Source organism: Equus asinus, chromosome 17 (assembly GCF_041296235.1).
Source record: "Equus asinus isolate D_3611 breed Donkey chromosome 17, EquAss-T2T_v2, whole genome shotgun sequence".
NCBI classification, from domain to species: Eukaryota; Metazoa; Chordata; class Mammalia; order Perissodactyla; family Equidae; genus Equus; species Equus asinus.
In genome coordinates, this window is record NC_091806.1 from 41,364,773 (window position 1) to 41,425,720 (window position 60,948).

The following is a 60,948-nucleotide window of genomic DNA, read 5'->3' on the forward strand; positions in this document are numbered from 1 at the left end:
ATGCTAATTTGCTCTTCTATGGAGTCTACCTGGGCATTCAGGGAATCCGTATTCTCTTTTATCTGGTCCACTGTGTTTTTCATCTCTAGTACTTCCGTTTGATTCTTCTTTATAATTTTAATCTCTTTTGTGAAGTAACTCCAGAACTCGGCTTGTTTCTCTATCTTTCTCTCTACCTCATTGAGTTTTTTGATTATAGCTGCTCTGAACTCATTTTCACTTAGTTTACCTATTTCCAAGTCCTCAGGACTTAATTCTGTGTTTTTGTTGTTTTCCTTCTGGTCTGGGGCTTTTATAAATTGCTGGATGGTAGAGGAGAGGTTTTTTTCACATGGTGGTAGAATTCGGTTGCAGTTACAGCCTGTCGCCACTAGATGGGGGTCGAGTGCTGCACGTTCTGAGCTCTCTGCCTTCGGGTAAGATGGCAGCGCCCAGTGTGGTTTGCCAGGGCAGGCGCGGTTTCTCTCAGCACCGATCTGGATTCGATCAGTTCTGTTCTCTGCTCTCCCGGGGCCCTGGGTTTATGGGGACCCCGTGCACGGAAGCTTTCCCCTGTCAGCAGGTTTCCACTGTCCTGGCAGCGGGAGTCCTAGACAATCCCCTGGTCGCACAGCCCCTCCCCTGCTCCTTCCCAGACTCATGTGGAGATCCCAGTTTCCAGGGCAGGGAGTGATGTTCTCTCCTACCCCATTCCAGCTCATCCGAGGCAGGCAGCAGGGGCTCTGTCCTCTGTGTTTTGATACTGTAGGTCTCTGAGTCCTGGCATCAGGTTCATTAGCTGAAATTCAGGGGTTTTTTTCAGTCCTTTGTTGTACTTTGGAGGGGAGAGAGTCCCTGGTCAGCTCGCTCTGCCATTTTGCCAGGGATCACTAGTATGGAAATTTTAATTATGTTTATTCTTCCAACCCATGAACATGGAATATCTTTCCATTTCTCTCTGTCTTCTTCAATTTCTTTCAATAGGGTCTTATTGTTTTCAGTGTACAAGTCCTTCACCTCTTTGGTTAAGTATATTCCTAGATATTTTATCACTTTTATTGCTATTGTAAATGGGATTGTATTCTTGAGTTCTCCTTCTGTTAGTTCATTATTGGAGTATAGAAATGCAATTGATTTTTTAAAATTGATTTTGTACACTGCAACTTTGCTGTAGCTGTTGATTATTTCTAATAGTTTGCTGGTGGATTCTTTAGGGTTTTCTCTGTATAGAGTCATGCCATCTGCAAACGGAGAGTTTCACTTCTTCCTTTCTAATTTGGATTCCAGAGGCATTTATTAATTCAAAGGATCTACCAGAGGCGTTTATTAATTCAAAATTAACTCAATTTGAAAGATCCCCATTTCAAGTAATTTATTTTCAGTGTAGGTTTGTGGTATGGTTTGAACTGAAACAGAATGTCGCTTACAAAGAAGGAAGAATTGCACCATATTTGACTCCTTTAATTTAACTCAGGTCTGTTTTCATTAACTGTTTTAACCAAAATCCAGTATTAAACAAGCAAAATGCTTTCTCTCCTTTTCAAAGAAAAATCAAAGAGAACTTCACTTTTGAATCACACTCAGTGATTGGAGAACCAAGACAAAAACTCAGAACAAGGTATATGTTCTTACAGTCACTGAGTGATGAGGAGATTAGAAGATTCTGTAACTCCAGGAGGAAAGAGAGAATGGCTCAAAGTAGCGGATGTGGTCGGTGTTCTGGAAAGCCATAAACCTGCTCCTGCAGTGTATCTGGAGAACGATATTGGGTTGTTCCTCAGACGATGGAATCTCCCGGAGTTCCTTCTTTGCAGCTGCTGTGCATTCCTCTGGGTCGCCATCTAGTGTCGCATAAAGACGATCGGAGGGGATCTCTACCACCATGTACAGTGCAGGGAGGGGGGCGCGAGAAGCCTCTTTATTGTCTTTGGCAAGCATCTCAGTGAAGCTTGCAGGCATTTTAAACCAGTTGCCTCTGTGTCTCTTGCTTTGAAATTCTCCTTTTTCTTTTAAACAGTGTAAAAATTTTAATAAAGCGAGGTGGATTTTTTTTTAGACGTCCTATCTTGGCCTCCTCTTTGTGTTTATTGGTTGTCATTTTTACCCAGAATTCAAATTTTGTGTCCCTTTGACATGAGTCTGTGGCTTATTTTGTGGCGATAGCTTCTAAAAGTCATATCGACTTACTTGTGGGTTTAATTTCCTCCTAAATTGTTTCCTATTTTGCAGCATTAATATGTTCAACAATGATGGGAAAATTGGTGAAAATGATCTGTCTTGGTCTTAATGAAATTTTGATTCCATCCCAACATTGCTTCATAGGATCACAATTTTACTTTATAAATTCCAGATTTGGAGTATTTCTCAATTGTCCAATAACTGTTTGGACAAATGATTTAACTTGCTGTTTCCAGAAATTTGCCAAATCCTTTGTCTCAAATCTCACAACTGTTATTTAACTATTTTCTGATATGGCTATTCCTCTATAATGCAAGACTAGTTTAGCAGAAATTATGACTGTATAGAGCTGTTAATATTTAAGAAGTTACTGTTAGCAAAATGCATGTAATAAATGCATCTTATCACGAAAACTGTATTCCTGGAATTTGATTTATCATACTCAGTTGCCAATTCCTTTTACCCATAATCTGTCTTTACACAGACTACCTTTGCAACACGTTTCCCTGAATTTAATCTACTTCTTAAAATGTATTTTCATACAGTATCTGTCTTTCTCCATCTGACTTATTTCACTTAGCATAATACCCTCAAGGTCCATCCTTGTCACAGATGCCAAGATTTCATCTTTTTGTGGCTGAATAGTATTCCACCATATTTATAGATACTGCATCTTCTTTATCAATTCATCCATTGAAGGACATTTAGGTTTTTTATGAGTTTTGACTATTGCAAATAACGTTGCAGTGAACATAGGGGTGCAGATATCTTTTTGAATTAGTGTTTTCATGTTCTTTGGATAAATACCCAGAAGTGGAATAGCTGGTTCATATGGTAGTTTCTATGTTTACTTTTTTGAAGAATCGTCTTACTGTTTTCCATAATGGCTGCACCACTTTACATTCCCACCAGCAGTGTGTGAGGGTTCCCTTTTCTCCACAATCTCTCCAATGTTTTTATTTCTTGCCTTTTTAATAATAGCCGTTCTGACAGACATGATGTGCTATCTTATTGTGGTTTTGATTTAAATTTCCCTAATAATTAGTGATGTTGAACATCTTTTCATGGGGCTATTGGACATCTGTATATCTTCTTTGGAAAATGTCTGTTCAGATCCTCTGTCCATTTTTTAATCAAGTTTCGAATTTCATGACACCTCTTCTGTTAAACTTGCCTGTCTTTCAATAACCACAAGATTGTCCTCTAATTAACTTTAAATGTCCAGTCAGGGGCAATGCAATCAAAATGGACTAACATGATTTCTTGTTTTTCATCTCTTACAGACTTATCATAGGGTGACTTAGAATGTCTCACCTTTTATAGGTTGTTGAGAGGTACTACATCTCACATAAATAACTTTTTAAGGCACTTTATCAGACTCTGAACTAAAAATTATTTTGTCTTATAGTTTAAACTTGCTTGAAAACAAGAATCTCATCTAGAATATATAGATAGCTTTTCTGGAACTCTCCCACTTCCCCCAACCAGGTCAGAAATGAGGTGGAAGCAAAAACCTTTCAATAAGATGTGAAGTGAGAGAGTTTATCCTATATAGACATTTAAGCCTCTTGTAAATATTGTAATTCATAAATGCTCAGCTTAAATTAGAAGATAAATACAGCTAAAATATTTTATACAACAAATTGTTAACCTTTTAAAAATAAAATTGTTGCTAAAATTTGAATGCTGTTACAATTAAGGAAAATTGGTGCCACTTTTTTGCATGCTGTCTACTTTATTCCTTAGGATATTAATCATAATTGTTTTAATTCCAATTCTGATCATTCCAATATCCCTGCCATATCTGAGTCTGGTTCTGATGCTTACTCTGACTCTTCAAGGTGTGTTTTTTCCTTTTAGTATGTCTTGTACACTTTTCTTGCTCTACAGGAATGATGTACTAGGTGAAAGGAATTGCCGTAAATACGCGTTTAGTAACATGGTGGTCAGGTGTAGGGACAGGGGGAGAGTTCTGTAGTCCCATGATTAGGTCTCAGTCTTTTAATGAGCCTATGCCTCTGGACCGGCTTAATAAAAGTCCTTTCTCTATCACTGTCTTGCCCCTTGATGGATTGGCTTTTGTCTTGCAGTGAGCAGATCATGCCCTTTGCGTGGTAACAGAAATTGGTGACCAAAAAGGGACCCCTTAGTCTGTCCCAGGCTAGCTGACTTTGGGGGAAATTTTTGGGAAACTCCCTAGAAACTCTGTGAGGCTTTCTTTGCCTCAGGGATGGCCCCTGTCAGTTTCCCTCTGCCACTAGCTGCCTCCAATGGTCTTTATGGTGGAAAGAGAAACAGCTACTTCTGATGAGTTGATGGGCTCAATCTGGATAAAGTAAGTCACCTCGGGGGTGCACCACCATGAACTCTGTTCCCCCTCCATTTGGGGTCCTCCCTCTCTGAGAGGAAGCACCATCTGGCTGATACAGCACCCAACAGAGTGGAAATAGTTGCAGGACTTTTACCTGGAATCTTGGAACAAGTTCATTGGTTTTTCTGTGTCTGTGTCTGTCCATCTCTGTGTGTCAAAATGGGAATAACTTTAAACAGCTGACAAGATAACCTGGGTGAATTTAAAATTACAGTGGGCACTTTGGGCTCTTTTTGAGCCTTCAAATGAAGGAACAAGGAAAAATCTTTAATCTTTAAAGAGCCAAGAGCTCCACCTTTCGAGCTAAAGTTTCCAGAAGCTGTAAATAGTTACAGAAAATAGCAGAAGCCTACCAAGCTTGTTTTGTGTTCTGAGGGCCTGACTTGATAATTATCAGGTTGTAGGGAGGGGTCCCAAAAATACAGTAGGACAGAAATGTGGATGCATCCTATTTTGTGTTCAGTGATGGTCAGACAGAAGTTCAGGTTGTACTAACATTTGGGGCTAAGGGTCCTAGCAAGCTGCCATTGGCATCAGGAGAAATACTTTGGCTATCGGAAGGAATATTCCATTAGATAAGATCACTTAAAAGTACACTTAAATGTAAAGAATTAAATTCTAAAGGAACCTTATTGAAAGTTTTGTTGCAAAAAACTTATAGAAAATTGTTATAAATGGTACCTAAAATAAAAGCCATGGTTTTATGGATATCCTGTAATCTACCTTTGAAAGATGGCCCAAAATGAATCTCTTCCAGAGTTAACAAGACTCAGAGATTTTTGGGAAACTGCTGTTCTATACAGCCAGGTATAGTTAAATGCTCATCCTGACTAAAACCTGACAAGATATTTGAAAGGATTTACCAACTTATGATCAGGAATTTGGCCAAATTGGAAGCTGATATTCAGAGCCTGATAGGAATTTTCTTTCCAGGCCTTCTTCCCTAAGTTAAAATAAAACTAAGCACCCAGAGGGAAAGAAGCAAATTAGAGATGATGCACTTGGACAGGTAGATCAACTTATAATGTCATTTAAGTTGCGACCCAATTTCTGAGGAATTAAGAGCAATTGTCCTTAAAAAAAAAAACCCTTGAAAGACTGGAAACTCAATTCTAGAGACAGTCCAGATTCTACTCATTTCCCTTATCTCAAAGAGCTTGCAAACCCTCCAGGGACTATCCAGCCCATCACTAATTCCTAAGACTGAAGAAAGAAAAAGGAAAAAAGCAAAGAAAAAAAGAGGGTCCATAAGAGCACCCTCACCAAAAATCTAGCATCTTGAGTGTCTTATCCAAAAATATTAGTAAAAAGACTTAAAACAAAATTTGGATTCAGGGCTGGCCTGGTGGCATAGTGGGTAAGTTTGTGCTCTCCACTTAGGTGGCCTAGGGTTTGCAGATTCAGATCCCAGGCTCCAACTACACACTGCTCATCAAGCCGTGCTGTGGCAGTATCCCACATACAAAATAGAGGAAGATTGGTGCAGATGTTAGCTCAGGGCCACTCTTCCTCAAGCAAAAAGAGGAAGATTGGCTACAGATGTTAGCTCAGGGCCAAACTTCCTACCAAAAAAAAAAAAAAATGGATTCATAACTAGGGAGCCTTGTATTACTGTACCTCATTCATGGCAGTAATTTTAAAACAATAATTGTAGAGTCTTTGTGTATGTGAGTCTCTCTCTATGAATGTATGAGATATCTTACCTCCAGATGGTATAATTTATAAAGAGCTCTGTTCAATTAAGTTAAACACTTATGTGAATTATTTCTAGATGCAATAGCAACTAACCCAAATGTCTTTCAAGTTAATGTGATAAAATTAATCATTGATAAATGAAAGCTTATTTAAGATTGTTGGTTTTATTAAAATGGACATGTCCTCAGAGTTATCAGCATTGGATATGATGCAGACATGCAACCTTTATTCTATGTTTATTGGTCAAACAGGCTGATATTATCTTTATTACAAAATTGGTTAGCAAAAATAATAACTTAAAATGATAGCTAATTTTGTCTAATGTCTCATGAAGTTTTATAGGCAATCTGAATAATTATTAGAAACAAGTAAACTAGATAGATGTGAAAGAATAAAAGCATTTGGTGAACTTTTTAACAATAATTATACGTTGTGGCATGTATACTTAAGATCCAAAATTTCTCTGGTAACCTGAAACTTTGAAGTTTTGCTAGGTGAAATTAAATGATAAAAACTCACTGAATATCTGGGTCATTTTAAAATAAGATATCATATTAAAATATTATTGCTAAACACGTCTATCTACTTTTTGCTTCTTATTACAAGGAAAGTAAAATATGTCTGGGTTTATTAGTACAGTTTTCTTAAACTTTTAGTCTACTGTTGATAAAGAAGTTATAGAAGGTTTTTACTTACTTTTTAGTAAGTCTACCTAAAAGAAATTCTATGTTTTGTCAAAATAATTTCCTATGTTCAAAAAGCTGAGGTCTCTTTACCAAGAAAATGAAGGTCTTTAAAAATTTGTTTAATTTTCCTTGTTTGCCATAACATCTTCTGTTGTCACTTTGATTAAATGGATAACTGAGCATTGTTTCACAATAAGCATTTTTTCCTATTTGACCAAGTTTTTAAAAACCTTTTGATATTTTTTGATGATCTTCTCCCAGAATTAAAGTCTTTCTTTTGACTTAAAAAAAGGGGAACTTTCAGAATTTTCAATCAGCCCTGGTACTTCTCAAAGAATTTGTTATCACTTTCTATAAAGAGGACGATATTAAACTAACTAGACTTATTTGGTATATTAAATTACATGAAAAGTATTATCAAATAAATGATGATAAACTTTCCTAGGTTACATTGTGTGGGTAAATGTTATTAATATAAGTACTTTTAAAAATTATATGACATTTCTGGAATTCTGATCTGTCCTGCTTGTCAGTCATAATTCTATTTTATTTTCTCAAAGTGTTGTATATCACAGAAATAGCCAAGTGTCTTTGTCAAGTGCCATTTTTGAGCATTTTGTTATTTTCAGACAGTTGTTTTACTCTGATGTTTTTGCAAATATGTTTCATCTTCCAAAATGAAAGATCATCTTCCAAAATGAAAGAGAGATTCATGGAAAGGATTCTAACACTTACTCTAGAATATAGGTTTCTGATAAACTTTCAGACCATAAAACTGAACTGGGTAGGAAATTACAGAACTCTAATGGAGAAACTGATGATTTCAGGAAACTGCTAACAGAAGGTTAAGATCAGGACTGATTACACAGGACTGAATTAAGTGATGAGGAAGATTGTCATTTTTATGAATTCATTTGAGATACTGTTGATTTTTTGAGATTTTCCAGACTTTTTTCCAGATTTAAGGAAACCTTTTTCAAGATTTAAGGAAACATTTTTCTCTTTCTGTTAAGAAAATTATACCTTTGTAAGCAAAATTGAAACATTCATCTTTTTCTCCCTACCTGATTTCTCCAGAATTTGGAAACTGTTAGTGAGTGGGTATTGTTTTCATGGCAATAAAATTATTTACATAAGTTCAATAAGAATCTGTTCTACTTATAACAGGACACAAATGGGAATGTTGGTTATATGACCAAGTCTTTTACTGGAATGCCATATTTGGGAGAAAAATTCAGACTCAGATATGACAAGACAGCTTTTGAGGAACAAGGGTTGACTTTACGGAATAAATACACTTGGAAATAACGGTCTGGTACCTTGCTTACAGGGTTCCCAGCAACCTTACCAGGTGAGTAAAGAAGGTCACTTCCCTGGCGAGTACTAGGAACCTCAGGATATTTTGGGGAACCTAAAGAGAAGAAATGAATTAACGCAAATCTGTAGGTATTGCAGGCAGAGTCTGACAAGTCCTTGGCTTGGCTTTCCTGGCCCCAAGCGGCATTTAAAGTCCAATCTGTGATTCCTTATTAAAAGGTCTAGCAAACCAAATTTAACAGGAGCCTATACAGCAAGAATAAGTATATAATTTGGCCAAGTTTATTGAAACTAGGCTTATTTTTCCAAGCAATTGGTCTTAATTTGGCTATGTATGGTAAAAATGAGGGTGATTTTAGAGAGAAAAAATTATGTTTTAATAGAAACTACAATACACATTCAAGAATATTAATTCTAGCTCTGTTAATTATCTGTGAGGGGTTTTTTTTCCCTGTTTGTTTGCTTGTTTTGGTGAGGAAGACCAGCCCTGAGCTAACATCTATGCCAATCTACCTCTATTTTGTATGTGGATGCCACCATAGCATGGCTTGATGAGCAGTGTGTAGGTCCATGCCTGGGATCCCAAACTTCAAACTCCAGGCCACCAAAGCAGAGAATGCAAACCCAACCACTATGCTACCTGACTGGCCCCAGAGGTTTTCGTTTTCTATCTGTAAACTGGACTGCATCCTGAGTTCTTCCAGTCTCCTCAAATATCTGACTACAAACCTCCAAACTAACGCTTTCAATTTTTTTCCCATTGTTTTCACTTGGAATCATTGAAAACTGGAACCACCCTTTCCCCTGAAGCCCTGCAAACTGAAGCTGGACAACTTAACAGAAACTCAAGAGACATTCATGCCTCTTTCTGTATAAGCCACTAAAAAAGATACCTGAACATGTGGTGACATCATCAGAGACATTTTAAACTGCAAAAGATGCTTTGACCTTAACATCTAGAAATCTTCTTGAGTGGCTATACCCTGGGCTAAGAAACTGGTTTATAATTTGCTCAAAATGTTAACCTTGTTTTTCTTTTCCTTCTCTAGAAATGCTTCTTATTGACTACCTGGTAACTTGCTTACACAATATAGTCCTAACATTGGTCGAAATTTCCTCTTGTTCCAGGAGACCCCAAGGGAACTGAAATTAAGGAACTAGACACTGTCAGATATTACTCTACATCACCTATGTCTTGGAGACTGGGTCTTATTAAAGTCCTGCAGAAACAAGCATCCAGAGGACCAACTCCACCCCTCCCAAACCAGGCCCTATGGACTACTGCTGGTAACCTACTCTTCAGCTCATCTACCAGAATGCCACAAGAAATGGGAATCACACCCTAAAAGAACATTGTAACCACGATCATCATGACCTTGGCAGGTTCCATACTTCAGACACTGACTTCTCACTACCTAAATCTTATTCTTGTGAATCTCTAACCAACTGAAAGTTACTTTTCAGGAAGTCATGAAAGAGATGTTCACCTCTGACTAGGATTCTTACGTCCTAGACACACTTGTTTTGATAATTGCTGTCTTTGTCATACTTTTCAATTTTTTATAAATCAGCTGTGCACTCGGCAGACCACTATGAGGGTTGAACCATTTTCTTTTCAAGTACCAGATAAGTAACTCTACAGCCTATTAGTAGTTTTTTAGAACTACTCCTCTAACACTCATGATATCATTAAGATAACGGCTTCATCTTCTCCCTGAAAAACTTGACTGGCGTACCAAATGATAACTGTAATCTGTCCCAGCAACAAACATAAGCTATAGACTGAGGCTACTTCATCCTCACTCCCTCATACTCCATATGTTTATATCCACGGTGACACTTTGTTTTCCTTTCAAATATTTCCATAATTTCAAAGGAAAGTTTCCTTGAGCGCTCTAAAGAAGTAACAGACTTATAGTTAAGTAACACAAAAGTTCAGATGCTTGCACCAGGAATCCGGACAGTATGTACCTCACCTCATTGTATTTTTTTGTGGGTTTGATCATCAGTGTTGGTCCTACAATTGCCTGGTTACTTGGCTCATACAGTGTTATTGCCTTTTGTGGTACCTGACTATACCTACATTTATATATGGCTTAGGAGAAACCCAGCATTGGACAAGTTTTCTTAACCTTTTTTCTAGAACTAAGAGGTCTATGCTGGGTGGTGCTACTAATTCTTTGCTGGCTTCCAAGAGGTTGACACCTTATATTTCTTTGGGCAAACTTTGCTGCCTTGGTGGGGTGTTGCATCCCACAAGCACATGATAAGGAATCTCTCTCACACTTTGGGGGTACTCGTCAATGAAATGGCACAGGCAATAGCAGCCAAAAAGAGAGCATTAGGTTTATTGGCAAAGGTTGTCCTGGACAATCAGATAGCTTTAGATTATATCCTAGCTAAACAAGGAGGAGTTTGTGCAATAGCTAACTCATCATGTTGTGTGTACATCAACAGCTCATCAGAGGTTGAAATTCACGTAGACAAAATCAGAGAGCAAACTACATGGCTACAGCAGGTATCTCCAGAAGAACTGGGTCCAGACTGGTTTTCAGGACTGTTTTCTTGGATTCCCCAAGGAATTAGATCTATTTTTTCAGGGACTATTAACATTTTGCTTGTCCATACTTCTTATCCTTCTGGTTGGATAATTGATTGCAAAATGTGCCTTTTGATGTCATACCAAAGCTGTTGAATAAGTGCAAAAATTCTAATAATGCAAAATGTCAACCTGAAGCTGGAAGCAAGGGAATATTTCGAAATAGGTGCTAAACAGTTCCATTTTTCTAAACCAGATCTACCCCCAATTCAGCAGGAAGTAGCTAGATTGGTCATCACTCTCAACCCCTCAAGAATGAAGAATGACCAAAGAATATGAGGGATTGAAACCTGTAAACAGTTAGCTATTAATGATTAAGTAGCTACTAACTAAAGTTTTTGTGGTTTTTTTTTTTTTGCAATTACTAACTATAGCTTTTAGTTCTTCATCTACCCATCGTTAACCGTGTTGCTTAGGCAATATATTAACCAGCCCTCATTTGGTTCCTATAGATAATATCTCCCTAGCACCTGGGTCATCATGGCAGTGGATGTTGAGCTGTTTTTCAAGATTTAGGACCCCCCCCCCCCGTGTCCAATTCAGGCCAATTGAGACCACCAACCCATCAACTGGGCATATGCAGGTGCTTGTTAAGTGACATTTTTGATGTCAAGAAGCTAAAAGCTCCACTCTCAGATCATAGGAACATCAAAATTTTGTGAACATACGTTTTATGAAGAGCCATGAAGCTGGACTACACTCGTTCTTATCATCACTTACCTCACTACTCCTTACATACAATCATCTGCTCCCACACTTCAGACAATCTTGTCCCCTACCCCATACATATCCCCAAGTCCTCGTTTTCAGGGAGGCAGATCTGAGATTGATTCCCCACCTCCTTTCTTGGCTGCCTTGTGATTAAACCCTTATTCTTTGCAAAATCTTAACCTCAGTGATTGGCATAATCACGTGGCAGGCAAAATGAACCTAGTTTGGTAACATTGTGTTCTCTCAAAATCTTTAAATGCAAGTTGCAGCTGACAACCACCAAGAAAATGATCTCCCTAAGACTGGAATGTCAGAGAAGGAACAAAGAAAATGATCAACTTAAGTACTGTGAACCTGAAGACATGACCTATAAGTATCACAGGAATTAAGCAAAAACATCATGACCTGCAGATATCACACAGAAGAACAGAAAAAAGCTTTGAGAACTACAGAGCAGTGGCTGATGATGCCATTAATGCCTTAATTTTTTTTTTTCACATCTCTCAGTCAGGCCAAGAGTTTTAATAAAATGGAGAGAATTCATAAAATAAAGAAGTAACAAGCCCAAAATGCCCCTCATGACAACAAATCAAGATTTAATTACAGTTTCAGGCCTCTGAGAAATGTGACCTTTAAACAGCCAATCTGAAATTTCCTGAGCACAAGTAAGGTAAACTGCAAGATACAACTCATGACAGTTCCCTTTCTCCCCAAAAGATGTTCTGGTCCAAAATAACACTTTCTTTTCTCTTGCTAATCGTGTCCTTACCCCACCCTCTTTCCTATAAAAACTTTCCATTTTGTGTGCCTCCTAATAACTCCTTTCTAGTAGCTGGATAAGATGCTGCTTGATTCATGAAGTGCTTAAGAAATCCAATTACATCTTCAAATTTACGCAGTTGAATGTTGCTTTTTAACAAATCATATATGAATTATATCTCAATAAAGCTGCAAATAAAGAAATTTTCAGCAGATGATTTAGTGCTAATTATTATTATTATTACTATTATTAATATTATCATCATCCCATATTTTCTCTTCAATTCTTCCCTAGCACACTGTGCATGTACCAGATAGGAATTTTGTGATATCAGAGTGTAAGTATTTATTCAATTCTCCCTTACTTGCTGAACTTTAAGAGTTCTTGTCTGACACATTACTGTATGCCTAGGAGCACAGAAAAGGTCCTCACAAATCTTATCTGAATGAGTCAATAAACCAATACAAATAAACCTCTATATGAGCTTACCGCTGGTTTACTCTTCTGGTCTCCATCACTTTGCCCCTACTTCCAGTAACTTACTTTCAGTGTGAATGTATGGTATGATTAGAACTGAAGTAGAATGTCACTTATGAAAAGGGAAGGATGGCACCATATTTCACTCGCTTTAATTTAACTCAGTATTGTTTTTGTTAACTCTTTTAGTCAAAATTCAGTACTAAACAAGCAAAATGCTTTCTCTTCTTTTCAAAGAAAAATCAAAAAGCATTGCATTTTTGAGTCTCACCAATTAGATTTTCTGAAAGAACTGTATAACAGGTAGCAGGTTTATTTTAGATTGTTTACTAAGATTCTGTAGATCAAAGTCCAATGCTGACTTTGAAGTTCTGCTGAGAACAAGAAATTTTACAAAGTACATTATTAACAGATTTAATTGTTAACTTCTGGAAGAACCTCATTAAAATATTTCTCTCTATAACTAATGAGAATAGCTACTAACCTGACCCTAAAACACTGTGGAGGAACAGTGTCCATGGCCCTGCTTTGGAGGGGATACGGGGCCAATTGAGGAGAGAGTGCGGCCATCACATACTTAGTGTGGAAGGAAACATTTTCTCCCCTTGAACTTTTCTAGATACAGTCATTTTGCCTAATCTTGGGGATCACCTGCTCAGCCTCTATGGCCTTTCAGGACCTCCTGGATCAAGTTGGAGGTCTGGGGAGATTCCAGATCCTTCAGATAGTTTTCTTTTGTATTTCCAGCCTCATAGTGTACCCTCATATGCTATTGGAGAACTTCACTGCTGCTGTCCCTGGTCACCGCTGCTGGGTCCACATCCTCGACAATGACACTGTCTCTGTTAATGGCACTGGGATCCTCAGCCAAGATGCTGTCCTCAGAATCTCCATCCCATTGGATTCAAATCTGAGGCCAGAGAAGTGTCATCGCTTCCTCCACCCGCAGTGGCATCTCCTTCACCTGAATGGGACCTTCCCTAATATGAGTGAGCTGGACATGGAGGCCTGTGTGAATGGCTGGGTGTATGACCAAAGCTCCTTCTCTTCCACCATCGTGACTGAGGTAAGAGACCCCGTGTAAGTCCTGTGAGTTCAGAGTGTGGGTATTTAGAGGTAGAAAAAATAAGGAAAGTGCTTTAAGACTTTAGTCACTACGTAAGTGCTGATTCTTCACTCTTTCAGCAAATATTATTTACTTCTCTCTTAAATGCTAGCCACTTACATAAATAATAATACTAATGAATTCAAAACTAGACTTTCACCCTGCTATTATATGCTTTAATTCTTGGAAAGACAAAATTTTAAGCAAGTAATTTTCTGTAATGTGTTAAAAATGTTATGCTAGGTCCGTATTGCTTACCATTTGGTTGGAAATTATAAGTATTTGGGAGATCGATGAAAACCTCAATGCTCAGATTCTAACCCAGAACAGTCAAACAAGGTCTATGATGAAATTCAACCATGAATAAAATTTGAAAACTAGAATAATTGCACCCTGAGGCCAATGTTGAGAACAAGTTAGCATGGAGTAAAACAGGGCATTAATAAAACCTGCAGTTTTAGAGGAGGCTTCCAGAAACATTATGTTTAAGCTGAGATCTAAGTGAGATGGTCAGCTAATATAGAAAGGGAAGCTGGAAAGGAAGATAGGGGTCCAATATACTAAAATACACAAGTAATATTAAGGTCTTTCTACTGTGGGGTTAAAAGCTGTTGTGGAGCTCTCCTTTGCAAGTTTCTTTCTCTTACAGTGGGACCTGGTATGTGAATTTCAGTTACTGAACTCAGTTTCTAAATTTTTATTCATGGCTGGAACACTGGTGGGAAGCATCATATATGGCCATTTATCAGACAGGTGAGTATCACTGGATCACAGCTTTTTTTATTCCTAGGTATTTTCACTATTTCATGAATCATTCGTTCGTTAGGAAACAAATATTGCAAATTACACTCTTCTAGAGCTGGCTTGGTCTCCACTGTTCTAGAAATACAATTGAAGTATTAATCAGTATGGTGAGTGCTATTTTTATAACATTGAGCTTGGTGTCCAGGACACAGTAATGACATTTCCATCAAATGTGGAACCACATCAGGACAGGATGTAGAGAGGAGGTGCTAAAACATGTAGGTTAGAAATATGAGAAAGTGTTACCCACGGGAATGAAGAAGAAAATATTTGATGGCATGAGATTCAGCCTGTTTGAAGACACAGATATGGAAAACTGCTTTGTTGGCCTTGGCCAGGGGTCCAGTGTTCAGTCCTTCATGGACTCTGTGAGCTGAATGGTTGTGGCTTTCCAATGAATGGTCATCTTGGTCTAGTTGCCCTAGTGTGATGTGTATATTTTCCTATAAAACCTGTGTGGTATAGAGCAATGTGTACTGGTGGTGTGTGGAAAAATTATGCCAGTAACTTTAAATTTTGGTTTTGCAAAAACAGGTTTTTAAAGTTAAGATTCACAATTATGTAAAGTAATTAATCTAATCATAACTGCTGTCACAGTTTTTCATGTGAGAAGTTTGGGGTATTCCGTGCTTGATAGTACCTCTTCTGAAATCGGCCTCTTCTGAAATCATTGCCCACACCCAACCACATCTCTCCTAAGGGAGGTGGAACACACGAGGTGCCCTTGCCCTTCACCAGCATAATATTAACTGTTATCTCAGCTAAGAAACGTTAACACTAAATATATCACAGTAAATGTAACATATAAATGAGTTCAGAGACAGAGTGTTTATTTTCAGCAGTCCAGTAACCCAGTCTTCTGTGAAACTATCATGAGAAATTATAGATATAGCAATTTTTATAGAATGCAGCATAGTAGAGGTGTGAGGTGGAAGGGGCCTGTAGCAGATTACAGTGGAGATCTAGTTTAAATGGAGGGAGCAAGATAATCTAAGCAATTTTAAGTTCATTAGAAAGCTAAGAGGAAAAACAAAAAGATTATATGCAGGAGAAGGGCATGAAAAAATTTATACTTTTTAAATAAAACTCTCAACTACTTATAATTTCCAAATACTGGAAATAATCCAGAAGTCTACCAATAATAGAATAAGATGCAGGGTATTCATATAATGAATTCTTTTTATTTATTTATTTATTTTACCAGAAATGGCCTTTATTATCTTGAGATACTTTCCTTCTATAACCATTTTATTGAGAGTTTTTATCATAAATGTATGTTGTATCTTGTTACATGCTTTGTCTGCAATTATTGAGATGAGCATGTGGTATATTTTCCCCATTTTGTTAATGTGGTAATTGACTGATTTGAGGGTGTTGAGCTATCCTGTGTCCCAAGTATAAATCCCACTCAATCACGGTCTATGATCCTTTCAATGTATTGCCGTATATGGTTTACCAATATTTTGTAGAGGATTTTTGCATCTGTGTTCATGAGAAATATTGGCCTGTGATTTTCTTTCTTTGTGTTGTCCTTATCTGGTTTTGGTATCAGAGTGATATTGGCCTCACAGAATGAGTAAGGAAGCATTCAGTGTTCTTCAAGTCTTTGGAGTAGTTTGAAAGGATAGGTGTTAACTCTTTGAATGATTGGTAGAATTCTCCAGACAAGCCATCCGGTCCTGGACTTCTGTATTTTTGATTACTGTTTCAGTCTCTACTTGTGATTGGTCTATTCAGAGTCTCTATTTCTTCTTGATTCAGTTTTGGGAGGTTGTATGATTCTAAGAATTTATCCATTTCTTCTAGGTTATCCAATTTATTAGCATATCATTTTTCATAGTATTCTCTCATAATCCTTTGTGTTTCTATGACACCCATTGTAATTTCTCTTCTTTCATTTCTAATTTTATTATTTGAGCCTTCTCTCTTTTTTCCTTAGTGAGTCTGGCTAAGGGTTTGTCAATTTTGTTAATCTTCTCAAAGAACCAGCTCTTAGGTTCATTGATCCTTTCTGCTGGTTTTTTTTCTTTTTTTTTTTTGTCTCTATTTCATTTCTTTCTGCTATAATTCTTGTTATTTACCTCCTTCTGCTGACTTTGGGCTTTGTTTGTTCTTCCTTTTTTCTAGTTTTGTTAGGTGTACTTTAAGATTACTTATGTGAGATTGATTTTTCTTGTTTGTTGAGGTATTGCTATGAATTTCCCTCTTAGAACCTCTTTTGCTACATCCTATAAGAGTTAGTACAATGTATTTCCATTTTCATTTGTCTCCAAGTATTTTTTATTTTCTCCTTTGATTCTTTCATTGATCCAATGGTTGCTCAGTTGTTTAGTATCTACATATTTCTGAGTTTCCAGCTTTTTTCTTGCACTTGATTTCTAGTTTCATACCATTGTGATCAGAAAAGATGCTTGATATGATTTCAATCTTCTTAAATTTATTAAGGCTTACCTTGTTTCCCAACATAGGCTATATCTTTGAAGATGATCCATGTGCACTTGAGGAGAATGTGTATTCTGCTGTTTTTGAATGGCGTGCTCTCTATATATCTCTTAAGTCCATCTGCTCAAGTGTTTCATTTTAATCCACTCTTTCATTATTGACTCTCTGTCTGGATGATCTATCCATTGCTATAAATGGGGTATTCAGGTCCCCTACTATTATTGTGTTGCTGTCAATTTCTCCCTTTAGGTCTGTTAATAGTTGCTCTGTACACTTTGGTGCTCCTGTATTAGGTGGACATATATTCATAAGAGTTATGTCCTCTTGGTGGAATTTCCATTTTATCATTATATATTGCACCTCTTTGGCTCTCATTATCTTTTTTTATCTTGAAGTCTGCTTTGTCCAATATAAGTAGGGCAATATCTTCTTTCTTTTGTTTTCCATTTGCTTGGAGTATCATCTTTCATCCCTTCACTGTGAGGTTGTGCTTGTTTTCAGAGCTGAGGTCTGTTTTCTGGAGGCATAATGTTTGGTCTTGACTTTTAATCCCTCCATCTCCTCTGTGTCTTTTGATTGGAGAATTCAATCCATTTACGTTTATGGTGACTACTGATATTTGAGGGCTTAATACTGCCATTTTGTCTCTTGTTTTCTGCTGGTTCTATATTTTCTTTGTTTCTCTTCTCTTGAATTTCTGACTGCCACTTCAGTTTGCTTGTTTGTTGTGATGGTTTTTTCAGTATTCATTTTATGATTTGTGACTCGGCTCTGGCTTTTTTGTTTAATGGTTACCATGAAGTTTGTATACAAGATCTCTCCTATGAGATAGTCCATTTTCTGATATCCTCTTATCACCATTAACCTAAGCATTCCATCCCATTCTCCGTCCACTTATAAGTTATTGTTGTCACAACTTATTCTATTTTGCAATGTGAGTTTGTGATTAAAATAGAGTGTTTAAAGTAATTTTTGATGCTTTCCTTCTCTTTATCTTTTATTTTGTGTTTAAGTGTTTGCCGAGTTGTTCTGATAGAGAGCTGCAATTTTCTCTATTTATACCCTGCTCAAGGCTTTGCAAACCTTTGTCTTTTTGTTTCAGGTATAAGGGCATCCTTGATCATTTATTGTAAAGGAGGTCTGGTGGTGATGAACTCTCTCAGATTTTGTTTATCTGGGGAGATTTCCTTTCTCCATCATCTCTGAAAGGTAGTTTTTCTAGATAGAGTATTCTTGGCTGAAAATTTTTATCCTTCAGTATTTTGAATTTATCATTCCAATCTCTCCTAGACTGTAAGGTATCTGTTGAGAAATCCACTGAAAGCCTGATAGGGGTTCCTTTGTAGGTTATTCTCTTCTGCCTTGCTGACCTTAATAGTTTTTCTTTGTCATTGACTTTTACTAGTTTTACTATTATATACCTTGGTGAAGCTCTTTTTGCACAGATGTGAATAGAAATTCTATAGGTTTCATATACTTGTAAGTCCAGTTTTTTCCCCCAGGTTTGGGAAGCTCTCAACTATTACTTCTTTCAACGAGCTCTCCATTCCTTCCTCCCACACTTCTCCCTCTAGAATACCTATAATCCTTATGTTGCATTTCCTAATTGAGTCAGATATTTCTTGAAAAATTTCTTCATTTTTTTAAAGGTTTAGTTAGTTCTCTCTCCTCCTCCATCTGAAGCATTACTATATTTGTTCTCTAAATTGCTAATTCTGTCCTCCAAAATGTCAACTCTGTTTTTAAGTTTTCTAGATTGTTTTTCATTTCATTCACTGTCTTCTTCATGCCTAGAATTTCTTTCCTTTTTTTCTTGGACTTTCAGTCTCTTTGGTGAAGAATTCTTTGTGCTCATTAGTTTTATTCCTGAGTTCATTGACTATCTTTCTGAGTTTTCCTCTAACTTGTTGAATTTATTTATGACAATCATTTTGAATTCTCTGCCATTTAGATTGTAAATTTATGTGACCTCAGGATTGTTTTATGCAGGCTTGTCATTTTCCTTCTGCTCTGAAGTGTTTTTGTACTTCTTTATAGTGTTTGATGAAGTGTTCCTTTGCCAGCTCACGGTGGTATTATCAGGTCACAGATTCCACCTGCCACCTCTGGGTGGGGGCAGGAGCTGTGTTTTCAGCACCTATCACATCTATGGGAAATTGTGCCAATAGGGATCTTCTGTGTTTTCCCACTGGCTTCAGTCACTTGGCAGGTCACACACACATGCACTGTTGCTCTGGTGTAGAAATTCTGCCTTGGCCTGGGACCAGTCAAACAGATACACTAGATGGAAGTGGCACTTTCTTTCATGAATGTGGGCCTGCTCTAGATTCATGGGCAGTTTTTCTGGTCTGCTGTGCTTGGTGGGGCACCCACATGGTGGCTGAGCCATTCCACTTCCTTTGGAGCATTTCTGAGGGCTGGGATGCAACTCCTAAAGCAAAAGTGTTCTTGTGCAGACCTGCCTGCTTCCCTGTCTCCTTTTATAGTCACACAAAGGCTGCTCTGTGAAAGCCCAGGACCTAGAATGCCGCCAATGGAGAGTTGGAGGGGATACACACACCTCCTTCCACTGCTTTCCAGGAATCCAGTACCCCTACCTTCAGAGGTATGGCTTCATGGATCTCTTGCACATCCTATTGTGCTTTGTAGGGAATCTTCTGTGGGTTAATAAATGTCCACTTGGTTTTAACATGGGGGATGACACTAAGGGGACAGCTAACTTTGCCACTCCTCTGAGTATTTATTTGAAAAGATTTTGATATACATTAAGCACTGCTGAAGACATACAATAGACTATATAACACATAAAGGAGAAGCTCAGCTGAGACTCTTCGGGAAATTAAGACATTCTAAAACAGCTATATGTAAAGGGGAATTTGGAAAACCGCATGCAATGGTAGGTAAAGCACATACTCGGAAAAGACATGAGAATATCTACAGCTTTCACCTCAGGTTGATACCTACCCACAGTGCAACCCTAGCTAAGTCTTTAAGGAGTGCCCTAAAACAGAACCAATCTGCAAACACTGGGAGACCTCTGGGCATTCAAGAAAATCTCTGTCAAAATTTACCTGAAGATAAGCTAATAGTTTTTCAGAATAGTTTGGAAAATTCTAAAAAAATAGACTATGGGGGCCAGCTTAGTGGCATAGTGGTTAAGTTTGCACTCTCCACTTCAGTGGCCTGGGGTTCACAGGTTCGGATCCCAAGCACAGATCTAACATTGCTGGTCAAGCCATGCTGTGATGCCATCCCACATAAAATAGAGGAAGATTGGCACAGATGTTAGCTCAGGGCCAATCTTCTTCACATACACACAAAAATTGACTACTAAACTCTTCAACACATAAAAAACAAATGAGCAATCCCTGGAAAAGAGGTGAAATGTGATTTCCAGAGTTACCACACTATAACAGTCAAACGCCCAATATTCCACAAAAAATAAAAGTCAGAAAGCATGCAAAGAAATGGAAACATGGCCCTTTAAAAGGGGGGAAAAACTGACATGGAGTGTTCATGAGTAAGTCTAGAAGTCGGACATCCAGACAAAGACTTTAAAACAACTGTCCTAAATATGTTCAAAAATCTCAAGTAAAACACGTAAAAAGAACTAAAACAACTCAGGAAAATAATGCATGAAAAATGAGAATACCCACAATGTTATAGAAATTATAAACATGGAGCCAAACAGAATTTTTGGAGGTGAAAAGTATAACTGAATTGAATTTTTCTTTAGAGTGATTCAACAGCAGATTTGAGCATGCCAAAGAAAGAGTGAACAGGAAGATAGGGCAGTTAAAATTATCAAGTCTGATGCACAGAAAGAAAAAAGAATAAGGAAAAGTAAACACAACCTAAGGGACTTATGAAACATCATAAAACACACCAATATACTACTTAGTGATTTATCAGAAAGAGAAGAGAGAGAGAAAGCAGCAGAGACATTGTGTGAAAAAATGATGAAGAAAACTCCCCAAGTTTTGTGAACAATATCAATCTACAAATCCAAGAGCCTCAAGGAAATCTAATAGACTTTACTCAAGGAGACCCACACTGAGATACATTATAATTAAAATGGCAAAAATGAAAGACAGCATCTTGAAGGCAGCAAGAGAGAAGCAATTCATTGCATACAAAGGCTCCTCAATGAAATCATTTGTTGATTTCTCATTAGAAACTTTGGAGGGCAGAAGGCAATGGGATGATATATTTAAATACTGAAAGAAAAAAACTGTCAAACAGGAGTTGTGTATCTGGAAAAGTATCACTTAAAAATGAGCTAGAAACTATGACACTTACAGATAAGCAAAAGCTGATATAGTTAAATACCACTAGACCTACCCTAAAGAAATGCTTAAAGGGATCCTTACATTTGAAATAAAATGGCAATAGACAGTAACTCAAAGAAGAAATAGATATGAAGAAAAAAGGTCTTTGACAACAGTAAATACATAGGCAAATATAAAAACAAGTATTAATGTAATTTTTGTGTATAAATTTACTTTTTATATTCTAAAGGATTTAAAACACAAATGTGTTAAACTCATTTTAAATCTATGTTTAAATGTCTAAAGATGTAGCTTGTGATATCAATGACATAAGCAGGGTGAGCATATTATTATATAGAAGTAGAGATTTTATGCAATTGAAGTTAAGTTGGTATTAATTCAAACTAGATTACTACCACTTTAGGATATTACATGGTATCACAGGAAAAATACGTATAGAATATACAGAAAAGGAAACAAAAATGGAAACAAAGTGTATCACTACAGAAAATGTCAAGATAACAAAAAAGAAGTCAGTAATGCAGGGAATAAGAAACAAAAAAGTCTGTAAGATGTACAGAAAACGAATAGCAAAATAGCAGAAGCAAGTCCTTCCTTTCAGTAGTTACCTTAAATGTAAATAGGTTACACTCTCCAGTCAAAAGGCAAAGAATGCAGAAAGATTAAAAATATAGAATCCAACTATATGCTGTCTGCAAGAGATTCATTTTGGATCTAAAGACACAAATAAGTTGAAAGTGAAAGGATGTAAAAAGATATTCCATGCAAATTGTCACCAAAAGAAAACTTGGTTTGGCTAGTCCTAATATCAGACAAAATAGACTTTAACTCAAACACTACTATGCAGAACAAAGGAGGAATTTGTATATTGATTTTCATAAAGTAAATTCAAGAAGAATATATAACAATGATAAATATAGATGCATGAAACAACAGAGCTCAAAATATAGGCGGTGAACACTAGCATAGTTTAAGGGAGAAATATACAGTTCTATAATAACAGTTACATAATTCAATACCCCACTTTCAATAATGGACAGACCACTAGACCAAAGAGCAATGAGAAATACAGAACTTGACCACTATTAAACCTACCAGCCTTAACACACATATATACGATATCCAACAACAGCAGAATACACATAATTCTCATGTGCACATCGAATATTCTCCGGGGTAAACCACATTTAGGACACAAACAGTTCTCAAGTGAAATAAGACAGACACAAAAGGACAACTATTGTATGATTCCATTTATATGATTCCACAAATTCAAAGATAAAAAAGGTAGATAAGAGGTGACCAGAGACTAGGGGGAAGGGAGGAAAAAGCAATTATTGCGTATTGAGCACAGAATTTCTTTGGAAGTGATGAAAAAGCTTGGGCAGTAGACAGTAATGACGGTTCCACCACGTTGTGAATGTAATTAATGTCACTGGTTTATACACTTAAACATGACTAAAAAGGAAAATGTTATTTTATATATATTTTATTGTAATAAAAGGAAATGCAAAAATTAATATAAGAAGAAAAAACAATTACAAAATTGCTAGATACTGTATGTGGCTCATAAAGCATAAAATAATAATTATCTGGTCCTTTACAGAAAATATTTGCTGGCCCCTGGTGTAACAGCACTCTGAGGCTCTGTGTTGATTATTTTAAAGGATTGTTTCTCTCTCTTCCTCACCTTCTATAACTTCTATTGCTCTGTCTTCAAGTTCACATTGTCTCTCTCTTATGTAAGCATGGCTCTTAATTCTATACAGTGAATTTTTATATCAGAAACAGTACTTTACCAGTTCAAGAATTTCAGTTCTTGTGGATTGTTTCTGTCAATTTCTCTGCTGAGAGTGTGTATTTCTGAGCTGTGATTTTCATACATCATATTTTATTTACATCTTTGAGGATACTTATACTACCAGCTTAAGATACTTATTGGTTAATTCCAAAATTTATCTCATCTCAGGAGAAGATTCAAGTCATTTTCATTCTTTTCAGAATAGGTTTCATTTTCTTGGTTCTTCACATGTCAGGAAATTTTGAATTGTATCCTTACTATTATGAATATTAAGTTGTGGAAATTCTGGATTCCATTATTATTCATCAGTAATACTGATTCTTTCATTTTAGTGAGCAATTTTCATGCCTAAGGTTGAAATGCACTGTTTCTTATGTGACTGGACTCTCTTCAGATCTACGTCTTTTGCTGACTTGCTTTGAGCTTTTTCTGGACATGAATGTTTCAGGAGCCCATCAGGGATGTCTGGTAGACACAACTGAGAGATCCCCTCTTTGCCTCTTTCATTTGCTGGAACCCTCACTGTCTTCAGTTTTCCCAGTCTCCCACAGTCTGTGACCTGGCTCTCCAGACCACAAGAAGGCAGGTTTTGCACATGCACCGAATCACTATACTTACTGTGTGGATTCCACCTTAGTCCAAGTTATAGCCATGGAACTGGGATCTTCTTTACATTGATCCCCATCCGTCTCCTCTGAAAGAGCATCCACTATACACCACAGTCTACCTGCTTCTGTTACTCTCCAATACTCCAATACTCTTTTTTGGTGCTTGCTTTTTGTGTTGTGCATAGGCTTTCCACTTATTCTCTGAGGGAGTGGAGGGCAGGCTGTAGAGTTTAAGTCCTTTATTCCCTGAACATGAAATGCACACATCACAGGACTTTAAGAGTAGTATTATGATAGAATCTCTTAATCTCCAGTATTTTCATTTCGTTGGTAATTAACTGCGCAAGCAAAAGTGGTGGTAGAGACATCATTTAAGAGGCTTTCCAATAACTCTTAGGAAAAATGATGGGGATTTTAATTGGGAAGGCATCCAGGAATATGGTAACATTGAGCTGGATTGAGAACCAGCTTTGTAGAAAGGTGCAACAATATTTCCTGATGGTTTCAAATGTTTAAGAAGGAGGTTTTGATACAGCAAATGGAAGATCAAGGATGATATCTATATGTTCAGCCTGAACAAATGGATGAATGCTGATACCGTTAAATAAAATGAGGGAATAGAGAAAAAGGAGCACATATGGAAGAGGAAGCTAAGACTTCTGTTTTGAACAAAATAAATTGGAAGTGCCTATTGGTCAAGCAGCAGATGTCAAGTAGTGGAAAGCAACATTAAGAATATTGATCTGCTTGAAAACAATCTAGCTAAAACTTAGCGTTTAGCCAGGCTGATATTCAGTTTGTAAATATCCAAGCAACAATCCCCTATAAGCCATCCACTAAAAGGGGAAATATAGGGTCCAGCAGGCATACTCTATTTGACCACTTCCATGTCAAGACCAATGTCCATTATTAATGGTCAGTGAATCTCACATATTGGTTGTTAAACATTTGGAATATCCCTTCTGTCCATTAGAACATCCCTTTAAGCCAAAATTTGTAAATATGCAGCCTCATCGTTTTCTCTTGAGGCCTCACTCCTTAAAAATGTTGAATATCTGAGTGTTCAGATGTAAATAAAGCAATAAAAAACTTCATGGTTTGAAGCTCTCAAACAAACCAGACCTCATCTTTGCTCCATTGCAGGGGCAAGAACCATTCTGGTACCTTTGTACAAACAAGTTATAAAAAATTTTGGTGAGGGTGACACAGGGTGAAGACATGGGCTTCTGGTACTCAGAAAACTACCTTGGTGATCACAGTCTTGTGCTAATTGAGCACTAGTCTGAGTTTAGACAAAACTACTCAGCATCAATTCCTAGGATCCCTTCCTTTTTGCATATCCAACACAATATCCCGACTTCCCTTATTCCTCGAGTGACTGGTCATCCCATTTGCCTGGTCACTCTAGGCTTAATTATTAATAACATCCCTTTTCAGTCTCAAAAGTATCCCATCGGGGATAATAATTTTATGGAAAGGACAGAGGACTCTTATATCTCAGAGTTTGGAGAAAGGCAATCATTGCTAATGCATTCAAGCCTTTTGATAATGATGAACAATTTATTATGAACCCTCATGTAAGACACAGACTTGAGAATATAAATAATTTTATATATAAATATAAATATAATATAAAAATTATTTTCTGCCTAGCCTCTTTCAGGATCATAGACACATTATATAATTGAGGTAAAGAGGAAGAAGTGATGAGCCATGCTCACTGTCATAGAATAGAAACTGTTTACTGGTGGCACTTTGCATAATGTTAGTAACAAAAGCCCTTCCCCGTTCCTGCTTAATATTAAAAAGACTCTCAAAATGTCACTTCTTCCCAACTTGAGCTATAGATTCAATGCAATCAAAATCAAAATCTCAAAAATTATTTTGTTGAAAAGGGGTGATTGGGCCCACATGTGAGGTGATGGACTATAATTAGTTTTTGGGTGGTGAACATGATGTAATCTACATAGAATTTGAAATATATTATGATGTACATCTGAAAGCTATATATTGTTATAACCCAAAGGTACTGCAATTAAAAAAGAAAGTTAAAATAGAACTACCATATGATCTGCAATTCCACTTCTGGGACTATACCTGAAGGAAACAAAAACACTATCATATGTCAATTCATATTTAAAAGTCTTCTTGATAATTTATTTTCTTTTGGCGAACTTGCTTAATCCTATTTCATAATCACACTTTTACCTGATAATATAGCTGATGCATAACAAACCAAGAATAGGAAAAGTGTTATCTTCACAATGTTTTTGTTCACTTTTGCCTGCCTTATTAGTATTACATTTAACCTGAACTTTCCTTGTATGAATCCTTTTAAGTCAATTGTAATGTTGTGTCAGTTAATTTGGCTAGAAGTATATACATAATTCACAAATCCAAAAAAAAAATATTTTGTAAATATTGACAACTAATTCTAAAGTTCATTTGGAGGCACCAAGGACCCAGATGCCAACACAACATTAAAGAGGAAAAATACAGATGGAGGAGTGACACTACCCGACTTCAAGACTTACTATAAAGCTCCAGTAATTAAGACAGTGTGGTATTGGTGAAAGAACAGACAAATAAGTAAATACAACAGTATAGAGTGCACAGAAATAGACCCACTTAAATATAGTCAACTCATCTTTGACAAAGGAGCATAGACAATACAATGGATCAAAGGTAGTCTTTTTGACAAATAGTGCTGAAACAACTAGATATACACAGGAAAAAAGTGAACTGAGAAAGAGAACTTACACCTTTCACAAAAATTAGTTCAAAATGGATCACAGACCTAAATGTAAAACACAACAATATAAAACTCCAGGAAGAAAAAAGGAGAAAATCTAGATAAGCTTGGGTTTGGTGATGACTTCTTAGATACAACACCAAAGGTATAACCCAGGAAAGAAAAAATTTATAAGCTTCACTTCATTAAAATTAAAACTTTCTGGTCTATGAAAGACACTGTCAAGAGAGCGAAAAGACAAAGCACAGACTGGTAGAAAATATTTGCAAAAAACTTATCTGATAAAGAATAGTTAGCTAAAAAATACAAAGAACTCTTAAAACTCAACAATAAGAAAACAAAACAAGAAGCTTGATTAAAAAATAGCCCAAAGACCTTAACACAGACCTCACCATCAGCAAACAAAATGCAAATATGTATTTTACTTTTTTAACCTTTGGTTATTTTCTGACCAAAAAATTGCCATGTAAAAATTGAAATATGGATAAAAATTTAAAATACACTTTAAATTGTCCTTATTTCACATAAGGACAACTGACCGGACTCTTCAGAAGGTAATTTCATGCAAAAGGTAAGTGGAGTGAACATTCTAGATTTTAAAAGACTGACAAAACAACAACAAAATGCAATATGTAAACTCCAACTACATCATGGATGGAATAAAGAAATATAACAGCTAGAAAGAGATTTTGAGGGCTTTTGTGGCATTTTAAATATGGTGTAATAGATGACATGATGGAATTATTGTTAGTGTTCTTAGGTGTGATAATAGAATTGTAATAATATCAGAAACTGTCCTTATTCTTAATACATGCATGCTAAAATCTTGAGGAATAACGTGTCATATGATTTGCAACTGCCTTTCAAATGATTCAACAAAAAAAGTGTGTGTGTTCACACACATTCAAAGAAATAAAGTCAATGAAGAAATGATATCTCATGCTGAATATGGTTGAGGTTTACACCAGGATTCACTACAGTATTCATTTAAACTGTCTTTCATTTTTGAAAATCTTCAAAATAAAAAGTTGTTGGGAATAAACCCACCCAAATGGGAGCCAACATTAACATCAACTGTTGGATTTACGTAGATCACAAATACATGTTTTAAATAAAATTAGGATATGTGTGATATGTGTATGTGTAGTTGTGTAACCTCTTTTAACATATTTGTTTATAGATATATATCACATTTCTTTTCAAATAAAATATTTTTTCAATTAAATTTGGTAACATACACAAAAAGAAATACACACAAAGCTTCTCTAGCCATCTTTATTAAATATCGTTATAATCACAGCATTATTGTATTAGTCAAAGTAACTTGTTGCAATAAAAAATCCAGAATCCTGATTGGTCACCTGAATAAAAGAGTGACTCTCATTGATGTCATAATTTGTTGTGGGTGAGTTGACCATCCAGGCCACCATTTTCTAGGCAATGACTCCGGAAATAACTCCTTCCATCAACTGACTTTTCATCAAAAGTTCTTTGTTTCCAGCCATGTTGTCAGATGGAACGAGTAGAACTAAAATAGGTCTTATATGGACAGACCTGGAATTGGCCTATGTCACTTCTGTCCACAGTACATGGTCAGCACATAGGTGCATGGAGTCTACTAAATTTTAAGACTTGGAAGTATAGTCTTCCTCTATGTCCACAAAAAAGAGAAGCAATGATGAACCTCTAGCCAGAACACTCAATCATTAATGACAAAACAGCCTTTATATATTGCACTACACAAATTTCTATTTTTTGGCATGTCAAGAACAGATGGTTAAATTATACGTCTCATTATATGAGACAATGTCCTCATTAACTTGGCCATGAATTCTCCTCATATATGTATGTATAAATCTGTTTCACTTTTTCTCCGTGTTCTACTCTCATTTCTCTCCTCCAAAAATAGGGATTATTATAATGTGTTAATGACATTGTTAAATTTTTGTGTTTTCACAAAACAAATGACATTGTTTCACATATATATGTTGTAATTTACATATTATTTAAAAGTGTTATTTTCTCATTATTTTTTCTTGTACAACCACCAGTATGTTTTTGAGACACATACACATTCGTATGTGTAATCCTGGTTTATTTTCCTAATTGTTAACATAGTGCTCCACAGTATGGCTCATCATGATGTTCTAATCCTTCTTTTGGGAAAGGACAACCAGATTTCCTTCAAAGGCCTGATAACACAAATGTCACTACATTTCACAAATTTATCTGAGACCTTTTTGTATGAGTACTTTATGTATTATATATATATATAAATGCTTCTGTTCTAAATGAGCAGGCTTTCTCATAATCACCGCTACATCATTTCCTTAATCATAGCACTTCTTTGTATAGATTCTATTTCATTCAGAATTGGAACACAAATATAGGACTAAAGAATATATTGTATAATAACTCAGAATATAACATATTTAACAGTTGTATTATAATATAAGTATAGTGTGAGCAAAGTAAAGATTACAGAGCAGTTTCTCAGTCCCAATTTTTGTCCATTTATTAATATTCCTGGTCATACAGAATCAGCAAACGTGCTTTAGTCCAAGCTGTCTCCAGAAAAACATCCTTTTCTGGAATTCACATATAACATTGTGTTAGTTTAAGGTGTACAACATGAAGATTTATACAGATATATATATTGTTAAATGATTACCACAATAGGATTAGTTGACACCTCTATCACCTCACATAATTACTGCTTTTTCTGTCTGGTGAGAACATTTAAGATCTACTTCCTTAGTGACTTTCAAGAATATATCACAGTATTGTTAACTGCAGTCTCCATGCTGTACATTAGGTCCTCAGAACTTATTCATCTTTTAACTGAATGTTTATACATTTGACCAACATCTCCCCATTTCTCCACATCCTCCAGGCCTGGTAACTACCATTCTACTCTCTGTTTCTATGAGTTCAGCTTTTGTTCATGGTAACCACAATGGAAAAATCTACAGTAATTACACAAATAAACATGATAAAGAAGGTAAAGCATATTGATACCAAAATATCAAAACACAAAAGATAACACAATGAGAAGCAAGGGAGAACAGATCTACACAAAAGTCAGAAAACAACTAACAAAATCCTGATAGTAAGTCTTTACTTACCAATAATTACTTTAATTGTAAATTTATTAAATTCTCTGTTCAAAAGACACAGAACGGTTGAATTGATTAAAAAACTCAATGGTAAACAAGATGAACAATCCAATGACATGCTGCCTATAAGAGACTCATTTTAGCCATACATACACAATCAACTGAGAACAAAGGCATAGAAAAAGATTTTTCAAGCAAATGATAACCAAAAAAAACCAAAGGTAGATATACTTATATCAGACAAAATAGACCTTAAACTAAAAATGGTAAAAAGAGACAAAAAAAGTCATCATACTATGATAAAGGGGCAATCCATCAAGAAGACATGACAGTTGTAAATATTTATGCATCCAATGTCAGAGTACCTAAATATATAAAGCAAAAACTAACAGAGCTCAAGGGAGAAACAAGCAACAATACAATAATAGTTGGGGAATATAATACTCCACCCTCAAAAGTGATATATCATCCAGACAAACAATCAATAAGAAAACAGAGAGTTTGAAATACACTAAGGGCCAAATGGAACTAACAGGCATATGCAGAACATTGTATCCAACAACAGCAGAATACACATTGTTCTCAAGTACACATGGAACATTTTTCTAGGATAGAACACGTGTTAGGCCACTAAACAAATCTTAGCAAATTCAGGAAGATTGAAAGGCTACCAAGTATCTTCTCTGACCTCAACAGTGAAACTAGAAATCAATAACAGGAGGAAAACTAAGAAACTCACAAATACATTTAAATTAAACAAGAGTCTCCTCAACAGCCAATGGATCAAAGAAGAAATTAAAGGGTCAGTAAACAAGTATCTTGAGAAAAATGACAAAGGAAACACAACATACCAAACCTTATGGGATGTAACAAAAGCAGTTCTAAGAGAGGAATTCATAGCAGTAAATGCTTACATTAAGAAACAAGAAAGATCTCAAATAAAAAACCTAACTCAATGACTCAAGGATATAGAAAAAGAAAAACAAAACTTAAACCTGAACTTAGCAGAAAGCAGGAAATAATAAATGAAATAGACAACAGCAAAAAGTAAAAAAAGATTAACAAAACTAAGAGTTGGTTCTTTGAAAAATAAACAAGATTGGCAAACCTTTTTCCTAACAAGGAAAAAAAGAGAGAACTCAAATCAACAGAATTATAAATGAAATAGGTAACATTACAGCTGAGGTCACAGAAATACAAAAGGCCACTATAAATAACTGTCTGCCAACAAACTGGACAGCCAAGATCAAACAGAAAAACTCCTAGAAACATACAACTTATCAAGAAGGAATCAGGAAGAAATAGAAAATCTGAACAAACCAATTACTAGTACAGAGATTGAATCAGTAATCAATCATCTCTGAACAAAGAAAAGCCCAGCATCAGACATCTGCTGGTGCATTTTACCAAACATTTAAAGAATAATTAACACTAGTCCTTCTCAAGTTCTTCCAAAAAATCAAAGAGGAAGAAACATTTCAAACTCATTTTATGAGGCCAGAATTTCCGTGATACAAAAGCCAGGAAAGGAGACTATAAGGAAAGAAAACTAGAGTGACATCAGCATCATGGCAGAGTGAGGTTTTGCCTTTCTCTCTCCTCTACATCGCAAGCAGTAGGACATCCATTGATCCACAAAGGACTCCCTGCAGAATACATCAGGATGTCCGAGAGATCCATGCATCTATACATCTGAAGGTGAATAAACTGGACCTCTACGAGGCAGTGGATCTAGGAGAGCAACCTCCTCACCCTCCAGTGGCAGTGGTGATCCGAAGTGCAGATACCCCCAGTGGTGGTGGTAGTGCCCTGACCTGAGGTTCAAAAAAGGCAATGGTACCAAAGGCCAAAGGCTGCAGGAGCAGCAAAAACACTCACGGCTTACCATTTTTCCTCTCCAGTGGTGGCAGAGGGCACACATGATCTGAGGACTCAGGAAATACAGCATCGTTGGTGGCCGAGCTCCCTCCCTCTTCCCTGGTAGTGGCAATCTGAAACGTGGATACCCCCAGCAGAAACGATGATACCCTGTGCTGAGGTTTCAAAAAGTGTACCAGTGGTGGAGACCAGAGGTTGCAGAAGCAGCAGTAGTGCTGATGGCTCAGCCCTGCCCCCTTCCCCAAACAGTGACAGGTAGTATCTGTGACCTGAGGCTTCACAAACCACAACAGAACATTTGACCCAGTCGTGACACCCCCCAACACCAGCCTTAACAGCAGCAGGTGATGTATACAAGGCTCATGGCCCCTAGCAGTGGCAGCAACACCCATGAACCCAGTGCCCAGCAGTGGTGCTGCCTGCACCCCCAGATAGCCCTGAAGCAGCAGCACAGATGGTACACGGGGCAGCAGCACGTGAGCCTGTGTAGAGCCCACAGAGAGCCAGTGGGGGAACATGAGACCCTGGTGACCCCCAGAAGCAGCAGAAGTGCTGACCCAATAAGTGATACCCAAGACTGAAGTGACACTGTAGGCAGCAAGACACCAGTGTCTGAGAGGCACAAGCAGCACAAGGAGAGCCATGGCAGAATGCCATGGCACAAGCACTGAGGAAGGAAAGTGCCAGCTCTAAAATGCAACCAAAAGAATATCAGAATCAAAGTAACCAAAGCCTTACCCAAATAAGAATGGTGTGTACTAACACCAATGCACTGGCAGAGTATCAACTCATCAAGCACCATGAAGAGCTACAGTAACATGGTAGAACAGAAAGAAAATGACAACTCTACAGAAACCAAACTTGAAGTCAAGAGGACTGTGATGTAACTGACAGAGACTTCAAAACAGCTATCATGAATAAACTCAAGGAGTACAAGAAAACACAAAAAGACAGTTAAGTGAGCTCAAGAATAAAACTAATGAATAGAAAGTGTACTTCACCAACGAGGTTGAAACTCTAAAAAAAATTTAAAAACAAATTCTCGAGGAAAGAACCCAATTAAAGCGATAAAAAATATGACAAAAATCATTGGAAATAGAGCAGGCCATAAGGAAGAGAGAGTTAGGGAGCTCAAAGATATAAATCTAGAAATGATTCAGTGGAAGAGGAGAGAGAACTAAGAATTTTAAGAAGTGAAGAAATTCTATGAGAAGCATCCAAATCAAACAGGAAAAACAACGTAAGAATAATAAGAATACACATTCTTCTCAAGTGCACATGGAATGTCATGCAGCATAGATCATTTGTCAGGTCACAAAACAACTGCTAGGGAATTTAAGAAGATTGAAAGCATATCAAGTCTCTTTTCTGACCACAATGGTATGAAACTCTATATCCATAACAGAAGGAAAACTTTCATGCTACTTTAGACTTAGACTGCAGTGCCCTAGAGTGCCAAGAACAGATGAAGATTCTCTGCATTCTAGACATTGTACCGACTTTCTATTATGCTAAATGTACCTGTTAGCACAAGGAATATTTACGTGTGTTAAAATTTGCAATATTGCAGCCTGTCTAATTTCATTTAAATTAGTGTCAAAGATGTACTGGTAACAGATTAGAAAAGAAGCTTTGTTATGTTCAGTATCTATTTACAAACAGGAAGGGTTGCTTCTGAGAAGATCTGTTGTTGATTATCTGCTGAATCTGTAAAGTCTTAAGTGCAAAGTTTCACTTGCTAAACATTCCTGAAATTTCAAAATGTGCCTACTTTTTCACACTTATTTTTATAATAGGTTGTTCCTGTTCCCTAATGTAAGCTGTATCTGTTTCTCAGGTTTGGCAGGAGGTTAATACTCAGATGGTGTTTGTTCCAGTTTGCCATTGCTGACACCTGTGCAGCCTTTGCTCCCACCTTCCTCATTTACTGCTCACTACGCTTCTTGGCTGGCTTTTCTATCACAACCATCATGTTAAATAGTACTATGCTCAGTAAGTCAACACTTTTGATCTTGTACATTTTCCAAGCCCTGACTTTGATGTTGACATTCCACCACTGTTTAAAGTCAAAATCCTGTTTGTGTTTTCTTTCAGTTGTAGAATGGACAGTACCTCGATTCCAAGCCATGGGAACAACAATGAAAACCTGTGCAAATAGCATTGGACAGATAATATCAGGAGGTCTGGCTTTTGCCATTAGAGACTGGCGCACCCTACAGCTTGTGGTTTCTCTGCCTGTATTTCTCATCTTTCTGTCTTCAAGGTATAAGCTCTCTCTTAGTCTTAGAGGATCCTGGAATGAAAGATGCATGTAATCAAGAGACATGAATTCTGTTTGGTCTCTGGTCAACACTTGAACATGTGCTCTACTTATCTGTGCAACTCTAAAAGATGAACTGACAAGGTTGCCAGATTACATCATGCACACTAAATTAAATTTGAATTTCAAGTAAACAACAAATATTTTGTAATAATATCCCAAATGTTATATGGCACATAGTTACACTGAAAATTATCACTTGTGTGAATTTTCTCTTTATCTGAGAGTTCTCTATTGTTATTTGCTAACTGGATAAAATACAGAATGTTCCATTAAATTCAAATTTTGGATTAATAACAAATAATAGTTTAGTATAACTATGTTCTATGTATTGCACAGAACATAGTTACACTAAAGAGTTATTCACTGTTTATTTGAATAAAAATATAACTAGGCACACTGTATTTTTAGTTGATAAAATTGGCACTTCTTCTGATTAAGAGGGAAGTCAATATAACTCCAAGTCTTCATTCCCAGCAGTGAAAGTGTACTGCATCATGGTGTCGTCCTCATGTTTTTCCTAGTTATCTCATAAGAGGAAGTAAATTTATATTTTCTGGTATAACAAAACAGTGGTGGGTGTTAGATTGGGGGAAAAGGCATCAGCAGGGGAGAAGAAACTGCCTTCTACCCTCTTAGGTTCTGTAGATGCTGTAAGAATTAAGCTGACAGAAGACAGATTAACAGGAGAAATGCATACAAATTTATTTATATTTTTTTGTGCACACAGGAGTCTTCAGAAGAAAAACGAAGACCTAAAGAAGTCATTAAGCCAAAAGTTATATACATTTCTACATATGAAAAAACTTTACATTTAGGGGAAGTGACAAGACAATGTGGCTTGACCTAGGGGCAGTAATTTATGGGACTATGACTAGGAAATATATGGGGAAACTAAGGGAAAATAAGAGTCATTTTAGTAAGTTTGTACAGGTCCATTTCAGTGTCAATTCCCAGTCTCTGGTGATAAGAATGTTCTTCTCTTCCTGGCAAGGAAGGTCATCTTTCTCACGGGAAATTTTATGACTTACTTTTAGGTAGAAATGGGAGAACAGAGAGCTCTTCCTGCATCTGCTGTTTTTCAAGTGCCTTCAGCTCAAATAATCAATATATCAAAGCAGCACATTTTGGGTGGCATATTTCAAAACCATTCCCATCTCTGGACAAAGGTTATGTGAAAAATGGGCAAATGAGAGTTAACCGCACCTCTTTTCTCTTCTTTGATCAGATGGCTGATGGAGTCTGCTCGGTGGCTTATTATCACCAACAAACCTGAGGATGGCTTAAAGGAACTTAGAAAAGCTGCACACAGAAATGGAAAGAAGGATGTGGGAGACACCCTAACCCTTGAGGTAAGCAGGAGGGGAGCAAGACATGACCTGACATGTATATTAGTCAGTATCCATAAAAGGAATGCACGGTAAGGTCTCAGGAGTGGGTATGGATCTTCTGACCTCACTGTCCTGGTTCTCAATGGGTGTCAACATTGTTTGGGTTAACATTAGAAAAGGAAATGCTGTTGCTGAAAGCATTGGACACACATTTTACTCAATGGAGAAAGAAAGTACTGAGTATTAACAATTATAAATTGCAGACTCACAAAGAAAAGAAGAGAGAAGGCTCAAATAAAATGAGAAAAGAAAGAGGAGAAATTACAACACATACCACAGAAATACACTGGGTTATAAGAGAAACAAGAAAAACCTATATGCTAACAAAATAAATAATCTTGAAGAAGTGGATAAATTCTTAGAATTATACAGTCTTTGAAACGGAATCAACAGAAATTTAGAATCTGAATAGACTAATCACTAGTAAGGAGATCAAAACAGTAATCAAAAACTGGCCCCCCCCCCCAAAAGAGTCAGGACTGGACAACTTCCCTGGTGAATTCTATGAAACATTCAAAGATTTTATACTGATCCTTCTTAAACTCTTCCAAAAAACTGAAGAGGACAGGACACTCCCCAACTCATTCTATGAAGCCAACATTACCCTGATACCAAAACCAGACAAAGACAACACAAAAAAAGAATTACAGGCCAATATCACTGATGAATAGATGCAAAAATACTAAAAAAAATCAAAAAAAATACAGTTAAAGGATTACACACCATTATCACGTGAGATTTATTCCAGGGATGCAAGGATACTTCAACCTCTGCAAATCAATGTGACACACCGCATTAACAAAATGAAGAATAAAACTCACATAATTGTCTCAACAGATGCAGACAAAGCATTAAATAAGGTGCAGCATCTATTTATGATAAAGACTCTGAATAAAATATGTATGAAAGGAAAATATCTCAACAGATGACATTTTTAATATTGTATAAAACTCTAAAGAATCCACCAAAAACAGTATTAGAAATAAGAAATTAATGCAGTAAAACAAGGTACAAAATCAACATACAAAAATCAGTTGTGTTTCTATAAACTAACAATGAAATTGAAAGAGAAATCAAGAATACAATTTCCTTTACAATACCAACTAAAAGAATAAAATACTTAAGAATAAATTTAACCAAGGGGTTAAAGATCTGTACCCTCGAACCTATAAAACGTTGTTCAAAGAATACAAAAAATATGGAAAAATGGTCCCTACTCATAGATTGGAAGAATTAACAGAGTTAAAATGTCCATACATCATAAGGCAATCTAAAAGATTCAATGCAATTCCTGTCAAATACCCAATGAAATTTTTCACAGAAATAGAACAAAGAACCCTAAAATTTACATGAAACAAAAAAAGACCACAAATAGCCAGGGCAATTCTGAGAAGAAAAGAACAAAGCTGGAGGCATCACAATCCCTGACTTCAAAATTAACTAGAAAGCTATATTAATGAAAAAAAACATGGTGCTGTTAGAAAAATAGACACACAGATCAATGGAGCAGAATCAAGAGCCCAGAAATAAACCCAAATCTATGGACACCTGATTTTCAACAAAGGACCTAAGACCATACAATGGAGAAAGGAAAGTTTCTTCAATAAATGGGGTGGGGAAAACTGGATAGCCACATGCAAAAGAACGACAGTTCACCATTATCTTACACCATACAAAAAATTTAACTCAAAATGCATTAAAGACTCGAATGTAGGACCTGAAACCATAAAACTTCTAAAAGAAAACAGAAGCAGTACACTCTTTGACTTCAGTTTTAGCAGTATCTTTTTGAATATCATATCTACTTAGGCAAGGGAAACAAAAGAAAAAATAAACAAATGGAACTACATCAAACCAAAAAGATTCTGCACAGCAAAGGAAACAATCAACAAAATGAAATGAAAATCTAACAATTGGGAGAAGACATTTACAAATCATATATCTGATAAGGGGGTAATATCTAAAATATATAAAGAATTCATACAACTCAACAACAAAGAAACAAACAACCCAACTAAAAGAGAAGAGGATATTTATAGACATTTTCCCAAATAAGATAACACAGATGGCCATGAGGCACCTGAGATGTTCATTATCAGTAATTATAAGGAATAGAAATCAAAACCACACTGAGATATCACCTCACGTCCATCAAAATGACTACTATTAAAAACACAAGAAATATAAAGTATTAGAGAATGTGGAGAAAAGGGAACTCTTATACACTGCTGGTGGGAATGTAAACCCATGCAGCCTCTATTGAAAACAGTATGAAGATTCCTCAAAAAGTTAAGAATACAAATCTTATATGACCCAGCTATTCCATTTCTGGGTATTTATCCAAAGAATATGAAAACACTAATCTGAAAAGATATATGCTCCCCTATATACATTGCAGCATTATTCATAAAGCCAAGATTTGGAAACTACCTAAGTGTCCATCAATGGAAGAATGGATAAAGTGTTATATATGCACAATGGAATACTACTCAGGGATAAAAAGATGAAATCTTTCCATTTGCAACAACATGGATGGACCTTGAGGGCATTATGCTAAATGAAATGTCAGATGGAAAAATACAGAAACTTTATGATTTCACTCATGTATGGAAGATAAAAACAACTACAAACACACATAGACACAGAGAATAGGTTGTTGGTTACCAGAGGGTAAGTGGGAAGAGGGGAGGGCAAAATGGGTAAAAAGGCACACGGATATGGTGATGGATGGCAGTTAGACTTTGGGTAGTGAAAACAATGTTGCCTAGACAGAAGTCAAAATATCATGATGTACACCTGAAATTTACATAACATTATAAACCAATGTAACTTCAAAAATTAATTAAAGAAAAATTATTTTTTAGAAAAACATTGTATATTGGTCTCACTCTGTATAAGAGAATGCAATAAAAGGTAATCCATTTCCTTACAATTAATGTTCTGATGGCCATTTTTAAGAGCAGTAACACCAGTAGAAGGATTAGTGACCATGCAAAATAGAGCATAAGGAAGTTCTCTAATCTGTTTATTCACCCACACACTTTATTTCATGGTATATTTAGTAAATGTCTACCTGTGGCAGGTTTTATTCTATCCCTGGAAATATGGAAGTGACCACAGCAGTCCAAATCCATGTTGTATGGAGTTTGAATTCTCCTTATTACAAGTTTTAAGAGCATGACTGAGTGGAAATGCCTCAGAGAAGTCTTTCTCTTTCTTATTTTCCATCCCAGGTACGGAAGGCAAATATTGCTGTACATCACTAGTTAAATCATTCTTTATGTCATGCACATACATAAAGTATTTATTGAAAACTTGTATTGTGCCAGGCATGGCGCTAAATCATGAATACCAAATAAAAGAGAGTCTCAGACTGCAAGGAACTTTCACATTAATATGAGATAGAAAAATGTATAGACACTTTTAAATCCAAATGTTTAAAGTGGTTAGAGAATGTAAAGAATGGTAATGGATATAAGGGGAAAAAATCTACCCTCCTTTTATTGACAAAGGAGAAGATTAGAAGTTAGCCATTCAAAAAGGAGAAATAAAACATTTCTGGAAACATGTACAATGGCACACATGATGGAAGTTCTTACAGTCCCAGAGAAAAACAGAAGTCCTTTATAAGATTTTACATAATGCTCCTGAGAATTCAGATCCCACTGAAGATGGTGGGTAGAAATCAAGGTTTCCCAGAGATAAAGTCATTACATAGAAAATGGCACTGAGGGTTCCTGATATGATGGGAAGAACATTGGCTTGTGCTTTAAAAAAAAAAAAGATGGGGGTGGACCTTGAAATTTAGGTGGACCTCTGTGGCACCTCCATACTGTGTTGCTATATGCCTAAATTATTTAAAATTCTTTGGGACCAATTAATTTCTTAGCAATTATCTTTGTTCCAAGCACTTACCTAGTATTTTGCCTACCAGACTGGTCCAATCCAGAGAAGGAAAGATTAAATATTTCAGGGCCCATGTAGATAGAAAAATAAGTGATACTAGCTGAAGTCAAGAAAAAAGATGTATGGTCAAGGTGAATGGCAGCTGACAATCACTCTATGCCAAGGGAAAGAAAGGGAGCATGGCACATGAGTAGCAGTTAAAATGTGATTTAAGCAAGGAATTCTATTCACGGATGGGTAGCTAATATGCCTTCATCTGATTGTTTTTTATTTTGTAAAGATATTCAGAAATTTGTGGTATTAGTCCTGTTTAAATCTCCATCTGATAGATTGCCAAACACACCACCTCCAGACAATTATTCCAACTTAAACCTGTTCCACTTTATGTCAATACCAATCTGCTCATTACTCCAGATCTCTGAAAGGTGGCCTTTCATTTCTCTGAATTCTCTTCATCATGGAATTTTCTCTAATGAGCTTCATGGTTGGTTTCATTTGTAGAGATTGGAAGAGATAGAGCTAATATTATTTGAATAATTAACAAATCACTAACTGCCTGAGCTGTGCTAGGTTGAATTCCATATGCACATTTGTGACCTCATATATGCTTTGGAAATCCTTGTGACAGAGATTATTTTTTTCTCTTACTGGTTCTCCTGATCCTTATTCTTTTACATTTTCTTCTTTATTTTTGAGGTATAATGGACATATAACATTATATTAGTTTCAGGTTTACAACATAACAATTCAATATTTATATATATTGCAAAATGAACAACCACAACAAGTCTAGTTAGCATTCATCACCATACACAGCTACAAAATTTATTTTTCTTGAGATAAGAACTTTTAAGATCTACTCTCTTAGCAACTTTCCCATATACAATACAGTATTATTAGCTGTAGTCACCATGCTGTATGTAACAAATCCATGATTTATTTTATACCTAGAAGTTTGCGCCTTTTGACCCCCTTCACTCATTTTGCCCACAATCCCAACCCCCACCTCTGGAAATGATCACTCTCTTCTTTGTATCTATGAACCTGGTTTTGTTTTGTTAGATTCCACATACAATGAGAACACATGGCATTTGCTGTCCCTGTCTGACTTATCTCACTTAGTATAATGTCCTCAAGGTCCATCTGTGTTCTCTCAAATGGCAAGATTTCATTTTTGTCGTTGAATAATATTCCATTGTACATATATATACACCATATTTTCTTTATCTATTCATATACCAGTGGACACTTAGGTTGTTTCCATATCTTGGTTACCGTAAATAAATCTGCAATGAACATGAGGGTGCATATATCTTTTGAAGTTAGTGTTCTCATCTTCTACACATAAATATCCAGAAGTAGAATTGCTGGATCATATGGTAGTTCTATTTTTAATTTTTTGAGGAACATCCATGCTATTTTCCATAGTGGCTGCACTAATTTACATTCCCACTAACAGTGCACAAGGGTTCCTTTTTCTCCACATCCTCACCAAATCTTGTTATTTCTTGCCTTTTTGAGGATAGCCATTCTAACAGGTGTGAGGTTATATCTCACTGTAGTTTTGATTTGCATTTCATGGATGATTAGAGATGTTGAGCACCTTTCCCTGTACCTGTTGACCCTCTGGATGTCTTCTTTGGGAAAACGTCTGTTTATATCCTCTGCCCATTTTAATTATTTTGTTTGTTTCTTGCTATGGAGTTGTATCAGTTCTGTATATATTTTGGGTATTAATTCCTTATCAGATACATGATTTACAAACATCTTCTCCCATCTGATAGGTGGCCACATCTTCTTATTCTTATTCATCTTTTTAATGACAAAGAGATTGAGGCTTAGAGATATCCTGTTACCTTCCTCAAAGTATACCTAGCATGTGGCAGAGGGATTGTATAATGCCAGGTTATAAAGTGTGGGTATAAATCATATTACACTAAGATCTCTCCTGATTTGATGCTCACATTTAATTTTAGGCATTTCATTCATGGAGGGACAACACATGCCAAGATTTTCCTGAAAGAGGCTCACCAAAGAACCAGAATAAAGGCACTCAGAAAATTACTCTCCTTCCTGAAAAAAACTGCTTTTCTAATAAGAGCAGCCAGCTGAAAAATAAGCTCAGTTGCCAGACTTTTCATGCTCATCTGGTATAAACAATGCTTTGGACTATAGTCCAAGCAATTCTTCACTTAGTCAACTTCATGATCTATATCTCTAACCTCCACACCAATTTTGATGTCCTGCAGCCAAATTGTGTCTTGTATTAAAATGTCCTTGTTACTGTAAAATTTCCCTCAGGCCCCTTTAACTCCCTAATCCACCTTTCATCCCACTTTTACACCTGTCATTGCATCTTCCTTGGCTGTATTTTCCAGTGAACAAAAGGGAAGTCAACCATCTTGTCCTCTGTTGGGGGCTTCACAATGTCTACTATTTTGTGACAATGGGATGTTTTGCTGTTGTTGTTGTTGAAGGTTTTGAGATCCACCATGCAGGAGGAGCTGAAGACAACACAGAACAACCCTTCTCTGTGTATGACTTATTCCACACACCTAACCTGCATAAAAGGACCTGTGTACTGTCCTTTATGAGGTAGGCTTCAGACAGTGCATGAAGAAAGTTAAAATAGTGGAGATGTGATGATATTTCAAAGATGCAACATGTTATAGTGAAAGATTTGAAATAAAACATGAGGAAGCCACAAAGATAATTGCTATGTTTGGGGACAGTGAGAGGGTTATGAAAAAGACTAAGATGGAACTGATTGTACCATGAGGAGTTCTGTAGTTTTTTTTTTTTTTTTTGAGGTCATATTGGCTTATAACATTGGGTAAATTTCAGGTGTACGTTATCCTATTTCAGTTGCTTTATAGACTTCATCGTGTTCATCACCAATAGTCTAGTTTTTATCCATCATGATACAATGTGCCCCTTTACCCCTTTTGCCCTTCCCCCACCCTCTTCCCTTCAGGTAACCACTAATCTGTTCTCCTTATCTATGTGTTTGGTTATCTTCCACATATTAGTGAAATCATACTGTGTTTGTCTTTGTCTCCAGGATTTAATTTACTTAGGTACATCCATGTTGTTTCTCTTTTTTTATGGTTGAGCAGTATTCCGTTGTATCTTCTTTATGTGTTCATCCATTGATGGGCACATGTGTTGCTTCCACATCCTGGCTATCATGAATAATTCTGTGATGAACATAGGGATGTGTAAACCTGTTTGACTTTTTCTTTCATGTTCTTTGAATAAATACTAAGCAGTGGGATAGCTATATAACATGGTATTTCTATTTTTAATTTTTTGAAGTGTCCCATACTTTTCAATTTCTTTGAAGAGCTTGAGAAGGATACATATTACGTCTTTAAATATTTGGTAGAATTCACCAGAGAAGATATCTTGTCCTTGACTTTTGTTTTTTGGGAGATTTTTGATTACTGTTTCAATCTCTTTTCTTATAATCCTTTGTATTTCTATGGTGTCCATTGTAATTTGTCCTCTTTCATTTTTTATTTTACTTATTTGTGTCTTCTCTCTTTTTTCTCAGTGAGTCTAGCTAAGGGTTTGTCAATTTTGTTTATCTTTTTAAAAAAGCTGCTCTTTAGTTTCATGGATTCTTTCAAGTGTTTTTTTTAGTCTCTATTTCATTTATTTCTGCTCTATTTTTATTATTTCCTTCCTTCTACTGAGTTAGGGGTTTGTTTGTTCTTTTTTTTCTAGTTATTTTAAGTACAGTTTAAGATTGATTATTTAAGATTTCTCTTGTTTTTTTGAGGTAGGCCTGTATTTCTATAAACTTCCCTTAGTACCACTTGTGCTCCATCCCATAAGTTTTGGCATATTGTGTCTTCAATTTTCATTTGTGTCCAAGTAGCTTTTTTATCTCTCCTTTGATTGCTTCATTGACCTAAGATTTGTTCAGTAGCATGTTGTTTAGTCTCCACATATTGGTAACTTTTCCAGCTTTTTTTATGTAGTTGATTTCTAGTTTCATACCATTGTAGCAGGAAAAGATGCTTGATATGATTTCAATCTTCTTAAATTTACTGAGGCTTGTTTTGTTTCCCAACATATGGTCTATCTTTGACAATATTCCAAGCGCACTTGAGAATAATGTGTATTCTGCTATTTTTAAGTGGAATGTTCTATATATACCTATTAAGTCCTTCTGGTCTAGTGTTTCATTGAAGGCCACTGTTTCCTTGTTGACTTTTTTTCCAGATGATCTAGCCACTGATGTAAGTGGGGTGTTCAGGTCCTCAACCATTATAGTGTTGCTGTCAATTTCTTCCTTAAGTCTGCTAATAGGAGCTTTATATACTTTTATGTTCCTATGTTAGGTGCATATGTATTAATAAGTGTTATGTCTTCTTGAGGAATATCTCTTATCATTATATAATCTCCATCTTTGTCTCTTGTTGTCTTTTTGCCTTGAAGTCTCTTTTCTCTAATATAAGGTTGGCTACACATGCTATCTTTTGATTACCAAAGCAAAAGATGCTTGCATTACCATCTTCCATCCCTTCTCTCTGAGCCTATGTTTGTCTCTAGAGCTGAGATGAGTGTCCTAGAGGCACCATATTGTTGAGTATTGTTTTTTACTCCATCAAGCCACTCTGTATTTTTGATTGGTTAATTTAATCCATTTACATTTAAAGTGATTATTGATATATGAAGGCTTAATACTGTCATTTTATCTTTTTTTTTCTGATTGTTCTATATTTCTATTGTTTCTTTTTCCTTGTATTTCTGTCTGCCATTTCAGTTTGTTGGCTTTCTGTCCTGCTTTTCTCTATTTATAATTTATTACTCTGCTCTGAATTATTTTTATTGTGGTTATCATTAGGTTGTATAAAAGGTCTCATAGAAGAGATAGTCCTTTTTCTGATACCTTCATCTCCATTAGCCTATGCAGGTTCTGTCCTTTTCCTCTTCTAATTCTGTTTTCTTTGTCACAAATTATTTTTCTTGTGCTGTGAGATTGTCACCAAATTGCAGTGTTTATAGTTATTTTTGATGTTTTCTTTCCATTCATCACTTATGTTTTAATTAAGTGTTGACTAACCTATTCTGATATAGAGCTAAAAATTTTTTATTCTGTCTATCTCCTTGCTCAAATCTTTGTAAATCCTTGCCCTTTTTTTATAGGTCAGAGGGCTCCCTTCATCATTTCTTATAAGTCAGATCTAGTGGTAATGAACTCCCTCAGCTTTTTAAAATTTTTTTTTTGTCTGGGAAAGCTTTTATCACTCCATCATACCTTAAGAATAATTTTTATAGATAGAGTATTCTTGCCTCATATTTTTTTGTCTTTCAGTAGTTTGAATATATCATTCCACTATCTCCTAGCCTTTGGGATTTCTGCTGAGAAATCTGCTGAAATCTTGATGGAGGTTCCTTTTGTAGCTTATTTTCTTCTCTTTGCTGCCTTTATTATTTATTCTTTGTCATTGACTTTTGACAGTTTTATTATATGCCTTTCAGAAGGTGTTTTTGCATTGAGGTAATTAAGAGTTCCATTAATTTTATGTACTTGCATGTCCAGGTTCCTCCCCACGTTTGGGAAGCTATCAGCTATTAGTTCTTTGAATAAGCTTTCTGTTCCTTTCTCTCTCTCTTCTAATTCTGGGATACCTATAATCTTTGTGTTACTTCCTCATTAAGTGAATATCTCTCCAAGAATTCCATTTTTAAAAAATTTCAGTTTTCTCTCTTCCTCCACCTGAATCATTTCTAGCTTTCTATCTTCATCATCACTAATTGTGTCCTCCATTTAGTCTGCTCTATTTTTAATGCTTTCTGCATTATTTTTAATCTCATTAATTATGTTTATCTTCCATGTTTGTATTTTCTGTCGGACAAAAAGGGAAATCTTCTATCTTGTCCTCTGTTGGAGGTTCACAATGTCTACCATTTTGTGACAACTGAACTGTTTGCTGTTATTGTTGTGAAGGTTTTGACATCCACTATGCAGGAGGAGTTGGAGGCAGCACGGACCAAACATACAGTGTGTGACTTGTTCCGCACACCCAACCTGCGTAAAAGGATCTGTTTACTGTCCTTCGTGAGGTAGGCTTCAGATAGTGGATGAGGGATGTTAAAATAGTGGAGACAAGATTCTATGTTTTATTTTAGGAGACACAACATGCTTAAGTATAGATTTGAGATAAAATGTGAGAAAGACACAAAGATAATTGTTACGCTTATAGTTAGAGAAAGGGTTAATGAAAGAGTGACATGAACCTATTTGTATCATGAAAAGTTTTTTTATCATATCTTTCTACTAGGCTCATCACTGGAGATGATGCTGAGAACTTCAATCACGGTACAGATTTTAGCTTAGGATTCTTCACTGATTTGTTTTCATTTTATTTGAAGTAAAATTACAAACAGAAAAGCACTCAAATATATGCAACTCAATGAATATTTATATATGTAAATATGTAAGCATCACAGTGATCAGGATATAGAAAAAAACCCTAAAACTCTAAAAGAACCCCCATGTATCTCCAGAAAAACACTCTTCACACCCCCCAAAAACTTGGCAATAATTATAATCTCCTTTAACATAATATTATTTTATAGTAATTTAAAAATCATTAACGTTCAAGGAAATTCTGTTTAAAATGTACCCAAAGCTTGTTTTAATCATGTGTGGTAAGACACACACTCCAGAATGATTGTCATAAAGAAAGTTTATATTCACAGATCCCTAGAAAGAAGAGGCATGAAACAGCCTACAGGGCCATTCAGAGAGGCACCAGGGTGAATTAGAAGGCAAAAGAGAGGGCCGGCCTGGTGGCACAGTGGTTAATTTTGCATGTTCCATTTCGGTGCCCTGGAGTTCGCCAGTTCGGATCCTGAGTGCAGACATGGCACTGCTGGGCACACCATACTGTGGTAGGTGTCCCACATAAAAAGTAGAGGAAGATGGGCATGGATGTTAGCTCAGGGCCAGTCTTCCTCAGGAAAAACAGGAGGATTGGCAGCAGTTAGCTCAAGGCTAATTTTCCTCAAAAAAAAAAGAAGTCAAAAGAGAGAAGAAAAGAAAGAGCATGGCCAACAGCCTTTATTGTGTGTGTGTGGTTTTTTTTTTTTTTGTCAGAAGGAATGGGAAAAGAAGGTAAGTATTCTGATTAAGCTTAGGATTGGAAAGTTTAAATAATTTTAGTGGACTCTAGGCTGTAGTGATGGTCCATTGTTGTCCAGTACCTGGTCCTGGGTTGATTTAGGTTGGGGGCATATTGACTTGGTGTGCGTTTGATAAAGGAGATAGTTGGGGGTGTGGGCTCCAGTTTGGAGACTTGTAAATCAAAGGTACACTCACAAGGGAGTAATTAACTATGTCGAGGAATTATCAAGCCCTGGAAAAGGCAGACTCCTCAAGATCAAGGATCTAAAGACCAGAGTATCAAAAATATAGGAAATAAGAAGACATAATCAATATAAATCTTCTACAAATCAGACCATGTCTTCTCACATGACACCAACCCCTGGCTTCTTGGCTCAGTATTATCATTTGTAAGACAGAGAATCTAAACCTGATGGCATTTGTTTTTTCTCTTCATTTAACCATAGATTTGCAACCTTCATTCCTTTTTATGGCCTGAGTCTCCACCTCCAGCACTTGGGGAAAAATATTTTCCTGTTCCAGGTGCTTTTTGGTGTAGTCACACTTCCAAGCAATTATGTTGCCCTTTTGGCACTGAATCACCTGGGCCGTAGAGTAAGCCAGATGCTTTTCCTATTCCTGCTGGGAATCTCCATTCTGGCCATCATATTTGTGCCCCAAGGTAAGAAGCCCACATAGTGGGAAATGGCTTCTCTCCATTGCTCATGGATTCTAGGGGGTCACACCTACCTGAAACCAGAAGGAAAAGGAGAATTGTATTCTAAAGATTCCCTGAAATCAATATGGGGGGTTAGTACTGCTTCTGCCATGAAGTTTTCAGAAAAAGAACCAAAGATGAGTAAAGGTCAGCTCAGAAATATGGTTGTCTTCATCGGATTCCAGAGGTATCTGGAAACTGATGCCATCTATTACTGACAGTTTTCTAGGACAGCGATTAATCACTTAGCTTTGGCCAATCACACTTTATATAGCAAGCATAGAGTGTCTAGACCTTGTCATTATATCCCATGTGAGGACACAATACTGTCACTTCCTCTTCTGGGCTTTAGCTTATTACTGCAGATTAAGTGACAATTTATTCTCTGATCTCTACGTATCCACTCACGTGTCTCATATCAGGTCTCCATAATAGCAACGCTGGTTTAGGGGCATCATATTGACCTCAAGAAAGCAAAATATACTTATATTCAGTCAGAGAAGTGTACAGAAGGAACAAGGCACTAAGAAGTTAAGAGTCTCTCTCAGAACCTATTTCACTAAATTGAATGATCATATGTAACATATAGGGGAAACTGGGTGGCCACCATGCTTCACCTAACTCCCAGCATATGTATGTGTTTTACAAGATCCTGGATTGGTGGGCTTTACTCTTCATCTTTAATGTCAGCAATAATGCAAGTTTGCAACCTTACAACAAAGTTCACTCCAACGCTGTAAGGTTTCTAATGAAATTTTTTGGAAAGAGTGAGGACAAGTCAGGGATAGAAAACCCTCTAAAATTTCCCTTCAGTGGTTGCCAAAGTCCAGCTTTTTTCCTAATAAATGTCCTTATACTTGAATATTGAAACATTCCAGATCAAGCTACTCTCCTGCTCTCCCATCAACATAGAAGTCTTGTTTTTAATTTTTTTATTACTCTCTTTCCATTACTAGCCTCTTGTCAATATTGTGCAAACTCATAGGTTTAAAACTGTCAAATGGATGAGTCATATACCGCTCCATAATCTCTCACATGGCAGCCCTGCATTCTGTGTGAAGGGCAAAGGAGACACAGAACAGAATTAACTCAAGAGAGCACCTGCGGGACTCACCTTCCCCTCTTCATTTCTGGCAAAGCTCAGATATGCAATGGGAGAAGATGAAATAACTCAATCATTTTATTCTCCATAAGCCATAATATGTTGATGGTCACATTTCTCATCTGATTAGACACTGCACATTTTCCGACTCTGTGTAGTTTCTGTACAATATATTTTATCCTTGCAAACACCTCCAATATGGTCTGCTTCATTTGTAATTTGAGAGATGTTGATTTCTTCAGCTCCAATTTCTGGAGTCTCACTGGTCTTCCTCTCTCCAGAAATGCAGACCCCGCGTGTGTTTTTGGCATCTTTGGGAATAGGAGTTTCTTCTGCCGCTATCACCAGTGCACTTGCCCATGGAAATGAACTAATCCCCACTGTAATCAGGTACAAAGTTCATGGACGCTCACTCAGGATCAAAACAGATCTTTTGTAGATAACGTACAGCTATTGGGAGAAGCAAACTAAGGTAGGGAAGTTATCAAAAAAATTAATTATAATAGTAATAATAATAAAAATTATAGCCAAATTTTATTAAAAACTGACTTTTTGCGAGGCACTAAGTCCTTTAATGTTTCTTCCCCTATAATCTCCTGAAACTCACCAAGTATAAATGCTATGGATAAGAGTATTTTTTTATTGATCAAATCTGTCCTAATGCACATGTGAACTTGAAAAAAAATGGGGCCACCCCAATGGCACAGTGGTTATGTTCACACATTCTGCTTCAGTGGCCTGGGGTTTATCAGTTCAGATCCTGGATGTGGACCTATGCACTGTTTGTCAAGCCATGCTGTGGTAGGCATCCCATGTAAAATAGAGGAAGATGGGCCCAGATGTTAGCTCAGGGCCAATCTTCCTCAGCAAAAAGAGGAGGACTGGCAGCAGATGTTAGGTCAGGAATAATCTTCCTCAAAAAAAATTTTTTTTAATTGATAGCTAATAAGAGAGAAAATGTTCAAAACAAGAGTATGTCATCAATCTCCATTTCTAAACACACTGATGTGCTATCTCTCGTAAGCAAAGCAAAATAATAAATCACAAATTACAGTTGCAGATTTTGACCAGTTTTTTTGTATTATTGTTTGCACCCCAAGAGCAATAGGTTTAGGAATCATCGGAATTGCTGGTAATATTGGGGCAGCCCTGGCTCCCCTCTTGATGATCCTAGTGGTGTATTCCCCTCGCCTTCCCTGGATCATCTATGGAGTATTTCCCATCCTCGCTGGACTTGTTGTCCGACTCCTTCCTGAAACCAGGGATCAGCCCCTGCCTGACTCTATCCAGGACGTGGAAAATGAGTGAGTAAACCCTCTATCTGTCCCTTAGGGTTGCTGTGTATTATAAGTCTGTGATGAAGGGGACAACACAAGAATCAAGGTCATTTTTCCCAGAGGAAGTTTTAGACCCAGACTATTTCCACGTGGTCAGTGCCTTTGCTTTAGCTACAGACTCATCTTTCTACCACAGCAGCCTCAGATTCCCACAAACCTACACAGATCAAACAGATCTGCTCTCCCTAGCCTGAACCAGTAGGTTTAATGGTGAAGCAGCCAAAATTACGTGCCCTAGTATGACATACAGAGCCCTGAAGATATTTTGCAAGCATGCACAGATCCAAACACAGGATTGTCATCCCCTTGGCCCTGGAAGCCCTCAGCCCAGGGAGGGCAGATAAGCTTTCTGAGACTGTTGGTTCCTGTAGGCCTGTATAATCTGATTCTGATTCTCTAGAGAAACAGAACTAATAGGATGCGTATATATAGAGCAAGACAGATTTATTTTAAAGAATTGGCTCACGAGATTGTGGGAGATCACAAGTCCGAAATACACAAGCAGACAGCAGCCTGGAGACTCAGGGAAGAGTTGAAGGAAGTGCTCATCAGACTGAAGGCAAATCTGGAAGCAGAATTCCTTCTTCCTCTGGGGGAACTATCATTTTCCCTAAGGCCTGCAGCTGATTGAAGGAGGCCCTGCACATTGTGGAGTGTAACATGATTTACTCAATGTCTACTAATTTAAATACTAATAACACCTCAATAGAACCTTCACAGAAAAATCTAGACTAGTGTTTCACCAAACATCTGGGCACTCTGGCCTAGCCAAATTGACGTATAAGATTAACCACCACAAGGCCTGAGGACTGCCCTGGCCACTGAATAATCGGAGGGAGGTCAGGGATAGGACAAGAGCCCCTTCCACAGATGATGTTTCTCAAGGAAAGGAGTCCTGTTGTGCAATCTGTGAGATTCAGACTGTCTCAATTTCACTGAGAAGGAAAGTGTTGAGAAGAGAGATTTTAAAGTGATGAAGAATGGGGAAAGATTCTCAAACTTTTCTGTACTTCTTTGCCTTTTCTAAAACCCCTTTGTCCAATGCCATGATGTCTAGGGGTGAGAGTACAAACTGTCAAAGCTGACTTTCCAGATCCTGCCCTGGGAGCTGGTTCTTATTCTTCACAAGATTTACTCAAAACCTTTGGGAAAGGTTCATGGGTTTAGTGAAGCCATTGGCGAAGGATAAGCTTGACCTAAAGAATGCAGTACATACACGCTTATTCCATGTCTTTTCATTTTTTGTGTTTGTTGGTTTCATTGTATTTTTACCAGGAGAAAAAGCTGGAGAAAAGCAAAGCAGGAAGATATTTCCATGAAAGTGACACCATTTTAAGGAATTGCAAGAGCTACCTAACTGCTGATTCAAGAGCAAGATAAAGGGGGAAAATGAGATAATTCCTCATAAGGGAAAATATGTAAAATTAATAAATAAAAGTATACAACAAAAATGGTTTTTTTCCCATTGCAGTATTAAATTACTAAGTATAACATACTTATAAATATCATAATAAGAAATGTGAATAAAAATAATATTTTAAAAGAACTTAGAATGTTAATATAATTTTAGATAGCCAGCTTGTTTCTGGATGAGAAATTTGATTAGAACTCAAAAGGGCAATTCTTCCCTGAATTAATTGCTAGAATAGTTGATGTAGTAATTACAATGAAAAACTACATACTTTTGGAAGATTTGAAAAATGGTTACAAATTTATCTAGATACTAAATATAAGGTAATTCAAAAAAAAGAAAATCACGACGTGAGGGGAGTCTGGCTAGCGTGTGGGATAGCAAATGTTCACCTTTATTATAAGTGAAATAGTCAAATAGTAATAGCAGATGCATTTACATACCTAAGGAATTCCAGACACAGATCACAGTAAATGCAACACTTAATATGTAATATTGGCATCATAAATCACAGGGTAAAAAGAAGGATTATCCAACAAATAGCATAAATAACTATTTAAAAATAAATGACTATAATGTGACCTCTTAACCTAAACTAAAAAATTATACTTTAATAAAATGTTAAATGAAATTGAAAAACTCTAATATTCATTAGAAAGCATGCCTACAATATCTTGGGTTAAGTAGGTTTTGAACAGTAACACAAAAGCCAGAAATTTAAAGACAAGTATATTTGAATACTACTCATTTGAAGCCTCTGTGGGGCAAAACCCTAACAACTTATCAGAAAAAACTAGAAAAATATTCATCAAAGTGATAAAAACAGGTAACTTTTAGTGGTGGACTTCTAAGGGATTGTTACTTTCTCCTTTGTAACTTTATTCAAAGTTTAAATGAAGAACATGTAAAATTTCAAAGTATTATATCATGTCAAAAATGAAAGAGCAAATGACAACATAAATAGTTTTTAAAATGTACTTTTACTATGTAGAATTATCGTAATATCTATCCAAAAAGATAATAGATAATTCCATATAAAATGAGTAAAAGGCAGCAGATATCATTTTCAAGAGAAAAAAAGAATCATGGGCAATCAATTTATGAAAATATGTACAAACCTACTGGAATTAAACAATAGAAACTAAAATGAAAGATCAACTTATAATGTGATCACTGTCAAGGCTGGTGAGAATATAGTTAAATAGAAACTCTTTGATTGATGGTGAAACTATAAAATAATACATGATAGAGAGATGCTAAAAACACATATTGGCATCATTATTAAGAGATTTGAAACAAATTTTCATTAATTTAGCAGCCATTTTTGAGCATGTAGTAACTACCAGGTGTGATAAGCATCTGAATGTGAAAAGAAAAAATAGGCATAAAATAGATGTAATGGGTATGTATGTTAATACACAAGTGCAGGTAGGGTCTCACATTTTAAATTTCTACGAGTCAAAATAACTTTAAGTTCCCATTTCCTTCTGGTTGGCAGTAAATCACAGGTCAGTTGTTTGGAGATTATTGCCACAATCCTTCTCTACCAAAAATGTCTAGATCACACAGGCACATGCAATGCCAAAGTGATGGAGTGACAACAAGAGAGGGTAGCTATGGGTTATCAGTTATCTGTTCAAGGAAATTACCAGGCTAATACTAGCCCTCTACACACTTGACTCCTACAACTTCCCATTCAGCCCATGAGGTGTTGGAATCTCAGGCTTCCACTCTGATTGTTCGGCTCCCTAAGCAGCCACTCTGTCTGGGTCTTCTGCTTCCCTGGGGCACTACCATGGGTCAGGACTGGGCCTTTCTCCCCATAACCTACAGACTCTCCACAGATTTCACACCTTCCCAATCACTCAACTTCCTTCCTCTTCTTTCATTACCTCTTCCAGAAACCCTCTAGTTATCCTATGAACTTTAGATTTTGAAAACAAAGTCAATCAAGATTCTTCTGCTTTTCACTTCCAAAATACCGTCTGAGAGACAAGGGAGTGCAAAAATTACAAACTACAGAATTTGAGAAAGACACGTAAGGAATTCCAGGGAAATCATCCTTAATGAATATTATTGGCTTCTCCAGCCACATTCTTCCTCTTAATGAAATGTTTGTGATCCTATCATAACAAGGACCAGATAGAACCTATTGTTGTTCATCTTGAAGGATGGTGCTCGGTCCATAGATTCTGGCGTGTCTGGGGGAGAGTGTCCCACAGTTCTTCATAGTCCTTTGATGTTGCAAACCAGTAACTTTGCTCCACAAGATGGTCAGTGATGCAGGGATTGAAAAAGAGTGATGTAAGAAGTGACATCAGGGACGATGGAAGAGTAAGAAGCACCAGGAAAACATCTTTTTATGTGGACAACAAAAACAATGGCAGAAAGTATCTGGTTAACTATTTTAGAAATATGAAGTCTAATCAAAGCTTGCAGCTCCCAGGTGAAGGCTTGGCTGATAAATTGTGATTAATTTCAGTCAATTTCAACCATTACCACATTAGTGGCTACCATTCACACACACTCATCCCTGTAGTGGGTAGCCATGCTCATGTTTCTGGAGCAGGTTGTGGGAGCCACGGCGGGCAAAAAGGACCTTGTCATTCAAACATCAAGGATCTGTGTTCTGATTGCTGTTTCTGATGACAGAGGCGCTTACGTAGAGGTGTGTGACCATTGCTGACTTGATGAGCAGTGCATAGGTCTGCACCTGGGATCCAAACCCCTGAACCCTGGGCTGCTGAAGCAGAGAGCACAAACTTAACCACTAAGCCACCAGTCTGGTCCCTGTATGATATATTTTAAAGTTGCTAACAGAGTAGATCCAAAAAGTTCTCACAACAAAGAAAAAAATATTTTTTATTTTTGTATCTATTTGAGATGATGGCTGTTATCTAAATTTATTTTGTTGATCATTTCACAGTGTATGTAAGTCAAGTCTTTATGCTGTACATCATAAACCTATACAGTGCTATATGTGAATTATATCTCAATAAAACTGGAAAATAATATATACACCAAATATTGAAATACCTAAATACATTAAGCACTTGCTAACAGATATGAAGGGAGAAATAGACAACAATACAATAGTAGTAGGGGACAGAGATATACGGAACATTCCATCTAACAGCAGCAGAATTCATATTCTTTCTAAGTGCACATGGAATATTCTCTAGCATAGATCATATGCTAGGTCACAAAAAACTCTGAAAATTTAAGAAGATTGAAATAATATAAAGTATCTTTTCTGACCACAACGGTGTGAAGCTAGAAATCAATAATAGGACGAAATCTTTCACATAACTTCAGCCTTAGCCTGCATGGTCCTAGAACCCCAAGAACAAAGTTAGATCCACTGCATTCTAGACACTATACAGACTTCCTTCTCTGCTAAATGCATCAGTTAGTACAGGGAATATTTATGATGTGTTAAATCTTCCAATACTGCAGCCTGTCTTATTTCATTTGAATTGGTGTCAAAGATCTACTGGCAGCAAATTAGAGAAGGAGCTTTGTTACACTAAGAATCTATTTACTAACAGAGAGAGTTGCTTCTGAGAACATCTATTGTTGATTATCTGTTGATTTTGCAAGGTTTTAAGTGCAAAGTTTCACTTGTGAAAACATTCCCTAAATTTCAAAATGTGTCCTTTTTCACTCTTACTTTTACAATATGTTGTTTTGTTCCCTGGTCTAACCTGTACCTGTTTTTCAGGTTTGGGAGGAAGTTAATCCTCAGGTCATGTTTGCTCCAGTTTGCCATTGCTGACACCTGTGCCTCTTTGACTGCTCACTGTGCTTCTTGGATGGCCTTTCTGTTGTGAACATCATGGTAAACAGTGCTATGCTCAGTAAGTCAATACTTTTGATCTTGTACATTTTCCAAGGCCTTATTTGATGTTGATATTCCACCATAGTTTAAAGCCAAAATCCTGTTTGTGTTTTCTTTCAGTTGTAGAACGGACAACACTCAGATTCCAAGCCATGGGAATGACCCTGACAGACTGTGTCAATAGTATTGGGCAGATCATATTAGGACGTCTAGATTTTGCCATTCGATACTGTGAGCCCTCCCGCTGGTGGTTTCTATATTTGCCATCTTTCTGCCTTCAAGCTATAAGCTATATTTCAGTCTTTGAGGATCCTGACATGAAAGATGCACGGAATGAGGACACATGAATTCTGTTACATCCTTGGTCAACAATTGAGCATTGTTTTACTAATCTGTGTCTATTGAGAAGCTGAACAGACAGTGTTGCCAGATAACCTCATAGACACTAAATTAAATTCGAATTTTGGATAAAAGACACATGTTTTAATATCCTAATATCCTAAATATTATATAGCAAATAGTTACTGTGAACATTATTTATTGTTTGAATGGAATTTCTATTTACCTGAGAGTTCTGTATTTTACGTGCTAACTGGATAAGATGCAGAATGTCCCATTAAATTCAAATTTTGGATAAATAACAAAAATATTTTAGCATATCACAAATATTGCATGGAACATAGTTATACTAAAGAGTGATTCACTGTTTATTTGACTACAGATTTAACTAGGCACACTGAATTTTCAGTTGCAAAAATTGGCACTTCCCCTGAATAAAGGGGGAGCCAATAAGACTCCAAGTCTGTACTTCCAAGAGTGAAAGTGTACTGCATTAAGTTGTCATCCTAATATTTTCCTAGTAATAGTACAAGAGGAAGTAAATCTATGTTTTCTGGTATAACTGAACAGTGGTGGGTGTTAGATTGAGAGGAGAAAGGCATCTGCAGGGGAGAAAAAAACCTCCTTCTACCCTCTTAGGTTCTGTGGATGGCCTAAGAATTAAGCTGACTGGAGACAGATTAACAGGAGAAATGTATACAAATTTAATCATACAACATATTTCAATCCTGACACTATCCACCTAGAGTTAGCATCAGATCCCGCAAGTTAAGGGCTCATGCCCACAGGACTACTTCTCCCAATGTCAGATGCCACTTCCAAGCCCAGATTGTTCCCTGTGCTTCTGACCAAGTGGCTATAGATTGGAGGTTCCAGTGACCCCCTCTTTGGCTTCTATTAATTTGCTTGAGTGGCTCACAGAACTTGGGGAAACATTTAATTACATTTGCCTGTTTGTTAAAGGATATGATAAAGGATACAAATGAACAGCCAGGTGAAGAGATACATAGGGTGAGGTATGGGAGGGTTCTGAAGCCAGGTGCTTCTGTCCCTGTGGAGTTGATGTGTATAACCCTTGTGATATGGATTTGGATCCCAACCTGCAAACTCATTCAATGTAATTTTTTTTTGGTTTTTATGGAAGTTTCATTACATAGGCAGGATGATTAAATCATTAGTCATTGACAATTGATTCAACCTCAAGCCCCTCTCTTCTCCCTCGGGGCCAGGAGGGTGGGACTGAAAGTTCTAACCCCCCAATCACATGGTTAGTCCTCCTAGCAACCAACCCCCATCCTTAGGTACAGTCCAAATGTCACGTCATTAACACAACAAAAGATATCTTTGTCACTCTCCTCGCTTAGGATATTCCAAGACTTTTAGGAGCTCTGTGCTAGAAACAGAGATGAAAATCAAATATACATTTCTTATTAAAAATTACAATATCACAGGGCAGAAAAAAATAAGTGCACTAGAGAAAATTGGAGCCTCTGTCACTGCAGCTAGTTTTTTTGATGTTTATAAAGGTCTTCTGTAAGAGATAGTGGTGATGGTTACACAACTCTATGGTAACTCAAAGTCATTGAATTGTACAGTTGAAGTGAGTAAATTAGATGTATTATAAAAAAGAAATAACAGGCCGAAAATTGTCCTCATGATAGCAAACCAAGACTTAATTACAGTTTTATCTCCTCTTAAGAATGTGACCTCTAAACAGTCAATCTGAAATTTCTAGAGTTGCACTAGCAAGGTAATCTGCAAGATAAATTCCGTGCCAGTTCCCTTTTCCCAAAAATAGATGTCTGGGCCCAAAAACACCCTTTCTTTTCTTTTACTAAATGACTTCCTAGTCCCGCCCTCTTTCCTGTCTAAATCTTCCATTTCTTACAACACTGAGACTGCCGTTCTAGTTGCTAGAACTGCTATTTTTCAATTCATGAATCATTTAATAAAGGCAATTAGATTCTCAAATTTACTCAGTTAAATTTTGTTTTTTAGCAGATTTGGTGACAGTGGTGGGATGGAACTGAACTTCTGAGGGAATTCCTGGACAATGAGAAACACAGGCATGGTACCCTATGAACCCCATTTTGAGTTCAGTGTCTTTCTGAGCATTTTGGAGGGCCATCCATAAGTTCCTCTCAGTTTGAGCTCCTCTCTTTTTGCATTCAAGCTACCAATCCGTGGCTTTCCTTTACAGGGCAGGTCAGCTTGAGCTGCTGGATGACTCTACCTGGGGCCCAATTGAGCTGGCAGAGGATTCTTCCCAGAGCCAACTGAGCTAGCAGAAGGTTCCCCAGAGCCAAACCCTTAGTCTTTCAGACCACAATTCCTGGGTGGAAAATTCCAGCCCTTAGCTCTTTCTCTCAGTTCCACAGTGCGAACTTTGATGGTTTACTCTACAATTCCCCATTTGTTTCCAATCAGTCCCCAGATCCCACGCTGGGAACTGTAGGTGGCAGCCTCAGTTCTCCATTTTGCTTGGAATCAGTCCACTGTCTCCATTTTTGGAGTTTGCTGGCTCAATCCTTTTTCCCAGGCTAAAGTTCCCTGAGGATTGTTGGTGGTTACCAGCCAGAGTTGGGCTGGGTCTGATAGAGGAAACACACTGGGTCTGGGGTTGTACTGGGTCCGATTTAAGCTGGACTGAGTCCACTGGGAGGCCTCAGGTGAATATTAAATATGAGTTAATTGATAATGGGAATCTCTGAAAAAACAAAGCCGCGTAATTGTGTGCATGGGTCGAACGTTTAAATACTGTTGAAGCACTTGTCACCTCCCAATCCCACGGCAAGTCCTTCTTAGGTGTTAGTTTGGCTCAGAGAACCCAAAGTCCTCAGCTAAATGAAGTGAGATCATCAAGTTTCAAAGTATTGAGCACACAACCTTCTTGCACATCTGTTTATTTTATGTCTAAGAACTGTGGTCCCAGAGTGGTAGATATCTACAAAAAATGGCAAAATTTTACCAGAGGCAACCTAGAATTACAATGGCCAGTATGGGGAACATTCCAATGAGATAAAACGAATGCAGAATCTTAGAAAAGTCTTAAAAATTCAGCATTGAAAACTTCACTGCAAAAGACATAAAAAATTAAAGAGATAATAGGTACTTAAAACAAAAGACTATAAGACTGATGTAACACTGACATAACACCTACTGCCTCCTCTATCCTCCTCTACTTAAGCACTTATTCTAGTAATTTCTGTCTGAATTGTTTTTCCACTCTGAAAAGACAACATGACCTCGAACAAAAGCTGGCTAAGTTAATGGCCTTACAGACACCTGATATCTACCTTTGAAAATGACCCACATACAGGCTCCTACCAATGTTGACAGGACTCTGAGAGGTTCCTGGTAAACTGCTGTGTTGTTCCCATAAACACCCAAGGGGAAACTAAAATTACAATTAATGAAGTTGCCCAATACTTCCAGTTATATTTACTGTTTGTTCCAGCTGAAACCTGATAAGATATTTCCAAGGATTTAATAAATTTATGACCAGAAATTTAGCCAAGTTGAAAACAGATATTTAGAGCCTAATAGGAATTTTTCGTAGGCCACTTCCACTAAGTAAAAATGAAATTATGTACCCAGAGGGAAAGAAACATTCCAATAGGTGAATGAGCGTGTCAATCCTTTTTGTCAATCCTCAAACTTTCCCTAATCATCTCAAAATACTTGTAGGGGCCAGCCCTGTTGCACAGTGGTTAAGTTCGCATGCTCTGCTCTGGCAACCCAGAGTTCACAGGTTTGGATCCTGGGCATGGACCTACACATCATTCATTAAACCATGTTGTGGTGGCATCCCACCTACAAAATAGAGGAAGATTGGCATAGATGTTAGGTCAGCAACAATCTTCCTCAAGCAAAACAAGGAAGGTTGGCAAGAGATGTTAGCTCAGGCCTAAACTTTCCCACCAAAAAAAAAAATGCTTGTAGATATTGGGATATCAGAAACAGAACTGTCCTGCAAATATGCTCCAAAAACTTCATCTTGAAGAACACTTGGATACCTCCTCTGTGCCTTTGTGATGTAGATTTTCTACCCCCACCTTCACTGTGACCTGAAAGCCATTCTTTAAAATGCAATGTCTCTCATCAGAAGAAAATAAAAGGAGAGAGAAAGTATTTGGAAATTGGACTAATGAGAAATCTTACAAATATTCTCCACAAAAATTAGTAACTATAAGGTCTCTGTGCCTCTCTGTATGTCTGTCTGTACATCTATATATGACTGTATTGCGGATATGTGATATTTTCTACCTCCATATAGCATTGCTAAAATTAATTGGCAAAAGTGCTCTATTTAATTGGGTTAAAGGCCAAGCGCTTGTAAGGATTGGGCATTTTAAAGTTCTCAGAAATATAATACAAACAAATCCAAACTTTTTCCAGTTCAAGTGAACTGGGAAAAACTTAGGTATAAAAACTAGTTTCAGTTTGGTATTTTAATTAAGTAGACATATCTTAAAAGTTACCAACATTGAATATAATGCACATAAACAACTTTTCTTCCACCTGGGTTTACTAGTCAAATTCATGCCATCTTTATTGCAAAATTAGTCAGCAAAGAAGAACTTAAAATGATGGCTGATTTTGTCTAATATCTCATGAAGTTTTTGTGAGTGATCTAAATTTATTTGATGGGAGTAAATAATTTAGATAGACGTAATTGGGATAAGAGTTTATAGATAAACCTTTTAGCAACAATTATATTTTATGGCATGTGTACTTAAAAATAGCATCTAACACTTTTCTGGAAACCTGAAACTTTAGAGTTTTATTAACAAATTAAATGGTGAGAAATTTATTAAATATCTATATGATTTTCAAATACAATAAAATAGTGAAGCATTCATTAATGAACATAGGGTTATCAAGTTTCGCTTCCTATTTCACAGAAACTAAAGATAAATTTGGGTCTATTAGTAAATATGTTTTATGTCACACAGACATTTTCCACGAAAAAGTATGTTTCTGAAAATTATAAAAAATATTTGTAAATCTGTCAATCCTCAGAATGCTAATATAAAAGAAAGTTCGTATTTGTTGATTGCCTTATTTTTCACTTAGAAATTAAGGTTTCTAAAGGTTAAAAATTCTAATATGAAGTTGCACTTGTTAAGGCAAATGAGAGTAATTTTGTTTCAGAATGGGAAGGAGAAAACTGAAGGACAATTTCAATGTACATAGAAAGAAAGAAAGAGAATTTTTAATTGTGTGATCTGGCTGACAAAAATTACTTATAAGGGTTTCACAATTAACCTTTAACATCAGTAGTATACTTATATAAAACTAGACATTGTTTCTTTTACTTGCTAAAGGACAAAGTTTTCTTGGACTATTAGGTCTGCTCCTGATGAGAGATTATGAAAGAAAAATGAAGATTTAGTGTTTTATCAAAATAACTTTTGATGCTTTATGAAGTCTTGATTACATAGGAAAAACAGTCTTCTTAATAATAAAAGAACTAAGTTTTGCTAATAGGTAATTAAATATTGCTTCATATTGATGCGTGATCTTATTTAGTCAAATGGCCAAAGCTTTTGATATCTTTGACAAACTTCCCAAAATCTAAATCTAAAATGAAGTCTTTTTGACCCAAAAGAAACATATTTTTCCACAGAACCACTGGAACATTTCAAAAGATTTGTTAAACTAATTAGGTTTATTTGATATGTTAAATTGCATAAGAAGCATTGTCAAATAAGAAATAATACTATGCCTCCTTTACATTTTGTTTTCATAGGTATATAATTGTTCTAGAAATTGTGTGAAATTCCTGAAAATCTGATATGTCCTGGTGTAATGTTATTACTTGTAATTCTGGCTATTATCTTAAATGTTGTATGACATACTCTGGGCTCTCAATCAAATATGACCAACAGGTAAATGATC

General features: G+C 36.6%; 1 protein-coding gene across 3 annotated transcripts; it reads left to right on the forward strand.

Moving 5' to 3' along the window:
• Positions 1-13,241: 13,241 nt before the first annotated feature.
• LOC106822082 (organic anion transporter 7-like) lies at positions 13,242-55,343 on the forward strand. Of its 3 annotated transcripts, XM_070488048.1 has the most exons (11): positions 13,242-13,839; positions 14,528-14,631; positions 33,406-33,560; positions 33,663-33,831; positions 35,117-35,240; positions 45,145-45,260; positions 46,770-46,984; positions 48,404-48,512; positions 49,223-49,426; positions 54,592-54,727; positions 54,829-55,343. In XM_070488048.1, the coding sequence occupies exons 1-10, from the start codon at positions 13,438-13,440 to the stop codon at positions 54,698-54,700; spliced, it is 1,707 nt and encodes a 568-aa protein (XP_070344149.1). In that variant the 5' UTR covers positions 13,242-13,437; the 3' UTR covers positions 54,701-54,727; positions 54,829-55,343. The 3 variants fall into 3 exon arrangements, 2 of the variants coding, with proteins under 2 accessions (XP_070344149.1, XP_014682588.1); XR_011495138.1 differs by lacking the exons at positions 54,592-54,727; positions 54,829-55,343 and adding an exon at positions 50,735-50,879 and having other exon boundaries at positions 48,404-48,594; XM_014827102.3 differs by lacking the exons at positions 54,592-54,727; positions 54,829-55,343 and adding an exon at positions 50,735-51,200.
• Positions 55,344-60,948: the final 5,605 nt, after the last annotated feature.

Bases quoted from the DNA above. Each gene is read 5' to 3' on its own strand.
- LOC106822082 (XM_070488048.1), top strand. From the start codon at position 13,438: ATGGCCTTTCAGGACCTCCTGGATCAAGTTGGAGGTCTGGGGAGATTC. The intron at 14,632-33,405 runs GTGAGTATCACT...TCTGTTTCTCAG, and splicing joins TATGGCCATTTATCAGACAG to GTTTGGCAGGAGGTTAATAC. The intron at 49,427-54,591 runs GTGAGTAAACCC...CCTGTTTTTCAG, and splicing joins ATCCAGGACGTGGAAAATGA to GTTTGGGAGGAAGTTAATCC.